Source organism: Sceloporus undulatus, chromosome 1, assembly GCF_019175285.1.
Source record: "Sceloporus undulatus isolate JIND9_A2432 ecotype Alabama chromosome 1, SceUnd_v1.1, whole genome shotgun sequence".
In the NCBI taxonomy this organism is placed as follows: domain Eukaryota; kingdom Metazoa; phylum Chordata; class Lepidosauria; order Squamata; family Phrynosomatidae; genus Sceloporus; species Sceloporus undulatus.
In genome coordinates this window covers 193,601,969-193,674,057 of record NC_056522.1, presented here as the reverse complement: position 1 = coordinate 193,674,057, position 72,089 = coordinate 193,601,969, and positions in this window count along the sequence as shown.

The window sequence follows — 72,089 nt, the reverse complement described above, 5'->3', positions numbered from 1 at the left end:
CTAACATCAGACAACAGCCTCATTATTTATTATTGTTATTATTATTATTATTATGCTTTATTTATATATTTCTGTAGAGTTGCACAGCGCTGTACATACAATCAGTAAAACAGATAAAAAATAAACCTGCCTATGGCGTACATTCTACAGAATAATACATATAAAATAATACATAATATTTTGCCTCAGACAACAGATGCTAAGGGGCAGGCTGCCAACGTAAGTGGAGCCTCCCAGCATCAATTATTCCTCCTGAATTGTATAGATTTCCCACCCTTTTTGAGAACAGAGAGATTTGTGGTGCACATCTTTATCCTCCATTCTCTAAACTGCTCTGTGGCACAGGAAATTGTCCAAACCATAGTTCTCTATCTCCACGGAGCCTCCAAGATGACAGCCACTCAACAAATAGGAGCTGAGGAGTTTCTCTTTCTGAGCAAGCATGCCAAACAGTAATACCCACTTTAGGATCCCAGCCTAAATGTTTCCAGCTTCCTGGAAGCTAGTTCTACATACTGAGCATTGGTCCAGTCTATTCAGGAGGAAGCAACTCAAGAGTGATTATCCATTCCTTTCCTTTCTGAACTCAAAACTCACAGCTTCTTAATTCATGAAAAGAAGCAGGAAATACTATATGAGATGGCTGCATAGTGCTTTGCTTATCTGAATTGATTGCTTCCATGACCAGTGCTTTTTCAGAAATGGTAAGTATTTCATACTGCCAAAATGTGCTTTAAAATCTAAACTAGTGTCTCTGCACATTGTGTTTCCACTCCAAAATAATGGTTTGTCTTTTGTAATAGTAACACAGTTTTGGCCCACTGGAAAACCACAACTGCTCTTTAGAATCAGTTAGTGTGTTTTGGGTTTTGTTGGTAGTTTAATGTGAAATACTTATTTAATTTAGGACGGATCTGATTCCCATATTCTCCATTTCTCAGCTGTGGATTCTCTTCTTCAAGCTGTATATGTAGATTCCTTTTTCAATTGCTTCTGGGGAAAGGGGTGGTACATTCTGCTTCATGGAGTCTTGCATTGTCTTTTTAAATAGAGACGCCTCTGCTGCCACTGATGGATCTGAAACAGCCAATCTTAAACTTGTAGCAGTGGTCTCTTTTCATCAACAGGGAGATTGCTTCCAAAGGAGGGTGCTTCATGCTGTAGCAACACTTTTCTTTTTCATATATATATATATATATATATATATATATATATATATCAGTAAAATAAATAGTTATCATACAGTCTACATTCTCAGCCAACAAACTTATATAACTTTCATAACATACAGACAATAAATACACCACATAACATTACCTAAACTAATACATCCTACACTACTATACAACACTAAAATATCATTGCATCAACATAAATTACTTACTTAGTTTCCTATTGTTCTTGGTTAGTCCCTTTTATTATTTTGTCTATCATTTCCATGCACTTTCCTATGTCATTCTAAGATCTCTGACTAGTTATTTATTCAATTTTTAATCACTGTTGGTACCTTTCACTCTGTTTCTAATTCTGAATACCCACAGTGGCTAAATCACCCCATATCTGATATATATAACATCATGCAATCCCAGTCCTTCTTAAATTCCTTCAAGTTTCCATTGTTCGTCAGGCTTGTCAAAACATCCATCTTGGCCATATTGTAAATCTTCAAAAGTTAATCTTCCATTGGGGGTGTCTTCTCTTCCTTCCACAGGCAGGTATGGAAACACATTTCCTGAACTCCTACAGTGGCTTGCTGCTCAATTACTTTTTATCCCATATTCTTGATAATATTTCACCTTTCCTGAGTGTCAAGACTTTGGGAAGAGTCCTTATCATAGGCCTCAGCAGCACACCAGTTGGGGAGATCTAGCATGATGGATCCAGCCCATAGCCCAGAGAGTCTCCAACACAAAGGTGACTGACAATGCAATCGTAATCACATTTACTCTGAAGTAACTCCCACTGCGTTCTATGATATTTGCACCCAGTAAAAATGCATGGAATTGCAGTCTGGGCAACAAATACTCTTGTCTCATATAAAACAGAGTAATATATTTACCAAACTACTTCATCTTAGCATAATGTGTCCTTGGTTATGTGTTTTACAGAATATATATCCTTGAAGGCTGAAATGTGTTGTTCTAGACTACACCCCTGAGATGTTTAGATGTTTTAATAAAAACAACTGCACCATCTCATCCACGTTTTTCTCTCCTTGCAGTAGCTTCCTCTGTTCTTTTGTCAGCATAAGAAGAGCTTGTTCATTTATTCAAAAGGGAAATGGAAGATTTAACCATTTCCCCTCTTATTTGCAGCAGCTTCCCACCTTTAAAACACAGGCTTTTTTTCAAAATAAGAAAGCATGGAGATCTCCCCCCCCCCAGTAAGAACATTTAAGAAAAATTTCCAGCAACATTTGAACATGTTATCTGATTATTTGTCTGCATTAAAGTAGTTGGTATAAGCAGAAAATCAAATGTTGGTTCAAATGGAAGGCAAACCCTACTATCGGCCTACTTAAGGATGGAAGGCTGAGTCAATCTGGATTGAACTCACAATGTTGTGGCTGCAATATGTACATTTAACCACTCCACCACTACGGCTCCCTAGAGGTACTGCCCTTTCTCAGGCTGTGAGCCATCTATGCCTTCATTCCCAAAGTTCAAACCAGAGACAAGCCCTAAGAGCTGGACTATCTTCTCCAAGACCCTGCCACCACATCCTAGGATCTTGCTGCCCCACTAGACAATTCTGTCAAAGCCCTGACCGATGTTTGGAATAAAGAATAGGCAGAACAGTAGACAGTAGAAACAGTGTTTCTTCCTATAGAATGGAGCCAACTTTGGCCTCTTTGTTCTTCTAGGGAACTGGAGGTGATAAAACATGTGAGATCATGAATACAATGACACTGGTAGAAAATTCATTGAAAACAAGTGTGCTGCTTATGATCACCATCATATTTGGACAACTAATACATAAAATGTAAACTGGTTTGTAGTCAATGAGTATTGGAGTTAAGCCTTTTGCACTGGGTCTAATAAAAATAAGGTTATAACAGCAAAAGGCATTCAAAGTACACAAAGAGTGACAAACATGGTGACCGTGGCAGGCTGGTAATTTGAGCTGAATGCTGGAATTAGATGGCCATAAATCTAATTAAGCAGTCCTTAATAATGGCAGAAATCATCACAAATGAGGAGCTCTGAATTAGAATAGAAATTAAAGCTCAACAAAGAACCCATCAGCAGCTGAACACCGGAAATCAAGTGAATTAAAATTCCAGTCATGCAGTCTGCACGCACACAACACTTTAAGGGAAACAATTTCAAAATGCAAATACCAAAGAGATGAAAATACCAAATTGGCCATTCATAACTACTGAAATTAGTGACATGTACACATGTTAGTGTGGCTTAAGCATGTATATGCTTCTTTTTGGATGGGAGTGAAGGGGGTTATTCTCTAACCATTTGCACCAAATCCAAAAAGGTCCTAGCAGCTGACAAACCCTGGGAGAGACCGCTGCTGCTATGGATGCATACCAGTGGCGAGGCAACAGATGGGGGAGTCAGTTCAGGCAATGAACATGTGGCTGGTCCAGGCTCTGAGGGAAAGAGAAAGAAGGATGTGCTCCATCTGTGAAGGCACCCTCTTTTTTCCTTCCCAGCTGAGACCAGGTGCTCCTTCATCACCTGCATTGCCTCCCCCTCTTTCACCTTCCCACTGGTAAGTAGGAACAGTGGCCCCTCTTAGGGCTTGACAGGGCCAAGGAGAGATAGTTGAATTCAAAACCCTGTTCAGCCATGGAAATGTACTGAATAACCATACTTCCTAAGCCTAAGACAGGGGTAGGCAACCTGCGGCCCGCGGGCCGGATGCAGCCTGGCGAGGCCCTGGGACTGGCCCCAGCCCGGTCCTGCCACCGATTGCCGCCGGGGCCTTTGGCCTCTCGCGCGCAGGGGCAAGGGGGACAATTGTCTATAGACACTTCAGAAACATGCATTTATATTAACATTTTTTTTAAAAATCAGCAATTTTTTTTTGCATGTCCTCCACTTTTTTTAAAAAAGTGTCCACCATTTGAAAATGTTGTCCTACATTTGTCCCAGTTTATTTATTTATTTAAATTTTTTAAAAATTATTTAATTAATTTTTTTTTTGGCTTCGGCCCCCCAGTTGTCTGAGGGACAGCAACCCGGCCCCCAGCTCAGAAAGGTTGCCTACCCCTGGCCTAAGAGAAAGGCAATGGGAAAGCTCATATGAATAAATCTTGCCAAGATACTATGATAGGGGCCTCAACACCTCCAAACTCTGCAAGCTGATCTTCTTGGTGAACCTGAGGCCCCCAAAGGGCCCTGAGTTAGACCAGTGTGCCATGGCCCTGCTATGGTTGCCCACCTCACATTAGAAGGAGGATGTTAATTGTAAGAATCTAAAAAATCTCCCCAGTTGTTGTTTTTTAACATGTGTGAGGCACCAAACTAGTCTCTTAGTGTTGCAGTACATCTACAAATAAAGCAAGGCATTGTTTAAATTTCTCTTCTATAAATAGTTGAGAGGAGTGAGGTTCCTGTCTTTAAGCAGTTTCTTTTACTACTGTTCTAAAGTGTGGTCCTCTAAGGTAGCAGTAAGACCTGGAGGGGAAAGGGGTGAAGATCAAGACTATGGTCAGCTCCCTGTGAAACAAGCGCTTCCATGCAGCAGCAAGTTAAGAATGTTGCTCCAGCAGATGTGAGGACCCAGCTGTGAGATTAAACAGTCCAGCAGTTAAGCACTTATCTGTAACTCTGCCCTGACTAGTAGATGCTGTTGTGACTTAAAGCAGTGCATCTCAAGCTATCTGATGTGGCAGAACAAACTATTCCCCAATGTGCCAGGGACCAGTAAGTACTATATATGTGTCCATTGGATGAAATTGTCTCTTTCTTTCCTGGAAATCTGGCAGGGATGAGCAATGAGTGGCTCAGACCATCACTTTGAGTACAACTGATATAAACAATCTGTGGTGTATTCCTTTGGTCAGAGGTGTGTGTGGCTGAGGAGGCAGTATTTACCATTCAGTGAGTTTATGGAAGTACATGCATTGGTCTAAAGCAGAGTCACAATTCAGTGAAGCTTTCCAGCACTCTATTTTAAAGCAAGGTGTACACTATCTATGCACCTTGTTTTCAAAACAAACTGCGGAGCTGCAGGAGTGAGCAAGGAAATGTATATGGTCTACAAGGTGTGTGTTGCTATTCTTGCTTTATAGGTAGGCTCCATTACAATTGGAGATCCTTCTGCTGTCCATCCTGAAGAATTTCAAGAAAGGATTGTCCTTGAATTCATACAAGGAGGCAGGCAGATCTACCCCACCCTTGGGTAACACACATGCCAATAGTATGAACTCCTATGACTGCCCCCCCCCCATAGCAGTCTATAGAAAGATAGGTATGGGTGGGGGGGCGATCTCTGGGCATGATTCTCCCCATTCGCAGTGTTATGGGGAATTTCATCTGGAGCCATGACTTCATCTTGAAATCTTTTCTCCTCCAGTCCAAAGGACTCACAATTGGTGTCATTTTACAGCAAAGGCCCAGCCCTAAGAATAGTCTTGGTATCTAGGAAACTGTAGACCAGGCCTGCAAACAAAAGCTATAGTTTCTATTTAAAAGTCCCCTGAAGATCTAGATTCTCCTAGATTCTTACTTATTAGTTACTTTTATAACCTACTTCTATAACTCATGTGTGTGAGAGAGAGAAAGAGAGTGAGAATGAAGAAAACTCTGTGAATACATGCATTAGCTATATTTCTATCCTGCCTTCCCTCTAGCAAAGGCAGCATACATGGCTCTCTACCTCCCCACTTTATTCTCACAATAATGCTGAGAGATATATCAAGCTAAGTGGCAGTGACAGGCCAAGGCCACCTAATGAGTATCAAAGTTGCAGGGATTGCCTGGATCTTCCAGATCCCATCTGAACACTCTAACCAGTACTCCTCACTAGCTCTCACCACAATGCACTATATCTCACTTCTATGGCACCTTCCTTTTCAGCCTCCCTGGACATTTCCACTGGGACCTCTCACGTTTTGCTATGACAGTTCCAGATGCCAGCCAAGTGGTACAGATGTCCACTGTTGAAGAAGATGTATGCAACTCACTAGCACTCAAGAACAGCACAAGTGCCATTTTTCTATTGTATGCCTGAGAAATTGGTCTTTCGTTAGGCAGCTCCAGGCAGGCAGCAGTGAGTGCTTTGATTCATTAGACAGGATCTCAAGCGAAGAAAGCAAGGAAATCACTCGGGTACCTCTTGATCATTGTAAACAATTTCTAAACACAGAGACGACCAATGGTTCAGTGCCCCAGCAAAAAGGACAGAAGAAGACAACCAGGTTGTCAGGCCATGGAACAGCTGGGCACTGGGGAGGGAAGAGAACCAGCACAGCTGAAAACAGTAGGCAAGACCACACAATAGGAAGGTGGCATTAGGAAATAGGAATATTTATGAACCATTGAGAAAGCATTTATCTCCAACATCCTTCTAGGCCTCCCACTCTCACAACTGTACAAATTTATTCTCTGTCTGTCTTTACTGTGGGCAAAGGATTGCATTTGCTCACAGAACTTTTCTCCCTATTTAAGGCTTAATAACGATGCTAAGCATGTAACAAAGGATTTTTCCCATCAGCCAGGAGAAACTAGTTACAGTATTCATATTGCTTTCCCAAAAGCCATGAGGGGTGATGTTATTGTATTCAGGGTCTTCAGATTCTATTTCTAGATCAGAGTTAATGCAGTGTTTCACTCAAAGGAAGCTTGAGAGAGCAACCTGGGTCTGAACTTATAAAATAGGATCTGGTTTGGGGAGATGTATTAGTATAGTGAATTTTTCACAGATGTATGAAAGTTGCTGTAAAATGGCATCTTTGCCTCACTCCAGAATAGCTCCAGGGATTATCATATCTTATGTCAGTACTGTATCAACTCTGATTAGTTAGTTTAACTGTTTAGGGCTATCTTTAGACAAAGGGAAGTGACAGACCCAGGCTGCAGCCACACTGCAGAAATAATCCAGTTTGAGGCTGCTTTTGCTGCCATGGCTCCTTCCTATGGAATTCTGGGAACTGTAGTTTGTTGTGTTCTGCTTTGCCATAACAAACTACAGTTCCCAGAATTCCATAGCATGGAGCAATGGCAATTAAAGTGGTGACAAACCAGATTATTTCTGCAGTGTGGAGGCAGTCTCAGATAGTAGATATCAAAGGATAGTGAGGATATAGAGCTCATTGGATCACATAGCCTGCCCTGCACAACTGACCTTGCTGTCCTGTCATCAGTGCTGAAGCAAGATTCATTTACCAGTCCACTTCACTTCCAAAGGAAAGGGTACCACCTTGTCCTTTGCCTCAAACAGCAACATGTCTTGGGCAAGCCCTGGCTTGGATCTCAGGGATGACAGCCATTTGGCCCTTTCTCAAATTGTAGCATCACCATTTATGATATAGTGATACTTTATTAGGTACAGATGCTCCTCATGACAGTCCCCAAGGAGAGTCCAAAAATTCAGGCAGCCCTATTGGTCACTATTAACACACCAAATCTATTGATTTTTATCTCTGCTAGGAATAGGAGCTTGGACTTAATTTAATTCCGGGACTTAATTTTTTGCAGAAAATATTTTCTGCAAATATTTTGGTTTTGTGCAGAATATATTTTTCCACCCAGAGGAAAGACGAATGGGGTAAACCCTGGACCTTTTTGCTCTCCAACAGGGTCACTGAAGTTTATCGCACCGCGATGGATTGGGGACGGAACGAAAGGGGCTGGGAACAAGTGGGGAACGCATTTTACCACACACAAAAGTCCCCGTTCCATTTCCTTCCGTTGCATTCCCCATCCGTCCCACAGGAGGCAATTTTTGAGAACGGTTGCTGAACAGTTCTCAAAAATCACCTCCTGTAGGATGGATGGGGGATGGAACGGAACGGAACCGGGACTTCCTGTGTGCGGTAAAATGCGTCCCCCACTTGTTCCAGCCCCATCTCGGCCCCTTTTGTAATGCACAAGACCGGTTCCAGGGGCCTGTGCGATAAACTCTACTGAGTATGTTTCAAGCTACCACATCCTAAAAATGTGTAGCATTTTCTCCCCAGAAAGTGGTAACTTAGCTGAAATGAAATCCCAAGATAATTTAGGGGGATATCTACCCCATGCCCATCAGGATACCTGAAACAGGTTCAGTAAATCAGCTCTGAATGCCTTGTGAGCTCCCTCTTGGTTCTGCTAATAAGCATTAGTCAAAAAAACACAGGAGGAGGAGGAGGATCTGAGAAGAAGAAAAAACAATTTGTGTGGGTTTTAGAGGATTATCTACCACAGCCCTTCTAGGCCTCTTGGGACTTTATCACATGTGGGTTTTAAACTGCAATTGTAGCAAGAGAATAGCACTTTTGGCAGTGCCTATTGTACATCATCCTTGACCTGTTGCTGCTGTGCCTCTGAAGTGTTAGTCTTTCCATTGATGGGAAAACCTGTCAGTAAGTGATCAATTGTGCACCTAAACCATTACTCCACAGGTGTGATAAGTAACAGTCTGTGTCAGTCCCTATACGGAGCAGTGATGTTGTGTCAGTCTTCTCCTTTCCCTCTCTCCCCCTTCTCCTCACTATTCCCAAACAGACTTATTTCCCTCTTTTTTCACATTTTAAATTTTCTTTCTTTCTTTCTTTCTTTCTTTCTTTCTTTCTACTAAATCATGTTCCCATAACTCTGGAACTGTTACAATTTTTTTTAAAGAGAAAAGGCACATTGGATAGAGCATAGGGCAGGAAGCCATGATTAAGGGAAAATGTGGAAGAGAGATTGTGGAACCACTGATGGCACTAAACACCTTCATCACACTATTGAAGAAAGGTGTGATAATAAACACTTCAAACTCTGTATGTGCTGTTCTTTTTAAATAATGTGATTGCAGTAATACTATGGCTGATGTGATAGAATCCTTAGTCTATATTGTTCCTCTTTGTTCACATCATTTTTGTTCATATAGTCTTGCCTTCATAGGAAGATATGTTCTGTTTGAACGGTTTCTAAATGTGCAAATATAAATATGTGTGTGTGTGTGCGCACACACAAGCACACACACACACCTGTATATACATACATATTGGCATATGTAAACCTGTACTTTGGGGGAAGATACAGTTCCACTTCTTTTTTTCCTTCATAATTGATAAATGGCACCCTTATTGTGCCAATTGTAAAGACCAAAATAGGGATAAACATTTTTAGATGATAACTAAAGATCTGGAAGAGTTGTAAAGTCTTCACTGCATCCCTTGTGACATAAACAGTTAAGCAACAGTAGCTTTGACACTCCCAATCAGAAATGATTTATTGCAACATTCTTAAATAATAATCCCAAATCATGATAAATGAAATTTAAACCTAGTGTGAAACTGCATGGTGTTGGATTGTGTGGGATCTAATTCACTACAGCCCTGTTTGCTCATTTACAAAGCATGTTGAAACAACATGCAACTAGTAAAACTTTCTTACTCTAGTCCCCTCCGTCTTTAAATCCACTGCTGTCTCATGTGAAGAGCAATGAGTTGAATGGGGAGATCTTTTATTTTATTATGCAATACAATAGGGATAATGATTATTTGTTCAAAGGAATGCATCTGAGAGAGTAGAATTAGGTCTACAAAAGCTCATGCTGCCAACTTCTTTCTTTCAGTTAGCCTCAAATGTGCTACAAGATCTCTCTACATGCTGATTCTACAGACTAACATGGCTATATCTTTAAATTGTTCAGAGGAGATTTGCCATTGCCTTCCCTTGAGGCTGAGAGAATGTTAGTTGCCCAAAGTTACCCAGTGGGTTGCATGGCTGAGCTGGGAATTGAACCCTGGTCTCTAGAATCATAGTCTAACACTCAAACCATGACGCCAGACTGGCTCTGTTAGGTATTTGCTTTCCCCATAATTATTCTTACTGACAAACCAGGAAACATAGCACTCTGTATACCAGAAAACATATTCAGGTTTGTAACATCTTTGCCTAATGAAGAAGCCAGTGAAGCTTCGGAAGCTTGCATAATCATTATGTGTTGTTAACTGCCTTTGTGTCAATCTTGACCCATAGTGACCCTGCTGATGAGACATCTCCAAGACCCCCTGTCCTCCACTGCTTTGCCCAACTCCTGCAAACTCAATAGAGACCATCCATCTAGCATGCAGCTTCCTCTCTTTCTACATCCCTCCACCTTTCCTAGCATTATTGCTTTTTCCTGTGATTTATGCCTTCTCATGATCTGTCCATAGTACGCCAGCCTACGTTTTCTAATCTTGGCTTCCAGTGAGACTTCTGGCTTGATCTGCTCTACGACTCATTTGTTTGACTTTTTGACCATCCATGGGATCCACAGCACTCTTCTCCAGCACAACATATTGCATGAATTGATTTTCTTCCTATTTTCTTTTTTAGCTGTCCACCTCTCACATCCCATAAACTGTAATGAGGGATGCAATGAGGGACTTTAGTATTGAGTTGTGTTTTAGGAGCCTGCCTTTGCACTTTCTTCTTTAATGATTATGCATTGCAAAAAATAATTAAATTATGTAATGCAATAACCCTTTTCCCAGGGTCCCCATGCAGAAGAGCATTTACATGTAGAGGGAAGCTCTCTTGTTCAGATTCATAGCTCACCATATGAGGAGAGTTGTGGAAGTTGTTGGGACTAACCCACTTCTTTCTTTCATGTTGATTCAGCATACTTTGTAAATGAGTGGAGAAGGCCGCAACAGATTCAGTGTAGAATGATATATGCTTCTTCAATTCATGATTTATATTTAGACTGGAATTAAAAAAAAACAACTCCTGAGTTAAGTTTAAACCAGGCTTCTCCAACCTGGTGGCTTCCAGGCAGGTTAGACTACTTCTTCATCAGCTAGAATTATCAGGGGATGGTTGGAGCAGTGATCCAACATGTCTGGAAGGCACCAGGCTGTAGGAGCCTGGTCCAGACCAAAACTTGGAGATGTTGCTTTTTTTAACTCTAACTCCCAGAATCCCCTAATCATCATGGTCAGTTGTAGTTTTGAAAAAGTAACATATCCAAGTTCTAACTGAGGCCTCTGTAGTGAAAGAAGCATTCATATATCCTACTTCAGAAGTAAGTCAGAAACAACACTTCTTAAAATCAAATCACTGCATAAATTTAACATACATTGCCCTGAAGCCTACTAAAGGCATTTGGCCTTTTGGGGGAAATGAGATCCAAGTGCCTATAGAAACTGGCAGCACGGTGTAATGGAAAAGGAGGGGAAATACCAAAGAGTATTCATGCCTGGAACACTACATATGCTGCACAACATTAGAATGAAGTTCTGCCTTGTATAGGGAGGGCAGATGAATACCTGGTCTCTGCTAAGGAAACCAACAAGGACATTTGTTACATTTGCCATATGGATGAGGTATTAAATATGTATTACTGTGAGTGCAAACACATCTATAATGAAGGGCCAGAGCCAAGTTCTTCTTATACATTTTTAAAATGCTTTCTAGGTATAAACCTGTGCTAACAGGGTTTTTTATCTTTTGAAAAACAGTCTTTTATAAGATGAGATATACTTTCTCATCTGGCTGAAGGTACATACAGTAGAAATGTACAATAGTTTCATAGCTCCCACTTGGTATCCCAAGCAACCTCCAGCAATTTCTGCTGTAAGTGGCTACAGAAAGAAAATTATTAAAGAGAATATTCAATATCCTTCAAAACAGCAGCATCTCACAGGTAAAACATAGCAGCTGACACACTCTAAAACAAACCACTTGTCAAAGGAATTCATGGACCCCCCAGTGTGGATAATTTTTAATACCTCCCTTCCTCTTTTTGACAGCCTTTTCTGGGTCTGGCGGAGCTGCTGGGCAGGTAGGAGAGGGAGGCAACATGCTTTCCCACTTGGCCAGCAGAGCCATTAGACCCAGAAGGCAGCCCCTTCCCATAAGTGCACCAAGATGGTGGGTGTCACCCAGTGTGCTCCACACTCTCTGCACCCCCTAGTGACACCCATGTTCATGGAGGATCCATTGTTCTTCTCGGCCACCTGAGAGGCAGTTGCTGGTCCATGGCTAGCTAGTTTGCTCTGGGGTTGAATGGGATCTCTTCAGTACTAATCCATCACTTTAACCATTATCCACAACACAGTGATATCTCTATTGGCCAACCAAAATGCAGAAAATACATGTTGGATTGGAGCTTCAAAAGCTTGCAACATGTATTTTGCAAGCTTTTGCAGAAAATACATGTTGCAAGCTTTTGAAGCTCCAATCCAACATGTATTTTCTGCATTTTGGTTGGCCAATAATGGGATCACTGTTTTGTGGGTTTGGGACATTATTGTCCTTTGCTACTTGGCCAGCACAGCTACCTCTGGCTATATTTAACCATTATTTAAAGGTAATTAATAAATGTAATTAATATATATGTAACTAATAAATCATTTTCTTTTCACTCATTTTTTTCTCCTTCCATTTCCCTCCTCTCTCTCCATTCTCTCTCTCTTTCTCTTTCTCTTGCACATCCTTACACAAAAGTGTGTATGAGCCATTTTTAAAGAAGCAGATTAAATAATCTCAGACAATTTTGGTTAAGATTTATACCGGGTGAAATTAGAGGCTGGGGTCGAGCCTGACTGGCTGATAGCTGATACAGCTATGGCAGGGAAATAGGCTGGTGTGGCAATGTCCAACCATGTGGTTTTAGAGAGTAGGAATGAACTAGAGCTGCTTTTGCAGCTGTCACAATAGACAGCTAACTGCTGTTAGAGCAGTATGGTCATGAAATGATTTTTCCCTGGATTAAAAAGACTCTCAATTTCCATCAGTCTCTCTCCAAAAAAAAACGTCCCTTAGCAGCCTTTTTTGTTATGGTTTTGGTTTTTGCAATTAAGTGTCTTAAAAGATGCTATGCTTCCAATCCAGAAAGTTTCTACCAGGGAGTAAATCTTGCTGGATTGTCATTCTGAATAAGCACATTAAGGTTTTCTAAAGGAACTTTAAAATTCTCATGCAAAAATCAAGGATGTGCAATGGAGTGTGGGTTAATAGCAGAGTGCTTGCAAAGCATTTTCACGCATCAGTCTTGATCTAACTTATTCGTTTCTGGTCCTGTTTTTCATACCTGGAGTTACAAAGACAATTGCATAATATTCCACTGTCTTCCAATGAAAAGGAGAAGTTGTTTCGGTCTTTCGCTCATTAGCATGCAAGCAATAAGAAAAGTAGGTGACCTTTTGGTGCCCCTAACTCACCAGCTTTTGGTTCAACATGAGACTGTGAAGTGCTGAAGAATTAATAAGCATGTTGGAAGTAGTAAACGTCACGTTTTATAGCAAGAGAAATTCATTTTCACAAAGACCGGGTATAAATATAGAAGTCGTTAATATGCTTTCTGTTGCACTGGACTTAATTGAGCCATATCCTTGTGTTCCCTCCGTGTGCCCTGTTCAGACAAGAATCGATTTACCAGCATTTTGTCTTGCTGGGTATTTCACTATGACACTTTTTTCCAAATGCCAATGAAACCCAAATGCATTGGCAGTGTTACTTCTTTTTTGCTATATTGTCTTGATTTGCATGCTTTGTTTTTTCTTAGGAGGGGGAATATTTAACTTTTTTAATATTTATTTTGATTAATTTCACAGCTATCTACATACATAGTTCACAAATGAATAATTCTTTTCCAATAAGTACTTCCTTGTTTCAGAAAATTGGTGCTATCTAATATAAACTGGCTTTCTTTTCTGTCACCTCTTTTCATCCATTACATATTAATCAAATTTGCTATCTGATAGCCTCTTTAGTTATATAATACAAATATGAACAAAGTTCCATAAACGATCTGTTTAACTATCACAGAATCACTGTCTTTTCAGGAGGAGGAGGAATATTTAACTAAAATGTGTGGACACTGCATCACCTTTGGATGATGGTTTGGGCTTGTAGTTTAGCGAGGTCTAAGAACTCTTTCTAAATACCCCTCCCTAAACTTCATATCCTAGGTTTCCATAGGAGTCAGCCCTGGAATAATAATAGTGTAGTGTGATATTGTCCTAGGACTTTATCACCCCAGGCTTTTAAACTGTTAAAAAGAGTTGGACAAAAACACCTTTGGTGATAATTATTGTACGAGAACACCTCCAAACTGTAGTTGCTGTCTATGGGAAACCCGTCAATGCGCTTGCAATCATGCTACTCCTCGGAGGCAATACGTCACTTCTGCAGTAGTTACGGTATTGGCAGTTATATCATAACAGTGTCTCCTCCTTTCCCTTTTTCTCCCCTCCTCCCCTCACTATTCTCAAGCAAGCTGTATTCCTTTATTTTATTTTATTTTTCATTTCTGGAATTGTGTTACAGTTTTCTTTAAAAAATAATTTAAAAAAGAAAGGCGTGTTGGGTAGAGCATACGGCAGGAAGGCAGCATTAAGGAAGAATGTGGAAGAGAGGGTGCGGGGCTGTTGATAACCCCAGTTATGATATTGAGGAGAGACGAATAACAAAAGCTTCAAACCCAGTATTCTTTTAAATAATGCATTTGTGGCAAGACCAAGGCTCATGTGATAAAATCCCTAGTGATGATTTGCCATAGACTGATTGTGCATTTGCGGGGGCTTTGGCCTTGTAGAAATGCTCTGATTCAGGTTCATGGAAGAGTTATATCTGATATGGTTGCTTTCAAGAAGCATCCCAAGAAATCCTTGAAAAGCAGGGTAGTTGAAATTTTGTGAAGAATATTTAGAGTCCCCAAGGCTGTGTGTATGTGTGTGTGCATCTAGTTTTCTATCTCTCTATGGGTAAACTCTAATGAAAGCTAAAGGCAGATCTTTTCATAGTTCAGGTTACAGATCTGTCAGCTTCTGCTTTATATTGCCCTCAGCTATAAGGAGCGTAACCTCCCCTGAGGTTGTCTGGAAGGTTTTGTAGGCTTATAAACCTGAGCTGAGAGAGGCAACTGCTCACTTTACTAACCCAATAAATAATCTTTAAATGATTCTCTTCTTGTCTATATCTGCTGTGAAAAAGTATCAGATGGGCTGCCTGAAACTGAACAAGCTGAGACAAGAAGCATACAGTCATGTGATGACACAGACATTTCACAGGGAAAATAAAAATAAATGTTGCAGATTTCAACACTGCTCATGCTCAAGTCATTTTGGAACCAAACTCATTGGGGGTTTATTAGTTTTGGTAGAGTACAGCCTTCCCCAACTTGTTGTCCTCCAGATGTGTTCGATTTACCTGGATTGCCAGGTAAGATTGAACCCAGGGCCTGAGATTTCAGGACCAAAACCTGAGACTTTGAGAGTTGTGATATCACAGGGGGGATGCCCTAATGATGTTATAAGGCTGATGGTACAAGAAGTAGCCCTTGGTGATGTTGTTGAGTATGATATATTAAGCATCAACCAGAGTTGCTCATAGTGTGCCACTGAAAGCAAAAACATCATATATGAAAAATGAGGAAAATACACAAACGCACACTATACAAGATGGTACCCTTACCCAGAGATTCCTTCCCTTTCTCTGCAGACTAGAGAAGAGGAGCCAGGTCCTGATGACCCTAGCTGGACAACAACTTCTGTCATTCCAAGACAATATAGCCATTGCCAGTGGACAATTGAAGCTATAGCACAGTACTGTACTATATTTTGGGAAGCTATTCTAACATTGTAGTCTAAATAAGTAACCAGCTGGTCTGTCTTGCAGACACTATGAAGACTGTTTAATTTTAAAAGCGGGTGTTATGGTGCTCAATTGCAGCCGGGCGAGTGCAACCTGTATGCAGCCCAGATCCCAGCCATCTTATCCAGTGGCTCTTCAAAAACAGGAGCTTGCCATTTTTGAAAAATGGATGGATAAGCGTGGCTGGGATCTGGGCTGCATATGAGTTGCACTGTTCGGCTGCAGATGCGTGCAATAACACCCTCTTTTAAAATTAAATGTGATTTTATCCCATCTGAGATAAGTCACTTTAAATTCAATGCAATAATCTCCTATGCTCTCCATTCCAATTTTAAATGTATCTTCTGCTTTCTGCTTGCCTGCTGCCCTAAGCTTCTGCAGCTTTCCTTAAGCCCCCAGTTACTCTTTTACTTAATTTCCTCCCAAATGCCATTTTGAAAATCATTTTCATGCACTCTGAAAAGTTTGTTGAGGGTGCCATTTCAGATGTCAGTAAAGCAGAAGCAAAGTTGTTTTGGTAGAAAAGAAGCTGGATTCTTAGCAAAGTCCAAAGGCCCACTGTTGGACAGATCAAAAGATTAAATGGTACAGTGCTCCCTCGGGTTACGAAATTAATTCGTTCCGCCGCCGCTTTCGTAACCCGAAAAGCATTCGCAAGCCGAAATGCCATAGGCGCTAATGGGGAAAAGCCGCGATTTCGTGCGAAAAAGCGCCGAAAAGCACCAAAAAAATTTTGTAACCCGAAATAACCTTCGTAACCCGGAACAGTTTTTTTCAATGGGTTTTTTTCGTAACCCGGAAATTTCGTAACCCGCGCATTTCGTATCCCGAGGTACCACTGTAGTTAAATTTTAACAAAGGGTTTCTTGTGTTTACTACTCCTAATTCATAACAGTCATAACACCACAGGCCAATTAGCTGGTTGGTTGGTTAGTTGGTTGGTTGGTTGGTTTTGCTTGCTTGCTTGCTTTCCAAAGACTTTAAACCCAGTTGTTTAGACCAGCTATTCAGTAAATAAAAGCAGTGAGTAGACAAAAGATAGGGAACCAGAGTGGCATAGTAGTTTGAGCATTGGACTCTGGAGACCGGAGTTTGATTCCCCACTCAGCCATGATACCTACTGGGTGACATGAGCAAGTCACATGCTCTCAGCCTCAGGGGAAGGCAATGGCAGACCTCCTCTGAATCACTCTTGCCAAGAAAACTCCATGATATGTATGTAGTACCTTAGTATGTAGAGAGATCTTATAGCAACTTTGAGACTAAATGAAAGAAAGAAGTTGGCAGCATGAGCTTTCATATAGATAAATCTACATTCTCTGATGAGGTTCACCTTAAGTTTGCCATAAGTTGGAAATGACTTGAAGGCACACAACATCCTAAGGAATAACATATTTTCTGTTGGGGGTGGTGGTCATGACGCAACTATTGTCAATAAAAGCTGTCATGGCTTAAATTAAGTAATTTCTCCTCAGAAAAGGTACATTTATGTATAAAAATATTCTGTGAGCAGGCAAAATCTGCCTACTCATAAGCAGCCATTCTAAATTTGCCACAGAGCTACTGGCATGGGATATTATTACATAACAAGAAAGGTCTCAGAGAGTTGTGAGCCAATAGAAGTCTCATTGTTTCATTCTAATGCAGTCTGACACCACTTTAATCCTCATTGCTCCATTTTACGGAATCCTGAGATTTATAGTTTGTTGTGGCACCAGAGCTCACTGACAGAGAAGGCTACATATCTCACAAAATGACAAATACAGTTGGCCCTTTTTATACACAGATTTTTTATACACAGATTGAAGCATACACAGTTTGAAAATGTTCAAAAAAATATAAATTTCAAATATCAAACCTTAATTTTCCATTTTTTATAAGGGACACCATTTTGCTATGTCACTATAGTTAATGGGACTTGAGCATACACGGATTTTGTTATACACAGGGATCTTGGAACCAAACCCCAGCGTATAACAAGGGTCCACTGTACTAGAATTGCATAAGATGGAGCCATGGCAATTAAAGCTGTGTCAAAGTGCCAAAATTCTGCAATATAGTTACAGCTGTATTCACTCACACACAAACATGCACACACACATGGTCCTAGTCTACCTGATACAGATATTTTTCTTCCCTAAGTATTACATATTTTACAAAAACCATCATCCTCATCATCATCAGTCAGATTTCCAACTGCAGTCTAGCTCAGCTGGTCCACTGAGGACTGTAATAGAAAGTGAAGCAGTCACCTCAACCGGAAAACCTGGGGTGTTACTGAAGAACACTGAATGACTGATATTTATTTACTTTATTTAAATTTATTTTATATATTTATGAGATTTCCCCCCCTCATTTTCCAAATAACCAGTCTGACTTCAGGTACTATGCACCTTGTCTCAAGGAGCAATGGTTTTTGTTTCTCTGACTCAGGTATCCAAAAATCTTGGGTCTACCCTGCAGCTCACTTCTTTTTCTCAGAATTGTTTCAAGAGCTATATGATGCTCTCCATCTTCCCTTCGTCCCTCTCCTTTCTTCTCTCTCCCCTCCCCTGCTTTGAGCCATTAGAAATGCTCTCATCTCCTTCTTTTCCTATTACCTCAACCCAGGAAAGAAAATAGGGCTGTCACTTTCAGTGGGGCTGGCCTTTCATCTCGTCGTTCCGCTCTTGTTCTATGGCTTTTTGGGTCTCTAAGTGATATCCAATTTATTTGTATTCTGATGCCACTTAGGTGAAGCATACCTCTCTGTCAGCCTGGCGGAAGCTGGAGGTGTTTTGTGCTCTCTTGGAAGCCATGGGATGAAGAAATTGACAATATCAATTCTAGCCAATCATCTCGCAGGCAATTTCCACCTGTCTGCCGAAGAGTGTTATTCCTCCAATTCATTCAGCAGAACCACTTACTGTCATTGGAGCCAAGCTCGGGTTGCTTTCTCCAGCTCTGTCAAGACCCCTGAGCTCAATTTTCAGCCTTTTGCATCATAGGTAGGCTATACACCACGCAAAAAAGGAAGCTTCTTGAGCAATTCATTGCCTGGATGGTGGAAGGATTGTACACAATAATGCCATATGGCTATTTTTCTTCATCAGATTTCCTTTTTGTGTCTGGAAGGAATTGTTGAGCAGCTTCACAGGCTGTCCAAGTTAGCTTTTCAGTATGGCTTACTTTTTTAAATATCTACGTTGTGAATTCTTAGTTCAGTCATTAATACCTGATCAGACCATGGAAGTAGCTCATTACAAATAGGCTCACATTTGGCTGGTGACATACACAGATAATATCTCCTATTATGTCAGTCCATCTGTGGGTTTTGGTCATTGTGGAAGGAGGTACAGTCAGCCCTCCATATCCATGGATTTTTTATCCACAGATTCCATGGATTGAATATATATATATATATAAATTCTAAAAAGCAAACCTTGATTTTGCCATTTTATATAAGGGGCACCATTTTGCTATCCCACTGCATTTCATGGGACTTGACCATCCACAGATTTTGGTATCCATTGGGGATCCTAGAACCAAACCCCAGTGAATACCAAGGGCCACTCTATTTAGTATCTTCTTGCCCCCCCCCCCCACGCAACCTCAGCTCACCTGGGCACACCTTCATTACTTTCCAATGGCTAGTGAGAGGTTGCAACTCTGGCTGGGGCACCATCTAGGTGCTTTGACTAAGAGACCATATGGAAATATTCAGTGTGGTGCTTACTAATTTTTCTTGACGGGTGGTATGCAGCTTACTGAGACAGTACTTGTTATAAGCAGAAGATCCCAGGTTCAATCCCTGGCAACTGCCAGTATGGTTCTGCCATTCAGGGTACACAATACTGAGCTATTGAACTGAATCAATGTAAGACGACTTTCTATTGCCACAATCCTGTATCAGCTACTTAGGTAAATATACTATGTATACTTCTTGTTGTTGTTGTTGTGTGACTTCAAGTTGTTTCTGACTAATGGCGATTCTAAAGAGGCCCTATCATGGGATTTTCGTGACAAGTTTCTTCAGAGGGGGTTTGTCATTGCCATCCTCGGAGACCGAGCGAGTGTGACTTGCCCAAGGTTACCCAGTGGGTTTCCATGGCTGAGCCAGGATTTGAACCCTGGTCTCCAGAGTCATAGTCCAATGCTCAGATCACCACACCATGATGGTACCCAGACTAAGTATACTACTGTACTGAGTTTTTTTACAAAACCGAATATTTATTTTAAAAAAACCTTTTTTAAAGAATATAAGCATATTAAAAATTGCTTCTTTTTTCCTGTGGATACTTAACTAAGCAACCTCTCGTGGCCTACTCTCCCATCTTATGGAAATGTCATTTACTCATGATCCAATCACCTGCAGAATTGATTCCTTCTCCAGTAACCTGTCTTCTCCAGATGCCCAGTAAAGTAAGGACTGCATAGGGAAGGGAGTTAGATAGTGACAACAGTGTCACTATGACGACTAATAAAGAATCATGAATACAAAACAATTACGTATGAGTAAGTTCATAACTATTTCATATTTCCAATTGCTGCTTAGTCATGATTGTGACACTATTGCCACATTTGTACCCCCCCCCAAAAAAAAACTTCTTTATGAGCATCAACTGCTTAGGAAGGAGGGGGTCCATTCAGGCTGCAATTGGAGCATAGGTAAATAATGTTTCCATCAGGTCTGGGAGGGTTGAGCTAGAATAGGTTACTATGTAAGTATACTTAACTAAGTAGTTGATTCCAGCCTATATTCCTATTACTATGTTGCTATTATTACTATTAGTGCAATTTAACATTCATAATTAGCATCAATTTAACACCAATGAACATATAGAGTTATTCATTTTAAATATTTAATGTTCTATCCTTATGTATGACAACATCCTGAGTGGCTTACAATCGGCAGAAGTTTAAAATAATACAGAATGTAAATCAAAGTATAAATGAAATAGCAGAACACAGGAACTAATAAATAAGATAATCAGACTTTGGAAAGTCATTTTTAAAAAAGTAATTAATTACAGTTATCATTTCAAGCCAGCCAGTGCCCATGAATGTGTCTTTGGCATATGGTTTTGTGGACTACAGACCATTTCATCAGATGCACAGAGTATCACCACAATAGACATATATGTAAACAAAAGTTTGGGTGGGAAGGGTTTGAGGAAGGGATAGAAATACAAAAGTACAAACATTACTGATTATCTTAATAGTGGTCATTTAACAAACAGGATTGAAAAGGCGAGCAGCACATCCTAACACATATAAGCAGACTTACATTTGTATAGGGATGAAAAGTCCTAGTTTAATCCAAATACAAAGGATGGATGGTGAAACTAGAGGACACATTTACACATTTTCAGAATAGGTCATCTCTCATGTGATGAAAGACGTCTGTTTGTCATAGCATGTTTTGTTTTTAGTCACTGATGTTTGAGTTCTGCAAACTAGAAGGCCATCCACCATTTCGGCTTCTCTTTAAATTCCTCCCTTTTTCACTCTCTCTCTCTATCTCTCTTCAATTATGATAGTTAGATCATTGGAGTAAAGTCTGGTATAAACTCTACATGACACTACCCCCTTCTGTCTTTCTTTTTAAAATTTATCTGGCCAGATGTATGCAACAGTGTGGGAGACCTCCAAAGATCCTGTATGTTCACAGGATGATTGTTGTTGTTGTTGTTGTTGTTGTTGTTGTGTGCCTTCAAGAGCCAGTATAGTATAGTGGTTTGAGTGTTGGACTATGACTCTTTGAAACTCTGCTCAGCCATGGAAATCCATTGACGAACTTGAGCAAGTCAGTCTCATAGGAAGGCAAAGGCAAACCATTTTTGAACAAATCTTGTCAAGAGAGCCCTGTGATAAGTTCACCTTCGTGTTACCATAAGTCACAGGAAGATACAGGTATTTAATTGGAGTCTACTGTGAATTTTATGGTTTGGCCACAGACCCTGTAATAAACAACATTTAGTACAATCCCTTAACATTCACACTGCCATATTCCACACAGTGTTCAAGGACAACAACAACATCAATGCTGGGGGTGCGGCCGGGGACTACATTTCCACAGGTATCACATGCTGAAATCTGCTTGGGAAAGTGTGATATTCTCACATTGGAAATGCAAGAGGGAAAAGGAGATTGAACATGACAGCAACTAAACAGTTGCTAAAAGGGAAAACTGACTCTGGCAAAATGGAGCCAAGGCAGAGACCAGGGAGGTGCTGCGGTAATGGGTAAAAGAAGCCCATGTGGTTCTCCTAGTAGCCCAGACAGCAAAAAAATCAAAACAACCACAATACAGTACCAGAAAATGTTAGCGCAGAGCAGACAATTAATACATGAACTTAAATAGTAAGGGACAGACATCATTAGCTCATTAAAGGCATTATTAGAATCCATTGCAAATATATGAGAAGAGACTTTTTAAAAACAGCCTCTGCAGCCATGGACTTAAAGTCTAAAGCACCACACACTGTTGTCACATTGGCAATGCTGTCCCCCAAATATGCATCAAAGATTAACAATCCTGGAAAATTTAAACAGAAAGAATAACCTGGAAATATGAGAAATAGTGGAACAGTGAGATAAGGGAAATATCCCCACTTCTGTGAGTGATATTCTAACCAATTTATTTCCCAAAATAAAGATCACAGAGAAGGCACATGAGGCAGAAGAAATCATAATAAGATTTAGCTACAAGGGGCTAAGGGAAGCCATTACAGTGGGCATCAAGAAGCACAGGCCTACAAAATTACTGTAATGGCCTTATTCAATTAATCCATGATCTAAGCTCACAAATTGTCCTGTCTGGGAAGTAATTTCAACCCCATATAGAAGTACTCTGTTAAGAAAAACACAGTGTACAGCTGGGGCTTTCAAACTAAACAAATAATAACATGAAATGGCAAAAGCTCTTTATTCATAACACCAGATGAAGTAGCACACTACTTGAAAGAAAAAGGATTAACAAGGCCAGAGATCAGCCATGAGGAGGATAGTATCCTGTATACAGCACTAGACCAGATGGTCACACCCACAGATTTCAGCCGGAAGGAAAGCAGAAGAAACCACACGCACAATATTGCGCCTAGGTCTGAAAAGCATTTCAAATCCTTGATATTATGAATGAATAGTTGCTCATTGGCACTAGTATTATGAACGTAAACTTATCTATCCCCCTTTTGCCCTTTTCCTTCTTCTCTTTCATATTTATATATATGAAGAGAGAGAGAGAGAATATGAATTACAGAGACAGTAATTACAGTTAGCCCTTTTCCTCCTTTTTAACAGAACAAATTATTAACTCTACTAGAGTTAATAATTTGTTAATATACATCGGAGGATGCAGTGGCTTAGAGGTTAAGATGCTGACTCTGGTGACTGCAAGGTCAGCAGGCCGGCAGTTTGAGACACAAGCACCACGTGTTGGAATGAGCTTCCATCACTAGTCCCAGCTTCTGCCAACCTAGCAGTTTGAAAGCATGTAGAAGCAGAAGTAGGTAAATAGGTACGTACCACTTTGGTGTGAAGGTAACAATGTTCCATGTGTCTCAACATTTAGTCATGGTGGCCACATGACCACAGAGTCGTCTTCAGCAATGCTGGGTTTTTGGCTTAGTAACAGAGATGAGCACTAGCCCCTACAATCAAACATGACTAGACATACATCTATATATACAGCTTCCCTATCTCCATGCTTTAGAAACATTATCTGGTACTACTTAACTCAGAGAAAAGGAAAATATGTTTACTTAAATATGCAATATACTTTCAAACAAGTAGCTGTTGAACTTATTGCTATGAAAAAAAACTATGAAGGAACTAGACAAGATCCTAAAGAGTAAAGATACACAACTGAGCATTGGAGATTGTTGCACTGGCTTTTATTCCAGTGCTAGGCACAGGATATAAACACACAGGGATGGATTATGAAGTTTATTTCACACCTTTTTTCCCCAATATGAGCACTGGAAGGGGACTCTCAGGACCGCGCACAACCGGGGGGAAACGGATTTTATCGCACAGCAAATCGTCCTCAAAAGAACCCTGTTCCATCCCCCGGCGCCAAGCTGTCCCCATTCAATGCTGAGGAGCGTTAAATGTTCTGGTTGGTAGTCTTGGCACTGGCGCTGGGGGATGGAACGGGGCCCTTTTGAGGACAATTTGCTGTGCGATAAAAATCCATTTTTCCCTGCTTGCGCACAGCCCTGAGAGTCCCCTTCCAGTGCCCATAATGGGGGGGGGGGAGTGTGAGATAAACTTCTTTATCACACAGCGCCGTCCCCAGGCAGTACTCATCCCGTACCTAATCCAGACTTCTCCCAGACCTTTTAGACAACAGGAAAATTCCATACTTTAATAGATCTGGGAGAAGCCCAGATTGGGTACGGGATGAGTACTGCCCAGGGATGGAGCTATACAATAGAATCGGTCTCTGTGCATTTACATCCCTTGCCTAATGAGGAAATAAAAGCCAGTGCAATAATCTCCCAAACCTTCTAGACAAAACCAAAAGCGACCGGAACATAGTTTTTCAAAGAACCAGATTTATTGCTAAAACAACAAAGTAGGGTGATCAGGGTGACCAGATATCCTCCTTTTCCAGGACATATCCTACATTTTAACCTTTTGTCCAGGAGTAATTCCAAAATGTCCTCCATTTTGAGCATGACTAAGAAGCAGGAATTTACATTTCTAGGAGTGTTTTTTGCTTTTATTTTGTAATGTCCTACATTTTTCTTCCTTGTCCTCCTTTGTGGCTATGACATCTGATCGCCCTGATGACAGATAATAAATTGGTACTATTCCTGACGAATTGGGACAGTTGGAGTGTATACCGTTCTGTCCCCTTGTCTGCCTCTTTTTTGAATTACAAGGACGTCACAGTCCTTGTATAATGATGACTGTGCATTAAAATAAGAGGCATTTTAACTGTTGTTGTAAGATTTGTTTCATTTTCAATTATGGAAAGATTGGTACTTAGTACAAGACGTACAAGGCATCTTCCAGTCATTTCTTGTAATGCACAAGGGATGGATTCTGTAATAAATTGTAAACTTTTTTTAAAGAAGAAACCGGGGGGGTGGGGGGTGGATTGTTCTATTTGCAAATAATGAGAAAGAAAATCAGAATTATTGGACAGCCCAGACCTGACACAGTTTCAAAAACCTTTTAAAAAGCCAGGTGTATTCTGACACAAAACAAATTGTTAGAGCCCCTGTGTTATAAATGAGATCCATTTCTAAACTACTCTCATGAATAGAAAAGTCAGGAAGGGCCTACCATAGTCATGTCTGAGTCTGAAGATCTGAATTTAGTCCATCTCTAGATGGAACAGGCTGTTCTCTGCAGACTCACCCTTGCTAGAGACCTTTTTCTCTGCAGTTACAATTCATCACAGCAGTCATGCTTCTATATTGTAACACTTTAGGAAATTTTAATTGGGAGATTTTTCTCTTGTCTTTAATTTACACCCAAGAGTCTTATTAAAGCTGGTCTATTGATGCAGCTTACAAACCAAACCTTCATGATTATTGTTCATAGAATCACCTGTACTTAACCTGTAGTATCCAACATCTGAATCGATGCAAAGTTCTGAGAGAGAGTTTATATTCCATAGTTGGTTAATTGAAATGCTGTAACTATTTAGGCCCACATCCTTCCATGCATTTTAATACCATCTGTTAGCACATACCCTCCAACATTTCAAAGGAAAACCAGGATGCATATGTGGACAAGCAACCTCACATTGTGGTCAAGGTGGCAAGAGTAGTTAATGAGGAAGAACAAATAAGCATGGAAAGGCTGCAACAGTTTGTTTTTGCCTGAACCTATTGGGAAGGGAAAGCTTCTTCCCCCTCCCCTCTTTGCAGAGGCAACTGAGTGCAAACTACTTTTGCACTAAGTTTGAACTGAATTTGCTGAGTCTAAAAAGGGGGAAAGTGTAAGACAAATTGGGATATTTTAAATGCAGGTGAAAAGGTGGGACATCAGAGGCTGCCCTGACAAATCAGGACAGTTGGAGGATATGTAAGTTAACTGTTGCTACACAAATGCCTGCTTCAAGGCCATGATACACAATTATTACTGATGCAAAGAGGTTTGCCTGGAAAGACAGCAAACTAGGCATTGTATTTTGCCTGATATCTGATGGACATCTCAGGGACTTATGCTCAACATGTGGGATTTTAAGTTTAGGATTTAGTCCCAGGCTTCTCAAACAGATAATTTCCTACCACAGGATTGACATCCTTGCTTTAAACATAATGGAACAAACAAACATACATTTTGATTAACACATACCCAAATTGCCTTACATAGATCTAGGCCAGCCATTATAACTTTTCTTTTTTTACATTCATGCCATAGATAATATCAATATTATTTGTAATGTGAACCACTGCTCTTTGCCTATATTTTAGCATTTTAACTGAAATTTGGGCTCTTTATGTACTTGTTGCATTAGAAATTCACTAGTGTTCTCTGGCTTCCACTAAGAACAGACACAGCTTTCTAGGAAGCAACTCAGTTCATTTTTTAACCAGGAAAATCCAATGAGGCCCAGGACTTCTATCTACACCATAATCAGCCACCTTAACAGAAACAAAAAATGACAATAAGATATTCTTCTAGCTATGTCATCTCTGAAAGGCAAATCACCCTACAAATATAGGCCACAAACCTGCATTGTGGAAATGCAGTATAAAAGTTCCACATGTGGAATTATGCTATGTCTCTCACTATCCCCCCCCTCCAAAAAAAACATCTTCCCACAGCTAGTGACTATTGGAGAGCCCTGGTGGCGCAGTGGTTAAACTCTGGTACTACAGCCACAAGGTTATGAGTTTGATGCCAGGGCTCCAGGCTGACTCAGCCTTCCATCCTTTTGTAGGTTGGTAAAATGAGTACCCCACTTATCGGGGGCAATTGGATTACACACTGTAAACTACTTAGAGAGTGCTTAGTTAATGTAAATGCTCTTGCCATTGCCATTGCTTGCAGGGGACATCAGAAAGGTATCTGGCTACATCCCTGTAGGCAGACACAGAAAAATGACATCATTCACCAAAACCTCTCCCAGAGATTGCATGTGATGATGCCCTTGTTCTGCATCTGGATATAGGCATGTAGCCAGATACTTCTCTGATGCCCTCAGCTTTCCACTGGCCAATGAATGATTCCTGCAACTGAAAGATGGAGCTAGGGTGGAATTTTAGTCATTGCAAGAGGTTCATTAAAAAGTCCAAGCTCCACAATGACTGAATATGTTACTTACCATTGCATAAGTTGGACTTGCACTATAGTGAGTCATCAATAGGACACAAGACACAAAACCTTAATTCAGCACACTATCATCCCATGCACTTTACCAGAACACTAAGATTACCATATTTAGTCATTTGCTGACTCCATTTCAGTAGTCTTCATTTCAAGTAAGTGTTTATGAGTGTTCCCAGTAGAGCTGAATTTCCAGGCAAGGCTTTTATTGTGCAGCAGTCCTACTTTAATCACAGCATTTTATAGGGTTTCTGATGACATCATCTTCCATTTGTAATCCTCCTATATTTTCCCATTCCTTTTTCCACCTTTTTTCTTAATACAAAAAAACAGTCAAGGAGGTGAAATCTGAATAGCTACACAGTGTCATCCAACTGATAATGCAAGTAGCTGTACACCTAGAGGCAACCTGTAAATTTGTATGTGGTACTCAAATATTTTGGATCTTTCTGCCACTGATTTTTATAGTTTGATCCACTTTTGGTCAACCAGGTTTTGCAGCTTCAACAAGTCCCTGTCTTTTGCAGAATATGAACACTTACTGTATATACCCATACTGTATATAAGTCCAGAAATTTTAGTCAAAAACTTGATGCAAAAAACCTGAGTCAACTTATTCACTGGTCAATGTACATACTGCACTTTGACTCATAAAAAAAATCCTCTAGTTAAAGGCGAGAATATAATCTGTCCTGGAAGCACTGATTCCTCCTTTACTCTCACATCCATCCAGCCTTTAGTGTGATCACAAACAGTTATGCCTGCTTGTTTTCCTTTGCTTCATCCTTTAGATCCTATGTTACATGCTCCTAAATTTTACCCTCGACTTATCCACAGGTCATATCAAAATCCATTATTTTGGCCCCAAAACCTGCTCTTGACTTATACCTGAGGTCGATTTTTAGTTGATTATATACAGTAAGAGAAATTTTGATGCATTGACCAGACAGAGAACCAGCAGAAGTTATGATAAACAACTTTATCTAAACAAGCTTGCATAAAACTCCTCCTAATTCTCCATCCCTCTTTCTCTTTCTCTGTCAAGCTAAGAAGCTTCATGTCCAAGTAGTTGTTCCCGTAACCAGTATTTCTCTTTTAGGTCATTAAGGGGTCGATCAGATGTCAGGTTTTTTAGCAGAATGATGCAAATAATCTCTCATGCATTCCTGGTTTGTTGTTCACCCTATTTTTAAAAATCAGAACTGCATCTCTGTGCATCTCTCCATGTTCTGTTGCTCAGATGTGCTCACCAGCCCTGTGCCTCCCTTCCAAGGGTGCCGGTGACCCCTGGGAGAAACTGTCCACCAGCCACTGCAGTGGGCCTACCCCCAATAACCAGTGCAGGAGGCTCCCCCATCTCCTGCTGCAGTCCTTGAAAAGACCAGAGGAAAGTTTCCTTCTTCTCCATACTGCAAGGGGCTCTCCACATCTTCCTCCCCTGCAGCCAGGCATTTTAAGGCAGCAGCAACAGCGGCAATATCTCCCACTTCTCCCTGGAGCCGCTGGCTGCCACCCTGCTGGCCAGTGACCATCTGCTAGGGCTTTTCCTTGGCCCTCTGTGCCAAGCGGGGCTGCTACCCATCTCCTGCCACATCCCCCTCCTCTATCTGTCCCCTCCCTGCTGCCTTTGCCAGAAAAGAGACAGTGGGGGGAGAGGAAAAGAAGGCAGAGTTTTCCACTTCCCTCACTAGATGCTAATCCTTTTTAAAAACCCAGGAAAACAACCCGTATCAATTATCCCAGGTTAAGTGGGGGGAGGTTGTGAGCCCCCAGGTGCATTCAGGATGCATGTGAACAATGGAGGGGTTATTCACACTTTATAAATAATCCAGGATGAATCTGGGTTGAATTTCCATTGTTCACATACATTCCAAATGCACCCAATTAAATCAAAGGGAGCTGCCAAAAAAACCCATTTAATCCAGGATAATCAATATTGGGGTTTTCCCTGACTTTTTTAAAAGGATCTGCATCATTGGTAGTGTGAATAACTGGTGTGCATCAATGCGGTTCCATAGTGTGAATAACAAACCCACTAAAAAAAGTGCCATCTGAATGACCCCAGAGATTCAATTTGGATTCATCCTGGATTGTTTTCACTATCTGAATAACCCCTAAATTTCTCTTCCTGTCTGCCATCCTATCCTTCCTACTTTACTTTCACAAACACTGATGAGAATAATTCAATAGCATAGGAAAATGATTGTTGAGAGATTGAAATATCCTCTAACTGTGTGCAGTGGCCCTGATCCAGAGTGGGCCTCTGCACATCTGTTTGCAGAGAAATGCGGTGAGATTCAGCTGCACACTACAGAGTAGTTTGGGCCAATGAATGGATACGTCGTCCAAAAAGATCAGAAGAGTTCATTATATTGCTGGCACCCAGAGAGGAAGGAACTGAGGGGTACAAATCATAGTGACATTCACAACAAACAGAGATGTAAAGATGTCTGTTTCAGACTATTCATATTTATAACTTGGCAAAGAACTGCTTCTTCATGGCACATGTCAAAACATGTTATCTTTGAAAGCATGTGTCTCTGAGGTGTTTCTTTCTGCTTAAAGAGAGTGCTGGTTCCTCTGAGGGGGAAAGTGAGCATTGCAAGAAACCATCTTGCCAAGGACCCCTGCTGTGTAGAACTAACTGCGCCGATCATGACAAACTGATTTTGTGTAATCCTGTGACACAACATTAATTGAGTTTTGTTTCCAAAAACAGCATCATTTTCTTCTGGCAGCCACTGTTGAATCTTTAATTTCAGCCTGGTTTGTAGTAGCCTTTAGCTTTCTGTTGTGCTGCTATATAATTTGATAAACAGCATGTAAATGATGAAATGGTATCAGTCGTGCTCCATATACTACACCCAAAACTTGTGTGCCAAATCTTTATATATGGTCTACTGAAATGAATGACAACCTCAAAGTGTGCTGGTCTGACACTCAAAGCTAAGGTTTGATATCAGCTTTTGTTTTTTCTTTCTCTGAGCTAAGCACCAAAACCTCAAAACAGCAAAATAAATACATGTTTAACTGGGAACATGACTGTGTTGTTGGGACTTTCTGAACAGGAGAGTAAATAAATAAAATGTCCTTCCCTTCACCTCTTGGTGGGAAGTCTGGACAATGCAGGGCCCAATCCCGGAGTTTGGTTTAAACAGTTTGACAACATCCAGCCTGGTCAACACCAAACCCGGAGTATGCCCTTCTTAAAACAGAGTAACAATTTTTTAAAAAAAAACTTATTTGTTGAAAATCTTCTTGGAAGTCCTGGAAGACCTCCATTGTGATGTAAAGTGAATGTTTAAAACACATCCTGCTGTGCTGCCCAATGCAGTGGTGGCAAGTCACCCACTCTGAGGCTGGGCATCTCATTCTGACCTCAGCCCAAGTGACTTACTCCTGCTGTATAGTAGGATGTGAATGCAAACAGCTATCCAGCATCTCAGTGGAGGGCACCAAGTAAAAGGGGGAATTTGGGGCACTTTTGGGCTCAGGATACTCTGTGCTGCTCCCAGAATATCTGGGTCTATGCAGACACCACCATTTTCTATGAATGTATCTGTGCTGCAGATTATTTTTGGTCAAACTGCCCATTCTTCTTCCCAAAATCATCTTGATATCAAAGAATTATCAGAGGTGGTGGTGGTGGTGGTGGTTGTGTGTGTGTTCAAGTCATTTCTGACTGCTGACAACCCTTAGGGTTTTCTTAGCAAGGAGTTTTGTCATTACCATCCTTGGAGGGTGAGAGAATGTGACTTGTCCAAGATCACCCAGTGGGTTTCCATTCCTGAGCCAGGATTCGAACTTTGGTCTTCCAGTGTCCTTGTCCAAAGCTCAGACCATTACACCACACAAATTCCCTTTGCAGCAGTAATGAGAATACCTCGTCAGTGAGGCATGGTCTTCTAAACATATATGATCTAATTTTTTTTAAAAAATGGCTTTCTCTCAGTTTGGGCACAGGGTAAACTGACAAGTAGATACTTTCCCACATTTGCCACCCCCAGTGTGTGTCCTTTTTTAAAGCGGGCATGAGTTTGACAGTCTTGCTGTCTTCTGGTAAGGAGGCTAGTTTTAATGCTCAGTTTAATGTTTAGCAATTTCACATTTGAGTACTTTCAGAATGGTTGGGTGAATGCAATCCAGCAGTAGTAAATTGTTAATTCTCAGTTTTATTCATTAGATCCCAAATGTCACCCTCTGTCACCTCTGCTTCACAAAGCTCTTCCAGAGCTTCAAATGTTACTTTGTAACCTCAGTTCCTAGGATGCCTCATCCAACCATGGCTTCTGTGAACTAGAGGCCAAAACAGTAGCCTTTCAGATCTCCAAGCTCTTCAGAGGTCTTCCTCCCGAAGCAGCCGTGTTGCCATTGGCTGTATTTACACTATAGAAATAATGCAGTTTAACTACCATGGCTCCATCCTACAAGTCCTGGGATTTGCAGGGTTGCAAGGTACCAGTACTCTTTGACGGAGGAGGCTAAAAGACCTTGCAAAACTACAATTCCAGGGATTCCCTTGGATAGCACTACAGCAGTTAATGTGGTATTAAATAGCATTGTTTGTACAGTGTAGATTGCACCCTTGTCTCCACAGCACCTTTTAAAGCAAAATTCAATTCAAATAATTCATTATTTATAGTTTTTTGGTGGTTTTTCCAGGCTTATGTGGCCATGTTCTAGAAGAGTTTATTCCAGACGTTTCATTGGCATCTGTGTCTGGCATCTTCAGAGAATGCTGGCTTGGAGGTGAGTGGGGTATATATATTGTGTGACTCTAGGTTGGGAGGAGTGATTTACCACCAAACGCAGTGTCCAAACACGAATCAAGGGACATGAGAGACACTGCGGACTAAGGGGCTTGACAGACTATCCTGAAGGGGTGGTGGGATGGTGCCCCTTTCCTAGCCGGATCAGGGCCATGGCAACTTCACACCATGGCCCCAATCCAGCCTTTCAAGGGCACAAAAGGGAGCCATAAAAAGCAGTTCCTTTTTGCGCCCTCAAAAAGGTGCCATAGCCGCTGTGGCATAGCTATATGGTGCTACTTCAGTGCTGCGTTGTATGGACGCATCGCCAGAGGAGCATCATGATGCTGCATGCTGTGTGGAGTGGCACAGAGGTAGAGTCAGGGCATGTGTCATCTGGACGCGATGGCAATGGATCTATAATTAAACAGACACAATTCCTCCTTGCATATCCTCCCACCCTAAGGCCTTGCCATTCAACAACAGAATAATACACACATTAACATGTAAATCACTCCTCCCAACCTAGAGTCACACAGTGTGTGTGTGTATGTGTATGTATACACACACACACACACACACCCTACTCACTTCCATGCTAGCATTCTCTGAAGATGCCAGCACAGATGCCAGCGAAATGTCAGGAATAAACTCTTTTAGTACATGGTCACATAGCCCAAAAAAACCACAAAAATGATGGATGCTGGCCATGAAAGCCTTTGACTTCACAATTCATTATTTTCTCTTTAGCCTCCTGTACACCTGCAGCATTTCTTCCCACCTTTTGGGGGCACAGTGGCTTCCCTATCAGGGGTGTGATGAATGGGTTTCATTTCAAACTTTAAAGTAGATCTACTCCATCCTGAATTTATTTGGAGAACAGGGTTCTGCATTTTGAATAGTTCTTTTGAAGTGTAGAATGAAGCCTGGAACTGATCCACATTATCTCCAGTATGGAAGCCACCAGCTCTCAGTGGTTGGGAACTGGCCACAACCAGGGAAGAGTCAGACATCTTTCCTTTGGTATCAGCCAGCACTTATTACCGGTAGTTGTTTTCTATTGTTGTATTTCCATATTTATGCAAAACTTTTATGGCTTCTTTACACCGCTGCATAGGCATACGGACATCCTTTTGGGCAAGTACAGATCTTTTCTAGTCTGTTTTATCTTGGCCTTTATAACACTGGTTTAAATAACCTTTGAAGATTGTCAAGACATGATCCCTCAGATTCTCCCCTTCAACTTTAAAACTGTGGACAGAATAACTGGTATCAACAAGTGATCCATAGTTTCAAGGGGTCTGGGGTAAGAATGCCTGTTGTTTAAATCTCACTTAGCATTTAGGATCTATGCTAGACTCATGCATGTCTTACATATGACATATTGTACTACCAAATGTAGTTTAGTTGTACCTTCATCACCATTTACTAAGGTGCCTAGGGCTGATGGGATTTACAGTCCAACAACATCTAGATGGCTACACAGTTCCCACCCTTTCTGTACAGGATTCTTCAAGTGCAAATGCTGACATTTTTACAAAGGCCAGGAACAGACCAGAGGGCATCGGGAGGCTTCCTGTGTTCATTTCTGCATGGTCTATTTCTGGAACCAAAGCTGAGACAGTCATTTGCATTACTTTTTCTGTCTGACTAAAGTGAGGCTGTCTGAGAGATATGGAAATTGAAATGGTGAAGAAGAAGATGTTTTAGAACCTTATTTACTGTATTTCTCTCTTCAAATGTGAATGTGACAACGAATAGAGTTTATATTCATCAGTTTAAAGGGATTAACTTATTTTGGAAGGAAATAACCTGGAGTAACATGTAAGACTTTGTTTTTCTGGATGTCAAAATCTCAAATGAATATTCAGCATCTAGCTTATGTATTCTTTAATTTTCTTGTGCGAGGGAACAATATTAAACAGGAGATTTAGGGCATCACAATCTTTAAAAGACCACAAATTCTAACTCTTTAATGTTTACATCTAACTGCTTGCAGTGCCTTTCTTTTTCTTTCTATAGGATGGAGCCATAGCAACTAAAGTGGTGTTCAATTGCATTATTTCTACAGTGTAGATACATCCCTAGAGTTACAAGTTCATTAACTGCTCTGTATTCAGTAAGACTGTGTAGTCTTGATGTACGATTACATATATGTCACTTCAGCCCACCATAAGGGCTAGTGGATGAAAGAGATCCACTCAGCTTCTAATCAGGGTATAAAGAGGTTGACATTTCCACTCTTTCCCTGCCAGCGGGAGAACCTATGACAGTCAGAAGCAGAGCACCTTTCACAAGTCCTTGTCGCAGCCTCACTCAGTGGCAGACAGTGGTTGGAAACATCATCCTCATTGTGCCCAGCTGGAAGCTGCATGGATCTCCTTTGCCCAGTCCAGCTTTTGGTTCTTAAAGTAGGCTAGAAAGAATCAGGACAGGAGATGTTACTTACCCGTATATACTCAGCTATAAGTCGACCTCATGTATAAGTCAAGGGCAAGTTTTGGGGCCAAAATTATGGATTTTGCTATGACCCATGCATACATAAGTCGAGGGTAAAATGTAGGGGGATCTAGCAAAGGATCTAAAGGATGAAGCAAAGCAAAACAATGTAAAAAAATTTACCAAGTTCCAGCACACTGGATTACTCTTATACTGGATGGATGAGAGAGATTTGGACAGTTGTAATCCAAAAAAATAACTTTTCCAGGCAGAACTCTTGTAATACAGGATGGACTGACCTTCACGAAGGTCAGATGCCCTGATATCCAGGAAAACCAGAGAGTTTGTGTGTCCCACAAGGATCTTTCGAAAGTACGGACCTTCTATTTTCTTCCCTCAGCAGCTGCTGATAGACATTCTGCTTGTACAGAATTAAAGCCTTCTATAATACTCATTTATACATAATAAATCACATTTTACAAAACTATAAATATCATGTGCCAAGTCCAAAGACAGCTTAACCTCTTCTTTTGAAAGACAGCCTAATTACAAAGGGGCTGCCTCTGAAGCCGTTTTGAAATCACTGGATTATCTCACTGTAACCATGAGAGCTCAGCTTTTTATATTTTAAAAAAATGAGCATGACTGAGCAAACAGCTGCTATCCAAATTGACAGCTTTGGGGCTTTTTGCAAGAGGTTCCCTTTCACTGTATTGACATATCATGTTAAAAACAACAACATGGTGCACATTGTTATCTGCTTTGTTCTTGAACCGGGAAGCATATTTTGTGTTCCCAGTATTTGTTGTACAGCTTTGAAAATTTCCATGTCTTTAATATTTTTAAATAACCTCTCCCCCTCCCCTTCCCCCCACTTTCATACAATAAATTTCATCACAATAAAGTAATGAAATGCATGGGAGATCTGAGGGTTAAGCAGATAAAAAAAAAATCAACCTCCTGTTTTAGAGTTTCTTTGCCCTTTAAAAAACAACACTAATACAGGTTGAGTCTCCCTTGTCTGAAATGCTTGGGACGAGAGGTATTTGGGATTCTGATTTTTAAAAAGATTTTGGAATACCTGTATTTGCATAAATGTACATAAGATTGGAGATGGGACCCAAGTCTAAACACAAAATTTGTTTTTGCTTCATGCACACCTGATACACATAGCCTGAAGATAACTTTATACAATATTTTTAATAATTTTGTGCATGAAACAAAGTTTATGTACATGGAACCATCAGAAATCACAGAAAGCAAAGGTGTCTATCTATTGCAGCCACCCATGAAATAAGTTTTGGTTTTTGGAATATTCCAAATTTTGGAATTCCAGATAAAGGAGACTCACCCTGTACAGTCATTTTTAAGACAAAAAACAACCTCTATACACACACACACACACACACACACACACACACACACACACACACACCTCCACCAACAAAAGTCAACAGCACTGGCAGCAAGTGATGGGACAGTACTTCCACACACATACACTTGAAAGCAACCACTCTGAGAGCCTTTGTGGCTGAAGAGCAGGGTATACCGCATACACTCGACTATACGTTGACCTCATGTATAAGTTGAGGGTAGGTTTTGGGGGCAGAATTATGGATAGTGATATGACCTGTGGATATCAAGAGAAAAACTTAGGGGCATGTAACAAAGGATGTAAAGGATGATGCAAAGGAAAACAGTGCCAAAGAACTTAGAAAATTTTGTCAGGTATGTTTGTGCTCATCCTAAAAGCTGGATGGATGAGATAGTAGAGAGGATCCATGCTTCTTTTCTGTGTTCCCAGGATGGACTGTGTTCCCAGGATGGACTAAGCTTTCACCTTTTACCATTCTATTCAGAGAAAGGGGATGACTCCACATATATATGATTCAAAGTACAGTACTTACATGGATCTGTGAATAAGTCAACCCAGGTTTTTTGGGTCAATTTTTTTGACTAAAATTTCTAGACTTATACATGAGTATATACACTAAATAAATAATAAGGGGTTTGGAACTGGTCATATGCTACACACAGCTCTCCTCTCCAAAGGAAGAGCACAAGCAGAGAGTTGTCACTGCTGGTTCCTGAGTCTGACCTCCTTGCCATCCAGCATCTGCCAGGACGTCTTTTTCTTCAAAACAGAAGCTCTTGAAAAACGCATCCATCATCCACTCCCTAATGACAAGACCCAAGTAATACCTTCCCAGTCAAAGAGGGGTGCCAAATGCTTGGAAAGAGTCAATGAGAGCAGGTTGAGCCATGAACAGCAGGCTAATTGTGTCTCTAGTTTCTTTGGAAGTGATTCTGGCTTCCCAAAAATGGTGTTTAGAGCACTTTTGCTAAAGAAAGCTATTAAAGGCAAAGACATCCCATTAGTCAACTGCCCCGTGCAAAGGCTTTATGTATGTGCACACGCACACCTGTGTGCCTTCAAGTCGATTCTAACCTATGACAACCTTAAGGTGAAGCTATCATAGGGTTTTCTTGGCAAGACTTGTTTAAGGGTGGGGGTGCCTTTGCCTTCCACTGAGCTTTAAAGGTATGTTTTTATTAAAGTTTAAAGGAACTAGTGCAATAGCCCCATCTACTCCATCATGTTAGGTTTCCTATATGATAGGATCAACATATGTCAGAAATAACTTGAAGGCATACAACAACAACAAAAAGAACAACAGCATGTGAGAAAATTGTTTGAAGATAGACTATCCTTTAATTCCCCTTCTAAAAACTTTGCATATTACATACAACAAATGTAACAAGACATCAATGAAAGCGGCCTTTTCAGGCCATGTTTTTAAAATAAAGTATTTGAACAAAGAAGCAACAGTTCAAATCTCTCTCACATACAGAGAGAGAGAGAGAGAGAGCAAACTGCTCCATCCACCCAATAATTTTTCATATGTGTTGCTCATACACATGCACCTTAAAATGCTTAGCAAGGGGGTGATCATGGAAGAGTAACAAATAATGAAAGGAATTAACTATTTTTTTTTCTCCTTTCCCCATACCCAGAATTGCTCTTTCAAGCAATATAATTGCTGCTCAAGTTTGCAGACAGCATGCAGACAGATACACAGAAAGCTGTTTTATACTGAGAACTTTATTACACCCATTTTCCCCCCGTTATGGGTACGGGAAGAGGATGCTCGTATGCGCTCGTGCAACCAGCCAAAAACGGATTTTATTGCACGCCAAAGCATCCTCCGAAAGGCCCCATTCCGTCCCCCAGCAGCAAGCTGTCCCCGTTCAGTGCTGAGGGCACCATTTTCCTCAGTCAGAAAACTTCTGATCAGAACATTTAACGCCCCTCAGCACTGAATGAGATGGCTTGGCGCCGGGGGACAGAACAGGGCCTTTTGGAGGATGCTTTGGCGTGCGATAAAATCCATTTTTAGCTGGTCATGCGCACACATGAGCGTGCTCTTACAGTTCCCATAACGAACAAAAAAAGGTGTGCAATAACGTCCTGGGTGAGATCTCTGGCTCATCTGATTCAATACTCCACCGTATTTCTTCCAACTTGAAGTTACTGGGGATTTAACTATGGGGCCTTCAGCATGTGCTCTACCACTAAGCTATGGCCCCTGCCTACTTAGCTTAAATGTATGAGTCTGACTAGAAATGCTAGCTTGTGTGTCTTTTAAAAAAATGACTTTTACAGTGAGATGAATGTGCAGCAGGAACTGTACCATTAGATCTTGACTCACTTCCATCTTTTGGGGGGAAGTGGGTTCAGGCTATGCGGCCATGTTCTAGCAGAGTTTCTTTCTGACGTTCGCCAGCATCTGTGGCTGGCATCTTAGATGCCAGCCACAGATGCTGGCAAAACATTAGAAAGAAACTCTGCTAGAACATGGCCACATAGCCCAAAAAACTATGGATGCCGGCCATGAAACCCTTTGACTTCACTTTCATCTGTCTTTTAGATGGTCTCGGGTCTGCCTTATATCCAATACTACTGATCTTTTTTTCCTTGTTTTCTCTTTGATGGTTTAAGTGGGTCCATACATGTATGAAGAATGGACTGCCCTCAGTGGAGTTAGCTAACAGTATTGGACAGTATAGATTCTATGCTAGAAGTCACAGGATATGGGGCAAACACCTGCCTAACACTGATTGCTGACTGAGGCATCAAAATGTCAAGGTGTGTAGTACCACAACGAAGCAAATTATTTTGGTATACAGCACAGGGATTCCCATTAGTCTCACTTCCCATCCCCACCACTAAGGATGCAATTAACTGCTAATTAAGTAACTAATGATTTATTTCACCTGAGGCAGCTATCTCATTCTTCCTAATAGTAGGGCCAGTTTTGCAAAAGATGTTGTGACACAAAATCACCCCGGATCCTTGATGGAGTTTGCACGCAGAGTAAATCAGGGCTTCTGTTTCAGCCTGCAAACTGAACAAAATTGCAACCACTGCTGGGCATATTTACCTAACTCATCCAAGCTAGCAGCATCAGACAGCAAAGGGCCCAATCCAACCAGGCAAAATGAAGCACTTTGTATTCCTATTTTTGTCAAGGTGAAAGATTTAAGAAATTTGGCAACGCTTCCCAAAACCCATATAACACAGAAATTTCTTTAAGTATGACTACATTATGCCAAGTGTTTCACTTATTGTTGAGTTAAGAGAATAAATTATGACAAGTTTAAAAATATATTTAAAAATAATCAAAGCAAGAGAAAAGGAAGCCAGGAAAAATGAATGAGCTTTCTTTTTCAAGACTGATGCTTTTCCTCTTACTGATTACAGATTTGCCAGGAACGTGTCATTTTCACACATCTGTAAGAAAGTGGTGTTTTCTGTCTCTGTCTTGCCTCACTCTGGACATAATCTGTGCCAGAGTCATTTCACTCACTACACTCTTTTCTCATTTAGAATGATATGATTTCCCATCCCTTTAATGACTCATAAAGTCCAGGTCCTCCCAAGCACTGCAGTCTCATGGGCTCCACTGTCACTATGTGCAAGACTTAAAGAAAAAAACTACATACGTTAAATCATTTCCAGCAACATTTCAATGTAAGTTGTTAAATACTGCTGAGGTCGGCAGCCTTACAGCAAAGATAACATGGTGCTTGATTTGATGTGACACTTGGTCCTAAAAAGATGCCACATTTTCACCTGCAAAGAAAGTGATTCCTCTGTTCGTTAAAAGTTAATAAAACAATGCAGCATCTGACCTTTTAATGAGCTCAGGATACTAAAATAATAGTGCTCATTCTCTTTTAAATGGCTATTGATAAATCACTTAAGTTAACAAATTAGTCTAATAGATGTTTAGTCTTTATTGACTTCATCTGACTTCTAAGAAATTTTGCCATACTGAAAAACCTGTCCAACCATGATAGAAGCAATTAAACTGTAATATCAGGTGTCAGCTGCTATACTGAGTGTCGACTTAATTTAAAACCCTTCCTCCAATCATGGATATTTAAAAGTATAATGTGCTCCTTTATGTGCAGTGCAACAGCCAAGGCCCTTTAGCTCAGTTGTTATTATTTTGTGCTTTCAAGGTGTTTCCAATTTATTATAATGCCTAGGATGTTGTTTGTTAGTTTTTTCAAGATCTGTTCAAAAAAGATTATCCATCGCTTTCCTCTGAGGTTAAAAAAGCGAGACTTCTCCAAAGCCACCCATTGGCTTCCTACAGCTGAGTGAGGATTCGAACCCTGGTCTTCCAGAGTCCTGATCCAACACTCAAACTATTACATATCAGTGTCTCTCCTTCAGCTTAGTGAAGGGCTAAATTATTACCCAGAGGAGAACTGCCACCAGGCTGGCACAGAGTCACCACATTGGCGTACTGGAACCTGTCAAGGTCCACAAGGGATGACAGTCCTCACAGCATCAGGAGTCCTGGTTAAATGTCAGTACTGCAGCCACAAGATTTTGAATTCGATCCCAGGGTTCCAAGGTTAACTCAGTCTTCCATCCTTTTGCAGGTCGGTAAAATGAGTACCCAGCTTGTTGGGGGTAATTGGCTTATAGATTGTAAACCACTTAGAGAATACTGAGTTCACTGATAAGTGGTATAAAAATGTAATGTAAATGTTATCAATATTGCTACCCTGTGCCCCCTTCATCCTTTGCTGAAGCATCCTTTGTGCCTTTAGAGAACCAGCTGACAACTGAAGCTCTCCTGCCACTTGAGGAAGGAAGCAATGCACAATCCCTTCACAGTACATGACTAGACAGGCAATGATTTCCCAAAAGATCTTCTCATCTGCTGCCCCCAGGAATGATCTGCTGGAAGAAATACCACAGGTGGAAATGCTGACAGCATTTAAAACAACATTAAAAACACATCTCTTTTGGCAGGCCTACCCAGTCATTTTTAAAACATGATTTTTTAAAATTTTCATATTTTAAAGAATGTACTCATATAAGTGTACTTTAACAGTTTTATAGTATTGTATTTTAACCATTGGTTTTATGTGTTTTCTTTTTAATTGTGTTTTGTATTTTAATATGCTGTACCCCACCTCGAGTCTTGAGGAGAGACAGGAGAGATATTGATGTTGTTGTTGTTACCTATATAACAATACAGCCATTCAGTCAAAAAGCCAAGACCCCTACACAAACACACACACATAGACACACATGAGGAGAAAGAGGTGGGCAGCAGTAGTGGTAGCACCTCAGGAATAGGAAGGTTGTAGGAAACATTGTAGGAGGAAAGTGGAATGTGGCATGGCATCATTGAGAGCTGCAGAGTCTCCTACATGGCACCAAAAGCAGAGAAGGTAACATGGTTGGATCAGTCAGATAGTTTGAATGCCTTCTCCTAGGGGGCCTGGGAGCAATGACGTTAAGGCACACAAAAACAAAAATGCATTTAGTGTTCAAATAATCACCATAACTACTATTAGCTGTTAAAGGGTGAACAGTATATATTGGAGGGCGGGGAGAGAATATAGTCCATCTTTACAACAAGAAATTGGTGCTTATTCCCAGTAAAATATGGAAGGAATGGGGCCAGCAAAAGCAGACTCCCAATTGATTCTTTCCGTCAGTAAGCAAAGACTTTTTTTTTATTCAGGCAGGCATTCAGCTACTAATTGGGTCCCAAAGGAGGTGCTGGACTTTAAGTATTTTAATGGGTTTTTTTAAAAAAAGGACAGTGCAGAGTTTTAATGGGTGCTCGAAATCAGGGATAGGCATATTCTGGACTTCAGGATGCATGTGGCCTTTCGCCTCAAAGCCGTCCCCCAAAGCGCACCAACCCCCCCCTCAAAATTGTTTAAAGAATTCTGTCATTATTGATTGGCAATGTTTGCCCCCAAACCATGTAGAAAGCCCCCCCTGAACACATGAAAACAGATGGAAGTATCCCCATCCATCTTCACATACACTCCAGAACTCCTTACGACTCCCAAATACTTCACTTTTAAGTTTTCACTTGCCCTTCTCAAAATGGTGACTTCACTTCCTGTTGCCATTTTGGCAAGGATTGCAGGTGAAAAACGAGGTGTTTGGTTTTACTCATAGAAAGAGTAGTACTGCACATGTACACGAGTGATAAGAAGCTATATTATGTCTGGGCCATCATGAAGGGCCAGGATCATTACCCCCACAATCCCCTCCATGACTTTCTCCCCATTGCTAAGGTGACCAGAACATGTATAGTTTGGAGATGGAAAATTTGTCATTGTTATGTGTCTTCAAGGCATTTGACTTACCATATCTTGGCAAGACAGGACATTGATAGAGGAGTGCCTTTGTCGTCTTCTGGGGCTGAAAGAGTATGACTTGCCCAAGGTTATCCAGAGGGTTTCCATAGCCAAGCAGGGATTCAGACCCTGGTCTCTAAGTATCCTAGTCCAGCATTCAGATCACTACACCACACTGGTTCTCAGAGGGAAAGTTACCTACAAAAATTAAATTGAGGATTCTGAGGAAGTCTCCTGAAAGTTTTGGAGGCCACAAACCACAATCCTGGGGCCATAAACAGACCACAGAACACATTTTTCCCACCCCTGACCTATATGATCCTGGTCATAACAACCAACACACACCAGAAGTCAATCCATTTCTCTTCTGTCATTGTTGTTCTGGTTGTGTGGCTTCAAGTCCTTTCTGACGTATGGTGACCCTAAGGAAAACAAATGTGGTTAACCCTTTCAAAGGACCTGAAGAGCCCAGAATGGCTTTACATCCTCTTTCAGATTCTGGTCCATTTTTTAATTTTGGTTTATGCACAACTAATTCCTGCCACCAGATTCAGATTTACAGTGCTATATAAATAAAGCTTAATAATAATAACAATAATGTAGTCTCCCCCTATAGAACAGAACATGCAATTTTTTTAACTTCTGGGTGATGAGATGGGGAGGTGTGTGAAGCAGGATAACAAGAAAACTCTGGAGGTATTTGTAGTCAAAAGAATGTGGAAGGGGCAGGTAATGTTCACACATCCCTAAGGCTTAAAAAGAATCATATCCTCAGCACAGCTCAGAAAAGTTGAGCCTTTTTTTCTTTTGAAATGCTAATGAATTTCAAAACTGTTCTAAAAGCAAAGTAATGGATTCTACCATTTTAAAAGTGACAGAGCATTCTAATGTTAAATGCAGAAGCTACGATTTAGCAACCACATGCAAGGTAAATGACTATAAAATGAAAAATGCCCTATTTTGTAATATAGAGCAATGTATAAAATGTATTAATTTGGAAATCTGTCAGCACTTTTTTATATCAGTCTCAAGATTAACTTCAACAGCCCAAAAGTGGATTCACTTCTTCAGTGCTGTGGTTTTACTTGTGGCTTGTTGTGTTGTATTTTCATTGCTCTTTTGTTTGCTGTTACCTGCCTCGATCCAATACAGGGAGTGGTGGGATACAAATTATTATTATTATTATTATTATTATTATTATTATTATTATTATTCAGCAACAGGGAACCACCAGCCTTGACTATTTTCCCTGTGTCCATTTTCCTATGTATATAAAGTATTCAAGTTAGTTTTCATAATAATAACTAAGACATCAGGCATCAGTTAGTCAAGCAGCCATGCAAGACTGCCAAGCAGCTTCTTGGCTTTTTTTACTATTATTATTTCTGAACATTTTCCTTGTTTCAGCACACTCCTGATTGCCAGGTCTTCTTCACTTCCTCAGTCAGCTTTTCAAAGCATTTCTGTGTGGACTTTGTGGGGGCCAAGCCTATGCATAACAGTTCATCAGCCTGACAGCCAGATCCTCCATGAAAAAGTGATGCTCATTATGAGCTGCGGGTGGCAGTCTCTGGCCCTTGGCAAGTAATGAAATCAGCCTTCTTGAAAAAAGTAGCATTTCCCCCTCTGAGCTAGCAAATGAATACAATTTATTTGAGCATTAATCATCAGTGAATAATCTAGGGAAGGAAGAGGAGAAGAATTGCAGCAATCAGAACGGCATATTATTCAGGCGCCGTCTTAAACCTCACCAGAGCTTGAAGAATTGTTCAGCTCACTTCCAGGCTTGATTCTGTCCCTGGGGAATATGCAGGTAACTCCCACTAACCTCTAGGAAGAAACAGAAAATGGCTTTCATAGAGCGGCACCCTGGTTTAAAATTTTAAGCTCCTTTATGGTGAGAGAAAAAGGGAAATGAAAAACAGGAAGGCAAGAGGCTGAAGGAGAAGCAGGAGAAAGGAGAAGAAAGAGGAGAAAGGAGGGGGAGGAAACTGATAGGAGCTCCAAGTTGACTTTCAACATAGCTCTTGAAGAGTCTACTATGCCAGCCCAGATTTGACACCAGGAGCCCCTAGTTACTATGAATCAAGTGAGAATATACCAACTGACAAAAGCGGATATCCTGGGACCAGACTGACATCTTAAGGGTAGAGCTCAAGGCCTGACCTCTGCTAGGGGGACCACATAGGTGACTTCTGCAAGCCCTAGTTACCTAACCTTTAGTGTAGGGAGGAAGTCCACTGTGACTCCTGGGTCCTTCTCTTCAACTTGGGAAGGGCCTGTTCAAGCATGCTGGTGGTATTGACAAACCAGTCAGCAGAGTGGGATCATTGAGAAGAAATAAGAGGGTGAATTCCTTGACAAGGACAGCCTCCTTTTCCTTGAATGCTAAAAAGAAAGAAAGCCTCTTGATTTGTCTGATAATGGTCCATCTAGTTAGACAAGGATGCAGTTTGGCTCCTTGGGAACATCTCAGATTAAGGCAAGGGGTCTAACTCAGCAGGGTGATTGGGAAGGCCTGAAATATACCCTTTTACTTAAAAGCCAAAGCAGTGAAGTAAAGGAGATGGGCAAAATACTATAAATACCATAAATGTCTGCATTCACCTTTTCCCCACTTTCTTATGTCTTCTGGAAGTCATTTGCAATGGTAATTTTCACCCAGAGGTAGATTGTTTTAACTGCAAGCAAGCTAGCACCTATCACATGTGGACCACAGCCTGATCAAGATGCCGTTGCTTTCAACACACAAAGTAATATAATGGAACCAAGGTTTATAAGACTGGAGTGCCAAGACTTTTTGATCATCAGAGGCAATGATATCAACTTCCTCAGGCTTTGAGTTTAGCTATAATCCCTTCAAGAGAAGGGAGGTAGGGGAAAATGTTTCTCCATAGCCAGATTTTGAAAGTAACATATTACCTGTAACAAGTTGCTTTGGTAACTAGTTACTTTTGTAATAATGAGTTGGAATGGTGTTACAGTGGATCCTTCCTATTGGTAAGAAGGCTACCTTACCAGATTGATTGCTCCAGACAGCAGAACAGGCTGGACTGGCTGGGTTGGAGTGAGATGTGAGAGAATTTGGAAGAGGAGGCAAAGTTTCTCTGCATATCTAAGGTCAGCTTAATCCTGAATTTAGAGAAACTTTTTAGGAAGGGGAGATGAGGAAGAAAGAGAGACTGAATCACTAACTGCTTCTCTTTTATCCATCTGTAGTACATGATCTGCTACACTGTGCACTATGTGGGTGACTAGGTAGGAGAGTTCAGGCAAAATAGTTCACTTAGAACTACAATTTTTGCAATTCCAGTTATAAAAGAGGTTATAGGAACCAGGAAGCATGCATATACCTGGGGAAGGGGCTAAGGGAGACAGAGTGCTGTAGTAGTTTTAGCATTGGACTACAGTGGTACCCCGGGATACGAAATCACCGCGTTACGAAATTTCCGGGATACAAAAAAATTAGATAGGAAAAAACTGTTCCGGGTTACGTTTTTTTTTCGGCTTACGAAATTTTTTTTGGTGCTTTTCGGCGCTTTTTCGCACGAAATCGCAGCTTTCCAGCGCTAGCGGCTATGGCTTTTTCAGGTTGCGAAATCTTTCAGGTTACGAACGGCGCCGCGGAACGAATTAAATTCGTAACCTGGGGTACCACTGTATTAGTTTTGAGACCAGGGTTTGAATCCCTGCTTAGCTATGGAAACCCATTGGGTGAACCTGGGCAAGTCACACTCTTTCAGCCTCTGAGGAAGGCAAAGGCAAACCGTTTCTGAACAAATTCTGCCAAGAAACACCAGCATTACATTTGCCTTAGGTCAGAAATAATTTGAAGGCACACAACTACAGCAACAAAATATATCACAATAGGAATAGCATTTGTGATTAATGATTCAATGAATTCTGAATTGCTGCAACAGTGACAAGTAATTTTGGGTAGTTACAGTAATGGGTATTTTAACTACAGTTAGCCCTCATTATCCATGGATTCCTCATCCATGGATTCAACTATTAACAGACTGAAATAAATAAATAAATAAATAAATATTCCAAATAGCAAATCTGGACTTTGCCATTGTATATAAAGGAACCATTTTACTATGCCATTGGAACTTGAGCATCCACAGATTTTGGTAGCCACAGGGTTCCTGGAACCCAGCAGATACCAAGGGCTGCCTTTTTAAAAAGTAATATTCCAAGTTCTGTTCCTAGTGCTGAGAAAAGAAACTCCTGGAAAACTTTGCACTGAGAAGTATGTACATGTGGAGGGGACTGAAAAAGAGAGAGATGAAGGGATGGGTCAACCCATATGCTTGGCATTTATGGGCTCTCCCTGGGCACATGGGCTGTGGGGATAGTCATGATGTATACCTGTATTTCAAAATTTTCTAGCACACCATGAACTGACAACACACAGCACAGTTCCTCCCAAAACCAAGTTTCATACCATTTTCCACATCAAACAACACTCATCAGAATTGTATCCCTCTGCCTATCCGCCATGACCATTAAGAGGTATGATTTAATGGCTTGCCTCCTTCTGTCTCCTGACTGGAACGGCATTCATTCATTTAGTAACATACTTTTCAAGTCAAATGTTTTGCTGATCTGAGTTTTAAGTTAATAATTGGGCTTTTTAAAAAAAAGGTTTTCCTCCCCACTCCTACTTGGTTGGAGCATGCTAGCAGCAAAGACGAATCCTCCTGCTGATTTATTTAAATTGCTGTGACTGAATACAGCACCTGCTTTGTGAGCTGAACCCCTGCATGTTTCAGCTGGGAAGGAGCTGAAGTGTTTTGGCAACTGAGCTGCATCTTCTCTAGTCAGAGGATGTACTTCAGCAGTAAAGATATTTACAAATGTTACACATTTGCTGTTTTTGTATGCCATATAGACTGCACTTGGCAGATGGAACCAAATCCTCACCTAATCATGGGTGATGAATAAACCTATTTCATTAGCTCTCATTTGCATTATTTCCTGATTATGTTTCACTTGCCCAGCCTCGAAGTGCAGTGTTACGCAACCAGTTCTCCAGAACTGCGTTGTGCTGTGTTGGAAGCGATAGAGACATTTCAGGTGTTTCCGTGGTATCAACTCTCCTCCTCTTTCTTGTCTCAGATTTCACCTTTTCCTGCAAGTTCCTTCTAGGAAGGCAAAAAGATCTTTAAAATAAAACAAGAAAGACGTATAAACCAAATGCTTTTTTTAATTAAAAAAAAAGGTTTTAAAAAATTAAGTTCAGTAAGTATTAAGACTCTTTATTATTCATTTGAAGCATTTACCTCCCCCTCTGCAGCTGGAAAGACTCTCAAAATGGCTTTCCTATCAGTTGGAGTTGCCAGATGTCCCTTATTTGAGGTCTGGAAAGCTTGTCCATTACAGAGCTGGCAGGTGTCACTTATTAAAAAGGATATCCCCTAGTTGAGGATTAGAAAGCTCTTCCTAGGTCGAACGAGATGCCAAAAAATCCTGTGGATATACCTCATACAATTTATGAACATAGAGAGCATGTTAATTTTATACATGAACTCTTGGCTGTTAACTGAAATTAATACAAACAAACAAGCTTCATTTATATACCGCTTCATACCGCCTAAGCAGTGTCTAAGCAGTTTACAACTGTAAGCTAATTTGCCCCCAACAATCTGGGTACTCATTTTAGCGACCTCCTCGGAAGGATGCAAGCCTGAGTCCAGCTTGAGCCCTTTTGCTGGTCTTGAACTCACAACAGTTCTACACCCTTATCCTCAGTTTCACTTTCCACGGTTTCAGTTACCCTTGTTCAGCCCAGGTCCAGAAACATTGCATAGCCCCACCTTATCCACTTTTTGCTCTCCATGGTTTCAGGTGGTGTTTGCATGGGCCAGAATACTCTGAAAGTATTCCTGGAGGTACCCTTGTGTCCTCTGCTTGTTGAGGTCCTCTGTTGCCACATGAAGGGCCTGCTTGCATGTGTGTCCTACAGTGCCACCTGGTGCGGCTGCCACCACAATGAGTCGCTCACTCTGAGGTCAGAACAAGGCACCCAGCATTGATTGCATGTCTGACATTAGAGCAAGCAAGTAGCCTCCACAACAACCACATCACGCAGCACTGTGGGATGTGTTATAAATAGTCTCCTGGCATCAAGACCAGAAAGCTCTGGATCTTCTGGGAATATCCAAAACAAATTATTTACTTTAATCCATTACAAGGGGAGTATCCTGTGGGTTCAATACTGAACTGACCAGATGCCATCCAGACTGTTTGCACCAGAACCAGGGTTTGAGCCATGCATCATCTAGATTCCACACTCAGAAAACAGGGGAAGAAGTTATATTTGGCTCATGCAGACAGGGTTTCAGTTACTCATGGTAAATCGTAGTGTAAAAATACAACAGTACTGATATAGGGCTCAGTACTATCTGCAGTTTCAGGCATCCCCTGGGGGTCTTGGAATGTATCCCCCATAGACACAGACTGCTTTCACTAGTATTTTGGTAAATCACAAACTTGACAATAGCCACTTCCTGATTATCAACTCTGTAGGTCATGAATTTCGACTGTCCCTTATTGCTATTTTGAAATGCTGTCAATACTACTATGAGTCAAAAAGACAATATAGTCCTTGTTTTTTGGGCCTACTAAAATACAAAAGGGAAAGGGGATGGAGAGGATAAAAGAGAGCAAGAAAACTCAAGCAAGCGTTGTTAATGTTGTGAGGTTGCCTTAGCCTGGTGGAATGGCTGCTGGCTGTCAGTTGTGCAGCTAGTTTCCTGGGAAAGCTTTATAAGAAGTACTTCCTAGAAATCAGCAATGCATTTCAAGCTGAAGCATTCTTAATCCACAGGAATTAGTTCCTTCTTTGGAACCATTTTTGACACAGCACTCCCTGAGAGGGCCTTTCCTGATACACTTATGCAGACACACACAAGAGAACTAGGTGACCATTGTTCAACAATGCACATAAGCAACCAACTTAGCTATAGAAAGTTCAAAAAGGGTTGCAAGCCACTAGAACAGTGGTAGTGGTTGTCCTGTCCAAGTTGTTTCTGGCTTATGGTGACCCTAAGATATAATATAATATAATTTTCTTGACTTACTTAAAGTGGTTAATACATTAACCAAATTTCCCCATTGAGATAATATTCCTCCTGAACAATTGCTTTGTTTATTCCCATTCAGTCCACCTGCTTTCCTTTCCTGTCTCATGGGGAAACTATTACACAGTAGTAGATTTTATCCTGGGTGTGAAACTGATGATAAAGAAGGGCCTGTTCAATCATTAGACAGAGTTACACCCAGTGTGATAGTTTCTGGCCTAAACTTGATCAGAGTTGCAGTGGGTGGTCTGAGGCAAGTCACTGTCTTCCCACACCTCCCTTTTCCACTGAGAGAACAGTAAAATAAAATCTGTTTTGTAAAACATTTGTATTACATAAAATATTTCTTTGGGAAGCGGGGAAGTGCTCTCTCCTTTTCTGATGAACCTATCATGGGTTTTTAATGGCAAGTTTCTTCAAAGGAGATTTGCCATTGCCTTCCCGAGGCTGAGAGAGTGTGATTTGCTCAAGGTCAAGTGGGTTTCATGGTCAAGCAGAGTACTGAACCTTAGTCTCCAGAGTGGTGCCTGCATGGGCCAGAATATGCTGTGAGTACTCCTGGAGGTGACCTGTTGTCCTCTGTTACTTGAAGCCCTCTGTTGCAGCACCAAGAGGCTCCTTGCATGCACATCCCACTCAACGCTCAAACTATTACACAACACTAGTTTTCTCAAACCTTTTACCCTTGGGATCCCCCTTTACAAATACATGCAGATGTCGAGGGGTCCCCAAATAATATTTTGTTTATTTTCATTCACACATTCATGCACATTCATATTTTAATATTTTATGAGAAAATGTCATCATTCAAATTTATTTAAGTAAATTCAATATTTAATTCAACACATGTAAATTTTACACACAAAAACGTTTGGGAGGAAGAGGGATTAGGGCTTCCAAGGAGATTATCGCATATCTATTTTTGCCCGATCCAGGCACGGGCTGGGCACCAGCTTAAACAGGTGAAAACACACGGTTTTGCCTAACTCAGCCACATCACATACCCAATCCGGACTCCTGGCGTACTTTTCAAACCTATGATACTTTCCCGTCCTAGTACGTCCATTTTCACCCATTCAAGCCTGTGCCCAGCCCATGCCTGGATCGCGCGAAAATAGACATGTGATAAGCTCCCAAGTCTCACACAGCCCCCAAGCAACTCTCGTGCTACCTCCCCCCTTGCCAGTTTTAGCATCAGGAGTTATGGCCATGGTCATAACTAGAACAGTAACTGGAAATAAAACATTACTATCACAGTGACCTTATACAAATCTGGGCCTCAGCCACATATGGAATACCATGAACAGTTCTGGTGCAGAACTGGAAAAGCTAGTTGTAAAGAGGCTGGAGCAATTTCCCTCTGAGGAAAGGTTATAACATTTCGGTCAGTTTAGCTTAGACAGGGGGAAGCTAAGAAGTGACATGACAGAGATGTATAAAATCATCTATTGTATGGAGAAAGTGCATAGAGAGAGCTCATATACTGAAACTGAAGGGCGAAATATAAAATGGAAGATAAAAGGAAGTTTGTCTTCATTCAATATATGGTGAAAACTCTGAAATTTGCTGCCACAAAGTGTAACAGATAGATGTCAACAAAGGCAGCTTTTAAAAGTGAATGATCAAATTCATGGAAAAGCACATTAAAATATACACAGACAGGGCTGGATGAGATGGGCAGGAAAAAGTGGATTTATCATGGTTTTTTTGTAAGCAGGTCAAAACCCTGCTTTCTATGTTGCCTGCTGTCAAGGCAGGCCAAAAAGCCATGAGCTGCCTGCACCACAAACTGTGTGGTTTTGTTTTGTTTTGTTTTACCACCTGCCCACCATGCATGTGCAGCATCTCACAAACACACCACCTGTGATTTTCAATTACCACCCTCTTCTTGCCCAGATAACATTGTATTGGGTGCTCCCCCTTTGTTCAGCCACACAGTTGCAAATGTGATGCATCACCTGTACAGCTCATCAGTGTGACCAGTGATACATTGGCAAAGCACAATCATGTAAGGCCCCCCCCATACATCCCTCCTTCACCCCATGCTTTAACTATCTAGTTTGTGTATGTTGTAATTCATTGCATTATTGGTGACCTCCCTACTTGACATACTTTTGCAGTTTTGCTTTGCCACATTCCTGCACATGTGCTAGATTGTTTCTATGCTGGTGCAATGATATTCATTTCCTTCATTAGGTCAGAGTATTTGAGCTTCTTTTTGCTCCAGCTTTTAGCCCCGGAGTGCAACTGTGTTTTGCTTTCCGCCTGGTTTCACCTCATGTGTCGTCTAAACAGCTAGGTTTCAAAGAGGTTTGAAGCCGCTTTATTTGCCAGTGTGGGCAACCCACATACACACACACACATGAAGAATCAAGAAACAATAGCTTTTATCTATAAATATAAACAGGAAGCCAGACCCACCCCATTCTCCATTAATAATACCTCACCATAAAACATCAGAATCCTAGATGCACAATTGATCCTATTTTTGACAAACAAGAAACAGATAGTGCTTGAACTACTTAATCAAGAAAAAAACTCTTATTCTTAGAACTATTGTGGTGAAAGTACAACAGTTATACAGCCTCACATATGTAACTGTCATTCTGCTGCTATTTAGCTCTTCTTATCTTTTTTTTCTTCTTCCTCCAGTGATAGCAATAGCAATAGCATGTACATTTCTATACCACTTATCAGTACACTCCGAACTCTCTAAGCGGTTAACAATCTGTAAACTAATTGCCCCCAACAAGCTGGGTATTCATTTTACCAACCTATAAAAGGATAGGTGGCTGAGTCAACCTTGGAGCCTTACCTGGGATCGAACTCACACCCTTGTGGCTGCAGTACATTTAATCACTGCACCACCAGGGCTCCTTAATGATCTCCATCATTTCATAAATTCAGGATGTGCTGAAGACAGAAAAAGAAAGAAATCCTGAAACACAATTGCGGGGGAGCATTTTATATTCACGACAGCACAGACAGAACACTACTTCACTAGGGACAAAAACACACTGCAGAAATAATCCAGTTTGTGACTGCTTTAACTGCCCTGGCTCAACACTAGGGAGTCCTGGAAAATGTAGTTTATTGTGGCCTCAGAGCTCTCTGACAGATTCGTTCCCAGAATCCCCTAGCATTGAGCCAAGACAGCTAAAACAGTCTCAAAGTGGGTTATTTCTGCAGTATGTTTTGGACCTAGGTCTTTCTTTTTCCTGGTTATAAGCATTAAAGTTGTTTCATGACTGACCAGGGCATTATATTATTGCAGCCAAGAGTGAATGGTTGTGACCCCTCCATCTCTTCTTTAATATCAGGAACAGCAGCAGCACCTGAAGGATGACAGATATACTAGGTATATATATATATTTTATTTCAATTCATTCTTCAAATTTGTAAACCATCATAATCTAATCACATACTTAGATAAACCAGCTTCCTGCATCTACTTTTACTTATTAAAATACCTGATGTTGAAATTAATACTTACATACACATGCAAATGCATGTATGCTTTCCTAACTGGAACTGATTCATTTTTAATCCACATTTGGCTGGAATTAGTTATATCTGGAATATTTAATATTACACAGAAATCTTCATGAATCTCTACATAAAATACAATTTAATAATAGCCAAAGCAATTCTCCTCCAAGTTGGGGGGGACCACCATTTGTTAAAACATCCAAGTTAGTTGTATCTATCTATACTTGTAAAAAAGCATTTTCATATTCTGTTCTCTCCTTCTTATTAAAAATGTACTTGTTAAAAAATTACAAATTACTTTTGAGGCCTATACAATGACCCCTGATTTTTTCATCCTGTTCCATTTGAACTCCTTCTGTGCCCTTGGTAGCTGCTTGGTATCACATATTGTCTAAGACACCCATCTCACTTCTTGCAAAATCTTCTTTTCTCATACTGTCAGCATTGTCCTTCTCATTGCTACCACTTCAGGTGTCCTGTTTTCTCCATTTTCTTTCTCTGTTTTCGATTTAGTTGCATGCGACATCAACACTTCCTCCATCTTTCTTCTCAGTCTGTAAGTTCACAAAATAAAAACAAAGAAATTAAACAAAATTAAAAAAAAAACAAAAAAGAAATTAAAAAGAAAACTATGATGGCTACAACATGATTCCATTTCGATGTAAACACATAATATAGTTATCTAATTAAAGTGCTGAATCTCAGGTTTTGTACCTAACTTTAAACATATTACTAGTACCACAGTTTCCCAAACTTTTCCCATTTAGTCTCAAATTCTTGGTTAGTTTTGCCTGCAGAATACATGATCAGTTTATCCATTATTAGCAACTCATGAACTCTTAATTTCCACTCTTCTATAGAGGGCATTATCCTTGATTTCCAATGTTTAGTGTTGACCATACATGCAGCTGAGATCATGTATAGGATTACATTTATTTGATTATGAGATAATTTAACTTGAATCACATCCACAGTGTTTAGTAGGAACAATTCTGGAAGTAGAGGGATGTTTATTTTTAAGATTTCTTGTATTGTTTTATGTATACTTTGCCAATATTTTTTGACATTTGCGCATAGCCACCATACGTGGTACACAGTTCCGATTTTGTCCTTGATTTCCAACAGTTACCATCAGTGTTCGCTTTCATCTTGGATAATCTAGAAGGGATTAGAAACCATCTGTGTAGGATTTTTAGATAATTCTCTTTTAACGTATTGTATTTAGTAAACTTCTGATTATATTTCCAGGAATGCTCCCACGTTTCTAGTGGTATTGATCTGCCTATATTTTGCCCTCTCTCCTGTTTTTTGCTGACAGTTGCACTGTGCATTACTGACCGCCACAGCTTTGCCATGAACCACAATGTGAAGAAATGTGGGCAAGAATGGCAGGGAAAGCAGTGAATGAGGAACCATGCATCACCATTCCCAATATTGTTCCATGGGAAATGCCCTTAAATTATATGGAGGTTTATAGTGGGGATGCAGTGGCTTAGTAGTTAAGATGCCAATTCTGACAATCATAAAGTCGGAAGGTTGGCAGTTCGAGGCCCAAGCACTGTGTGGTAGAGTAAGCACTTTTCACTAGTCCCAGCTTCTACCATCCTAGCAGTTCAAAAGCATGCAAGGTTTAGTCAGAGAAGGTTTGCCATTGCTTTCCATCAAGGCTGGGAAAATGTGACTAGCCCAAAGTCACCCAATGAGTTTACAGAGCTAAGTGGAGATTCAAATCCTAGTTTCCTAGAGACCTGGTCCAACATTTACAACACTAGACTGCAGTGGTTCATATTCAATATGCAATATTCAGTCAATATTATTATCCATATATTTGCCACTGTCTGCATTTGCATGAAAGAAAGAGAAGATGGCTTCCCTAAGGTCACTCCAAAAGTTGATGATACAGGTGAAATTTGACGCTTCCTGCTCAAAACCTCATAACTGCAGCCACTGCACCACACTAGTTATTAAAAATACAAATTAACCTGGACAGATTATTCATTCATTTAATAACAAATTTCATACAATTAAACAGCAGGTCAAGTATCCAAAATGCCTGGGAAACCAGAAGTATTTTGAATTTCAGATGGGGGGGGGGGGTTGGAATTTGCATATACATACAAAATGAAATATCTTGGAGATGGGCCCCCATTCTAAACATAAAATTCATTTACGTTTAATATACATCTTATAGACATAATCTGAAGGTAATTGTATAAAATGTTTTTAATAGCTTTGGCATGAAACAAAGTTTGTGTACATTCAACCATCAGAAAGCAAAGGTGTCACTATCTCAGCCACCATGAAAAAAATATTTTGGAATTTTGGAATTTCAGGTAAGGGAGACTCAACCTGTATAAGGAAAGTTAATATGATTTGGGAATGGTAGGGTTCACTCCTCTAAAATACTGTAGTCGGAGGCGTGGGGAAGGGAGACTTTTCAGCTAGGAAATGCAATGCATATTGCATATAGAAAGCTTTCACATAGAGATTGGCACAAGAGTGACAACACAGCAAGTAGAAAGGTCTGTTCATACTGGCAAACCCCCATTTTATTTCTCAGTAACGTCAAAGAAGATTGGCACTAGATCACTGAGAAGAGTGTATGCAAAAGAGTGTATGCAACTGGCACTGGGGTGGTACAGATGGCTGAGGAGATATAAGTAAATGAAGATGGCCAGAATATGAAGCTACAAGAAGGAAGAAGTGCTGTTGATTTTATATAGAAATAAAGGAAGACAATAAGGTCTGAAATGAAAAGTATGTAATTTCACTGACCAAACCCATGAAATGGCTGCCTGCAGCAGGCTGGAACTATTCATGCAGTATACAGTCCTGCTAAAGTTAAAACATTTATATACTGTTAATTCAGTTGGAGAAAGGTGAGCATACATTTTGTGCCCCCACCAAATGCAGTAGACATCAAAGACTTCAAATCTATATTTTCTTTCCTGGGAGAAAGTCCCATTAAACACAGTGGGAGACTGGTATAGATTTGAGAAAACATGCACAGCCTAAGAATCACTTTACCTTGGCTGCAGTACACTCAATAAAACTAGCATATGATGGCCTGAACACATTAAAGTCACCAAATCCCATGTGATCTAAGCAGGGTCAGCTTTGGTTACTACTTGGATGGGAAACCACCAATGAATGCCAGGTGCTGTAGGTTATATTTCAGAGGAAGAAACTGGCAAAACCACCTCTGAGGATTCCTTGCCTAAGAAAACCCTAAAGAAATTCTTGGGATTGCCATAAGTCAACAGGTGACTTGAAGGCATATATAAACACACAAACAAGCACACACTTGTATTGCAAATTAATCCTAAAAGCATTATTACAAATATACTATTTTAATAATCATTTCCTCTTTAAACATTCTACCGTTTTGAATCTGGTTTTTTAATTTTTAATTTTTTTTATTAGGGAATGAGGTACTAAATTAATAGGTCCCCAAGCAATTATAACAAATTGTTCTTTTATAAATTACTAGAGTGTGTCATTATCTAATGAGTCATGATGAATTTTAAAAACTGGGGCAAGTCCAGGAAGAATCTTGGCTCAAACAGTGAAAAAAACATTCAAAAGAAGAAAAAGAAAGCACTTCCTAATTAAAAGTCAAATAAGTCTAAGGACCTTCGCTCAGAATCAAACTGAGGAATTAGAAATACTTGCTGCGCTATTGCCTTGGGGAATCTTATTTAATTCTAACACAGCCAGAGTTTCCCAATAGTCACAACAGATGCCATGTTGGCATTTTGAAGTTCAGTACACTGGGCAATTCCCAGGTACAATGAAATAAACAGTGAAATAAACAGGAGCTACTTAAGAACTACCCATAACAAGTCTGTGTTGAACTCTGACGATAACTCCAGGTTAATACTGAAAGCCATGTTGTCATGGTTGATCCGATTATAAACAGTGGTAGGTGGGGCTAAGGGCAAAGGGTCTTACCAGTTTGGACATTTCCTCACAAACTACAGCACAAGTCTTTGCAAATCCAATGTCATAACTTTTACTACATGCAAGGGTGGTGTAGTGGTTTGAGTGTTGGATTACAGTTTTGGAGGCCAGGATTCAAATCCTAAGGATAAAAACCTGGTGACCTTGAGCAGGTTACACTCTCTCAGACTCAGGGGATGGCAATGGCAAACCTCCTCTGAAGAAACTTGCCAAGAAACCCTATGATATGTTCACCTTAGGGTTACCATAAGTCAAAAATGACTTGGAGGCATACAACAGCAAACAATAGTTCCACAAAACAGCTTTCTGGGCTCTGAAACAGCTTTCTGGGCTCCAAACCAGAGCTCAATTCAGTGTAGCAGCTTCCCCCAGTTTTAGCTTACCTCTGATCAGAACTAACTGTTAGGGTTGCCAGATCTCAGGAACTTGCCCCGAGTCTTCAGTTTTCATGGGTCATCTCCAGCCAGGAGTTCAAACTCTACAGTTCTCATGAATGGGTGACAGGCAAGTACCAGCTATCCTTCCTACCTCCATTGCACTCTGTAAACATAGCTCTGTGCTTTCCTAGATGGCCATGTAACTTGTTAGAATTTTAAAATTTTAATTGATTTAAGTTTCCAAATGTCAATCAGTGGAGTTTATCATCTGGCGAAAAATCAGGCGGGAAATCGGGGGTTTAAACTGTCATTATCCTGGGAAAGTCACACAATCGCAGGAAGATTTTCATACACATCATGACTAAAGAGGACCTATCCCAATAATAAGCAGGTAATAACCAGCAACAAATCATTCACAGGATTTCCCTGTGAATGATTTGTTGCTGGTTATTACCTGCTTATTGTTGGGATAAATCCTCTGTAATTGTGATGTTGTGTGAAAATCTTCAGCGTGATTGTGTGACTTTCCCAGGATAATGACTGTTTAAACCCTTGCTTTTCCCTGATTTTCCCCATGTGATAAAGTCCAGTGTTGATTGCTATTTTTTCTTTTACTATTAAAAAAATATTTCTTATCCTATTTCCAGTGTAGGTAAGAATGAATAATCTTCTCATTTCACCTTTATCTAGGAACAGCCTTTTGATGGGATTTCAGTTTCACTTCCAAAATATGAAATAATGTTCTCAGTGTGTATGTTTGCATTTGGATGACAAGCTGTGAGCAGCTGTGGGTGCTACTTTATGCATAATAGGGGTGCAATTTTTCACTAATTTTCTTCTGGAAGAAAGTAATGAATAATTTTAGCATTTTTCTTCCTGGTGCAAGCAAGTATTTGACCCATATGTGGTCAAAAACAGAGATGGCTCCATATTTCATCTGAGGGCATCCAAACCATCTTGGAAGCTTCATACAACACTTAATCCAGATGACTTTCACAAGCCATATGAACCTAGTTCAGGGCAAATTCAGACAACAGCTCCCTATGCTCAGTCTGCTGCATCCACTTGTACACAAAAAAAAAAAAAAAAACAGCAGCAGTTCACAGGCACAGCTTGGAAAGAAATGCAGATCCTATGGGAGGCCCAAAATTCAGGGGTCCCACCTTTAATCAGCAGATGTAATTTTTTTGTTTCTGCAGAGCTACCATAGGATACATCCAAACAGGTTTAACATTTTCATCTAGAATTGAAGAGGTTACTTGCCTTTGCTTTGTCCATCTTAAACAGTAGGAAGATGCTCAAAGGGCTTCCTGCCTGCAGAGCAGCTCCTCTTACTGCTATTACCGCTGATGGTTACTTTGTCCGAGTGGCATAATTGGTCTGCTGGCATGACACCCACATTCCTTCAAGGGATGAAAATAAAATTATAAAGTGCTGCATAAAGCCTGAAATGGCCACCTTTAAGTTTCATCTTCCTTTTAATGCTGCCGAGTCCATAAAATATGCATTAATTCCTGTTTTTAATAGCTTTTATCAATCTATCTTTTCCCCTGCAAATAGTTGACCATGCTAATAGATAAGGCCGCTTATTCACTACACTTTCAGAACCATGATAAATATTTTTTTATTGTGCTTTTGTTTTGAGAATTACCTACACAGGAAGGAATAAACAGCGTCTGCACTGTTGGTACCAGCCTGACCAAAGCATTTAATATATAGATAGGGCTGCTCTGGAACTCCTGCCAGCTGAATATTAAGGTTTTGCTAAGAGTAAAATTAATGGTTCTTTTTAAATGTGAAAATATTGGCCAGAGAGGCATCAAGATTCACTGTACACTGATTAAATCTTTTATTCCTGTAATTTACTTTTCCAATTAGCTATCTCCTCCATTTACTGCACTCCTTTAAAATGTCTTTCATTGTACATTGATGAGAGGGCGAATACAGTCCAAGGGTGGCTTTATTTACAAAACACAAGAGGAATTAACATTCTTGGCACTACATAGAAGATGCATCCAATCAAAGAAATGAACTTAAATCAGCAGAATTTTATCTTTAACTCAAGCAGGAGTGCTTCTGTGTCCCTAATTTGAGAATTTTACAAAAGGTCCAGAGGATGATCGTTTCCACTGGCAGCTCACCCTCGTTTTTTGCCTTTTTGTGTAGCACAGAAAAACCCTTAAGAAAGAAAATATGAAAAGTCTGCACAGTGTCTTTTAACTGGCTGTATGAGGACCTAGCTGTCTGAAAGCATCCCAGCTGGGAGCCCATCTTGTCCCTTTTAAGACAATTTGGCCCTGGAAGTCACCTGAAGAGGCTCTCCTGGTGGTGCCATGTGCTTCTCTATAGCTATTCAGAACAGGGCCCTTTGAGTGGTGGCACCCCTGTAGAAATGCTCCAACAACGGTTATTTGTTGGTGGACATTGAAGACATACTTATTTTTGCAAGCCATCCTAGAACAATTAAAACTTAGGAACTATTTTATGGATAATGTAAATACTTTATGGTCAACCCTCTGCATCCATTGATCCGTTATCTACAGATTCAAGCATCCACAGTTTGAAAATATCCCCCCCCCCCCCAAAAAAATGAAGAAACCTTGATTTTGTCATTTTATATAAGGGACACCATTTTACTATCTCTTGTATTTAATGGGACTTGAACATCCACGGATTTTGGTATCCATGGGGGAAGGGGTACTAGAACTAAATCCCAGAGGATAACAAGGGCCCACTGTATATTTGTGTGTGTGTGTGTGTTTACATATGCATATGCATTGTTTTATACAATAGTGTTTTATACTGTGTACGTTATTGTTGTTGTGTGTATCTTGTCTTCAAATGTGAGCAGTTTATAAATATGTGTAAATAAGTAAAATAAAATGGGCAGTAACTGAACCAAAAAAAGTACTCCTAAGGCTAACATTAGCCAACACTATTCTAAGGTGAACATCTATTCAGTGATGGCAAAAGTGCAGTTTTCTTAGTCTACAAAACCTATATACATTTCACCTCCCAGCAACCAATTAATTGATTAAACTAGTACACTCAGCAGAAATCCCTCCACCTCTCCCTCAGGACTATCTCTAGAAAGCTAGTAATGCAGAATTCCTAGCTACTGAAATTCACTGCATGCCTCTCTATTGAACCATGTAGCAAAATAACAGAATAAGCAAGAGCAATCCATTTTTCTCTGGAGGAGTAAGTATAGCCAATGAAACAGATATAAAGACAGGATTCTAACCCTAAGACTGCATACGTGTGAAGAATAGGACATTGATTTCCCCCATAAGATTAAAAACTAGCTCTTCTGTGTTAGACAGTGATCACAATCTAAGATCTGCCTTAGTCCAGTGGAAATATAAATCATGCTGTTAAATGCATACCAGCCCACTGACTTCAGTGGGATTTACTGGTAGTTATTTTGGAAGTGGTTGCCATGCTAGTCATAGAAACATATAAACTCAGAATCATAGTCTTGGAAGGGACTATGGGGCTATTTAGTCGAATGCTCTGCCAAATAGGAATATGCAGTTCAAGTACTTCTGAAAGGTGGTCATCCAACTTCTGTTTAAAGACCTTCAAATAAGGAAAATCCATCTCCCACCATGGCAGTCTGTTCCACTCTCAAATGGCTTCTACAGTAAAAAGATTCTTCCTGATATTTAGGTGGAATCTTTTTTCTTACTATTTGAATCCATTGCTTTGGATCTTCCCTCTGGAGCTCCAAAAGCAGGCTTGCTCCATCTCCTACATTCGTATATTTTAAAATGACTATCATGACACCTCTTTAGTCTTCTCCAAGTTAAACATATACTGTTCCCTAAGTCATTCCTAAGGCTTGGTTTCCAGACCTATCTCTTCTGGATACATTCCAGCATATCAATATGGATTCCCAGTTTTGAAGCTTATCGCAGCCATTTCCCCCCGTTATGGGAATGGGAAGGTGACACTTGGGGCCGCGTATAACCAAGAAAAAACGGATTTTATCACACACCAAAGTGTCTTCAAAATGGCCCCATTCCGTTCCTGGCCCCAAGCCGACCCCATTCAGTGCTGAGGGGCGTTAAGTGTTTAGGTCAGAAGTCTTCCAGATGAGCAAAATGGCATGCCTCAGCACTGAATGGGGACGGCTTGGGGCCATATAGTACCATATTGATTAGCAATTCCTTAGGCGGGTTACACACCGCCATTAAAGTACGCACAGAGCGTGTACTAGGGTTAGGAAGGGGCGGTGCTTCCGCACCCCCTAAACCTAGCACGCGCTCCATGCGCACAAAATGGTGGTGGCCGTTCCACATGGCCGCCGCCATGATGGCGTGACGAATGCGCCGCCTCCAAATGAGGCGGCGCGGACGTGATGCCATCGCTCCATGCGACGGCGCTTAATGTGCCCTTTGTGCAGAGCAGGAAGGAGCTCCGTTTCGGAGCTCCTTCCTGGTTTGCGTCACTGGTTTGCGTCGCTGGGCGCAGCCTTCAGACGGCTGCGCCCAGCAACGCAAGGGAGAAAGGGGCCAAGCAGCCCCTTTCTCCTCCTCCCCACCACCGCGGGGTGTCCTTGGGGCTTGAAGCCCCAAGGACACCCCTTTCCAGGCTGTGGGGAAGCGGCCTTTTGCCGGTTCCCCGCAGCCCAGAAAGCGGCGGATCGGGGCCTCAGCGGCTGCCGTTCTGGCCACTGAGGCCCCGATACACTGAGGAAAGGCGTGCTTACAGGCCTCCCCAAAGGGGCGGTCTGTAACGCGCCCTAGTTCCCCACCTACTCATGACTCTTTCTCTTCTGTCCCCCAATGTTCTTAATTTCTCAGAGGTCTTTCTCTTCCTCCACATCAGTACTCATTCAGCTTATACCCCCTTTGCTTGAGTAAGAAACCTGTTAGTCCTTCAATGCGGGGCTTCTCTTCTTTTCACTCTTTCCCTCACCCCCTTTTTAAAATCTTTTATGCCAATATTTCTTCAGGACACTCTTTTTCTTTCTGAATTATAGAGTTGTGAAGAGAGGGTGAGCTACCTATAGATGGAAATATGAATCTCCCAGACCTGCCTCTAGTAGCTATTGACTTAAAATGGTACTAAAGTCTAACTTGATCATATTTAATTAACTAGTACACATTGTTGTGTGCCTTCAAGTCCTTTAAAACTGATGGCAACCCTAAGGCAAGCCTGTTATGAGGTTTTCTTGGAAAGATTTGTTCAGAGGCGGTTTGCCATTTCATTCCCCTGAGGCTGAGAGCATGTGACTTGCTCAAAATCACCCAGTCGGTTTCATGGCCAAGCTGGGAATCAAATCCCGGCCTTCAGGGCATCGTTGTTTAACACTCAAACCACTACACAGTGCTAGAAAACAAAGTGATCCCAAAATACATGCGCTTAGAGAACCAGCATGGTGCAGTGGTTTAAGCATTAGACTAGGATTCTGTAGAATTTGAATCTCTGCTCAGCCATAGAAATGTACTGGGTGTCCTTGGGCAAATCATGCTCTCTCACACTCAGAGGACAGCAAAGGCAAAGTCCCTCTGAATAAATCTTGCCAAGAATACTACCATGATAGGGTCATTTTAGAGTTACGATAAGTGAGAAACACGTCGAAGGTACACAGCAACAAGAAAAGCATGTCTCCAGTGTCCCCTTAGTATCCATACTAAGTTTCAAGTGTCTAGGTTTCATAGCCTTGGAACTATGTTGGAAAGTGAGAGGGAGAGGGGAGAGAGTGTGTGTGCATGTCTTGAGTCTTGTTATTGTAGAAAGAAGATTCAGGTTAAATCTCAGATCTATAAGAGAATTAGAAAGCAATCAGAAAAAGTCAATGACAGGTCAGATGATTCTGCTGATGGCTCGTATATGGTGCAATTCCAGACATGTTTACTCAGCGGTAAGTCCACTGAGTTCACCAAGCTTACTCCCAGATTAGCAGGTACAGGATTGTAGTGAAGGTAAAAGGTAGCTGTCCCCATTTCCAGTTCTCCTTCTATGGATGCTGGACAGAGGCCAGGTGAGCTTATTTTAACCCAAGAACATCCAAATTTTGTTTCCAAAATAAGCATCGTGGAACTCTTTCAAACCTGTCAGGATTCTTTATTACAGACATATATCTCCTCCTGTCATATGGGAGGAAAAACTGTTCTGATCAAATGTGGATAAAGAGAGACACCAAGTGGTGAGAAATCATATTCCTTGGTGAAGTCTCAGCTATAGTCTCAACACTTCAGTTGTGAAGCCGAAATACAGTTGTGAAAAATACACCTTCACACACACAACAGCATGATAATGATTGCCACTGTAATTACTTTGAAAACAAGGGTTTGTTTCTAGGTGCTAACTCCAAGCCACACATTTGCTGCCTGAACAGCAAGCACTTGCTACAGTCTCCTCCATGATGCCAGGATTCCAGGCCAGACTTGTTGCTGCTATTATACGATGCTGCAGTTGAGAAATACAACAACAGCAGACTTTGACTTAGGTTGCATCGACACTGCAGAATTAATGTAGCTTGATATCAGCTTAATTGGCATGGCTCAGTGCTATGGAATTTTGGGATTTGTAGTTCTGTGAGATATTCAGCCTTCTTTGTCAGAGAGCTCTGGTGTCACAACAAAGTACAGATCTCAGGTGTCCAGAGGAGGAAGTCATGACAGTTGAGATGGTGCCAAATTGCATTAATTCTGCAGTATGGTGGCAACCCCAGAGAAGCACTGCTGTAATATCAAGTAGGCAAATTACATCTCTCCGGGGAGGGAGGGAGGGATGGATAACACTCAGATTTTGTAACCAGAGAAGCACAGCCTGAAGACCTTCACATAGCTGAAGATTTACAAGCCACAAATAAATTCACACAAGCACTAGCCACTGCTTTGTACTCCATGCTTTCTTTCACCATCACCATGACATATCTATAGATCTACCTCCTAATAAGAAGATAATGACTGCCTTGTTAGATCAGATTCATGGTCCATCTGGACCAGCAATAAAGTTCCAGAAAGGTACATTTTATATGTTCTGGGCTTGTGCTTTGGACATTTAAATGAGCTAAAGTTCTTGGAATCATTACTCTTGTGTTGACATTTCTGTCCCACCTTTTGAGTTTGCCACTGGAAGCATAATGCTTTGGGGTAGGTCCCATTGCAATATAAAAGTCAACCTGGTCTTTTCAAACTGAACTTTCTTTTTGTCTGCTTTTCATTGAATACACAGACCAACCATGTCTAAATAATCTTTTCTATAATGGACAGAAGCAAATCTTTTTGATTCAGTGGCTCTTCACAGTACTGCAGATTATTAGTAGAGGTTGAATCCTCCTTGTCTGGAATTTCAAAATCTGAAATACTCCAAAATCCAAAATTGTTCATATGGGTGGCTGAGATAGTAAAATCTTTGCTTTCTGGTGGCTCAGTGTACTCAAACTTTGTTTCGTGCAAAAATAATTTTAAAATTTTGTATATGAAACTTAAATGAATTTCATGTTTAGCTTGGGTCCAATCTCAAGGTATCTCATTAGGTATATGCAAATATTCCAAAATCTAAAAACATTCCAAAATTAAAAAAACACATGGTCTCAAGCATTTTGGATAAGTGAGACTCAATTTGTAAAAAGGGTCCACGAAGGGGAAAATATTCATTGCTATGAGTCCTGGCAATGATACAAAGAGCCTAGCTTCTCTAGGCAGCCACAGTCTGTTGCTAGGAAACCTGCAAGCTCCTTCACTGAAATCTTCTTTTCTCACTTCTCAGAGTCCAAGCAATTCTGGTGTTAATAAGGTATTTATTGTTCTGCAACACATAGCAATGTGGCATCAACATTTACTCGCTGTCTGGTGTAGTTTTCAGAAACTTGGTGACATACCACTGCAAATTGTTAGACATGGCTTACGAACTGTTATAGTGCTGTATTGCGCCTTACCTGCCACAGTAACATTCCGTGGAAATCTGGGATTTGTAGTTTAGTGATACTCAAGAGCTCTCTGGCTGATAATTCTAAATGCCCCTCCCTAAACTGCAAATCCCAGGATTCCATATGATGTTGCCATGGCAGTTAAAGTGGAACAATTGTGCTACAACAGTGTAGTGTGATAGGGCCCAAAAACATTCAACATATCACAACTCAAGCATAAATATGTATCTTCCAATAAATCTTAGTACTGTAGTCACTGTATGCAATGAAATTCTTAGCAAAGTACCAACCGGTGAGGACCTTCAGCAGCAGGTTTATCTGACAGCTACTGGGAAACAACATTATTTCTCAGACTGAGCCAGCCAGTACAGCATTGGTGCCAGTGTCCCCTGCTTGAGCCCTGGAGCCTCAGCAGATGTCCAGGAGTGTTCAGTCTGGCTATAACCAGAATGACATTCCCCTGTTTCAGAGTTTGGGATATTTACATTTTAGACTGGTCATTCCAGCTTGGAAATTGTGAGAGCTGTAATCCAAGATGCATGTTTTCCTATCTATCTACTGCAGTTTGAAAATCATACAAACAAAAAGCTGGAAGGGACCTCGGGGGCCATTTTGTCCAATCCCTGCCATTAAGATATACACAACTCAAATATTCCCAAGAGACTGCCATCCAATATCAGTCCAAAGACCTCCAGTGAAGGAGAGGCCACCCTCTGAGGCAGCCTGTGTTGAAGAACTATTACTTGGCCTCTTCTTCATTGGAGGCATTTGGACTGACATTGTATGACAATCTCTTGGGAATATTTGAGTTGTGTATATCTGTATGGCAGATGTGTTTTATTGTTGTTGTTAACAGCCTTCGAGTCAATCAAATTGCAAGAAATATTTGGAAGAACTTCTTGAGAGTTCTTCCAGATATTTCTTGCAATTTGAATCCATTGGTTGGGGTCCTTCTTTCTGGAGCAGTAGAAAGTAAGCTCACACCATCTTCTACATAAAATCTCTTCAGATATTTAAAGATAGCTATCATGTCTCCTCTCAGTCTTGTCTTCTCTAAACCAAACTTACCCAGCACCCTAAGTCATTCCTCATATGGCTTCATTTTCAGAACCTTGGCCATCTAGGCCCACTACTTCTTAACGCATTCTAGCTTGTCAATACTCTTCTTGAATTGTGCTGCCCAGAAAAGGACACAGTATTCCCAATGAGCTCTGACCAAAGCAGAATAGACTGGCACTATGTGTTGTTTTTTTCTTGATCTAAACACTATACCCCTCTTGATGCAGCCTAGTATTGCATTGACTTTTTGGCCACTGCATCACACTGTTGTGTCATGTTTAACTTGTGGTGTACTAAGATTCCTAGGTCCATTTTATGTATACTGCTGTAAAGCCAAGTGTCATTGATTTCTTTTATTGTTTATTTATTTACTTCATCTATATGCTACCTTTCTCTGGGAGTGGGTCCTAAGGTGGCTCACAATTTCTTCCTCGTGAAAGTCATTTTATTAATTTTGGGCCAGCTCTCCAAACTGTTAAAGGTTGTTTTGAATCCTGATTCTGTCCTCTGGGGTATAAGCTAGCCCTCCTAATTTGGTATCAGGTATGTATTATCGTGGAGATAGGTTTACTATTCATGAGATATGATAGTATGCTGGTGAGGTATTTTGCCATTAAATGGATGGTTACACAGTATTTCCAAAGGTCAGCAGAGAGCTGCAGTTCTTTCCCTTGCTTACTGTAAAAAGAATAAATTCTGTGCAGACATTTCAGGCTGGGAAAGGATGAGTGGAGGAAATTGAGGTTATCGTCAACCTTAGCCAACTCTGTTGAACACTGTTCTCCTCAACCATTCAGCCTATAGCACTCAAAACTATGCCTAAGTTTTGTTTTCCTTTTCCCTTCCTACCCCTTTTTCCTTTTGTGCAATGCCTTTATAGCTTGTAAGCCTGAGAGCAAGGATTGTCTTATCATTGTCTGAGATATAAGGAAGCTCTAATAACTTTCTAAACAACAAAGAAGGAAGGAAGGAAGGAAGGAAGGAAGGAAGGAAGGAAGGAAGGAAGGAAATGCGTTCAGTTTTCAAACAGTTCACTGAACTTTACATTTCTAACTGAAAATATGAAGCAGAATATTAATGTGGGTAGGCAGAGAAGACATAAAATCTATAAGGTATCATCTTGCATCTTTCTATTTGTATAAGAAGAGCAGTTTGTTATCCAATAACAAACTGCTCTTTGGTTTGTTTGTTTGTTTGTTTGAGCAGTTTGTGACATCATTCTATTTGATATAAGAATAGCAGTTTATCCACCCAAACATTGTAATTCTGTAGTTTGAAGGGAGTTACAAAACTGGAGAAGAGTGCTTAGGATACCATGGACAGCCAAAAAGACAAGCAAATGGGTCCTAGAACAGATCAAGCCTGAAATTTCCCTGGAGGTCAAAATGATTAAGTCGAGACTGGCATGCATGAGACTGCATGCATGAGAAGGCATGATTCATTGGAAAAGACAATAATGCTAGGAAAGGTGGAGGGAAGTAAAAAGAGAGGAAGACCACATGCTAGATGGAGATCACAGGTATGAATCTGCAGGACTGAAGCAGAGCAGTGGAGGATAGGGAGTCTTGGAGATGCCTCATCCACAGTGTCTGCATGAATCAAGATTGACTCAAAGACGATTAACAACAACAGCAACAACACATCTGCACTCACCCTGCTTTCAAGGGCAAAGCCCTTGAAGAAATCTGAGTGGTCAAAATGGGAGAAGCTATTAACCAGAATGAGTCTTTCAGCACAATAAAACTTTTTCAGAGTGCTTCCTCTTAGGGAAGCTATAATATCCCTCTGAAAAACAGCTCTCCCCTTTGGAGTTCCCACTGAATCTCTTCAAAATATTTGTGTCATCATTTGTGCCAGCTTTTAAACAGATTTGGCCTTCTAGCAACAGACATTATGGCTTTTTTTAAAAAAATGGTGCAATCACAGTTCTGTTAAATCAGCGGTGACAGCAATAAGCAGGAATGAACTACAGAAACAACTTTACAGCTAACATAACAGCTTTTCCTGTGAAGGTTGCAGGTGTCTCATGTAAACACAGGTTTCTTTCCTTTAACTGTTTAAAATTATTTACAACCAAAATAAAGAACCATGAAAACAAGTTGGTAGAAATAGCTGCTTGCAGTATATATCTAAAAAAGAAAAGAAATCTGCTGCAACTGGAAAGTTTGGGCATGAACTCCTGCAGTTTGTTTTCTGAGGTTCTTCTTCACATGTATCCAATGGACAGAATGGCAAATCGAAGGCTTTCATGGCCAGCATCCATAGTTTTTTGTGGGTTTTTCAGGCTATGTGCCATGTTCTAGAAGAGTTGATTCCTGACGTTTCGCCAGCATCTGTTTATTGAGGTCTAATCTGTACACTGTGAGTCTCCCTTATCCGAAATGCTGGGGACAGAAGTGTTTCATATTTTGAAGGTTTTCGGATTTTGGAATACTTGCATATACAGTATATTATGAGATATCTTGGGACCAAAGTCTAAATTATCCTGCCTCTCCCTGTATTGGATCAAGGTGAGTAACAACAAACATAAGAACAATAAAAATAAAACACAACAAACCACAAGTAAAAACATAGCAAAACATATAAAATCCTATTCCCTATCTCCCTCCCACCTTAAAATACCATTAAAAATGACAATTCCCAACTGGAGAGTGAACATTCTGAGGAGGTCAATTTGGGAATGCCTGCCAGAAGAGATCCGTTTTTATTTAAACACCTGGATTTTACCACCTTTACCACAAGGAGGTTTTTTTTCCCTTGCCTCGGTGAGGCATGCTATCATTATCCAAAGGCAACAAATCATTATATATTCCACTAGTTTACATATTTGTAAAAAATTTATTAGGGTGCATTTGTTTGTTCCATTTTGCCATCCTCATTTTGAATAAATATTTCAAACCACACCAATTGCTCAGTTTGTACAGAACATGGGAACATATGGTCTCCATTGTGGTTAATGCCGAGTTCACCATTTTGCAAGACTGTTTTCACCTACATGATACTTTGGAATTATTTTCTGACAGCTTCCGAAGCTATTAAAATACAAAAATGAACCAGGGACTAAATCAATGACATGCGTTTTGGTATATCTCTCTCTCCTGCATAGTGAAAAGGCCAATAGCTGTTTAATATTCACTCATCTGCCAAGATGTGCCCATCTAATCAGGTGTGACTGAGTAACCATGAAATTTCAGAGAGCCATCAAGCCGTCTTGAGAGGATAAAATCCCCCCATACACACACTTTGCCTTTTGTATTGTGTGTGAGGAAGCCCAAATCACTTCTGTACCTATTTGATAAGCTCCTTGTTGACCCTGGCAAAGCTAAATACGATGCAATGAAGTTTCAGTCATTGGTGTGATTACTGCTAGAGAGAGTCACTTTGACATGCACTCTAAGAATCAGATTTTTAAAAAATTAAAATTGCACATTTTAAATGACAAGGGTTTTTTGGTTGGTTGGTTGGGGGGGGGGATAAGTGGGAGTTTAAGTTCACCAAGGGCTAAAGTATCGCTGTCAAAAATTTGCTGGATATAATCAACATCATTTAGATCACAGCAGGCATAAGTAAGTAAACTAGTAAAGGTTCAAATCTCACCTCAGACACAAATTTGCCAGGTGCTTTTTTTGCAACCCTCACTCAATACCAGTGGAAGGTTTCTAATATTTTCCTGCAGTGCTGTAGTATGGCAAAAATCCCCTCAAAGCTGATTCCTGACAGCAGGTTGGTGCGACAAAATTTCTTTGGATTGGGTATGAGACCAAAGGTTGGTTGGTTGGCTTTTTAAGCCATCTGCTCAGTGATCGCCATCCTAATTTCCCTCCTTTGTAGCTGATATTTTCTGTGAATTCCTATGAAGATCTGTAACAGGAGTAGGAAAAGTGGTGCCTACCATATGTTTTGGACTACAACATATTGGCTGGGTCTGATGGCAGCTGCAATCCAAAACATCTGTCAAATGCCAGAGAACTTGACATGAAAGGAAACCTTCTCCTGGAAGTAGTATTATTGCATGTAAGGAGTGAAAGCTGTATTCTTTGATAAATACCTGTACAACTGTACCCACACTGGAGACCATAGGATTTAGAAATCTGAGGGAACATAATCTGGTCTGCTTGATTTGTTTTGTTTTGTTTTGTTCTGTTTCATTTGTTCAAAATCCATTTAGGGTTTTACAAGAAATGCATGGGTCCTAAGAGACCGGAGGTCGTGCCAAAGCCACACTCCATTCCTAAGCACTGGAGTGCAGCTTTGGTGCAGCTTCCGGATTCTTCAGATGCATGCATCATTTAAACAGCATACTTCCAAAGAGACCCGAAGCAGCTTTATTTTGGCAATCTGTAACAGGCCTTTGTCTCCCAGAGCGCGCATGGCCAAGTAGGAGGAATGGCTTCTGTCTACATGGATATCCTCTTGTACCATCTTAACTGAGCACTATAACAACATCTTGACAAAATACAAGCCTGTGATTCTAATATCATCAATTTTTTTCACCTTTTTAATTTTTAACACTTTTGCCTGATGAAGAAGCCCATGGAGCTTTGAAAGCTTGTATCTTCTATTTTATGCATTTTGCTTGGTCCAATAAAGGCATCACTGTTTTGTGTATTCTGGATGTTACTGTACTTCCTTACCTCAGCTAAAATGGGATGTGGGGTGGAGGGAGTTCAGGGATATATATATATATATGGTGTTTTTGTATATATGGTGTATTCCAGGGGTAGGCAACCTGCGGCCCGCGGGCCAGATGCGGCCCGGCGAGGCCTTGGGACCGGCCCCAGCCCGGTCCTGCCGCCGATTGCCGCCGGGGCCTTTGGGGGGCAATTGTCTATAGAAGCCTCAGAAACATGCATTTATATTAACATTTTTAAAGAAATCAGCTATTTTTTTCACGTGTCCTCCATTTTTTCAAAAAAAGTGTCTGCCATTTGAAAAATTTCTCCTAAATTTTCCTGGTTTATTTAATAAATAAATAATAATAATAATAAATAAAAATTTTATTTTTATACCGCCCTTCTTACAATCAGGGCAGTGCACAACATATCAACCATCACAATACAGATACAATTAAAATACAATTAAAACCCTCATAAAAACGCATTCTGGCCAGCTTACCACTGCTGTCAGAGGAGGGGGGGGACTAGCTGGAACTTGTGTCCGGGAATGCTAATTGGAACAGGAAGGTCTTTAATTCCTTCCTGAACTGGGCCAGGGAGGTGGCCGAGCGGAGCCCAGTTTATATATTTATTTTTTGGGTTCGGCCCCTCAGTTGTCTGAGGGACAGCAACCCGGCCCCCGGCTCAAAAAGATTGCCTACCCCTGGTGTATTCTTTTAATACCGTAAGCCGCTTTGATTGTTTTCACAAAAAGCGAGGTAGAAATAAAAGTTTTATTATTTATGATTATTTATTAAGATAGCCTATTGCTAAAACGGGCCTCACCTTTCAGAGGTGACTCCCACTGTTTTCTAGCCATTGTGGACCACTTGCCTCTAAATTCCCTGTCAATAGATGAACCTGGCATCCTTGGCCACTATTCAGGATATTAAAAGCCATTCTTTTTTGTCCTGCTGGTAAATGAAGTGTAGCAATCTGGTCAGGGGGCCAGTAGGCACAACAGGGTGATATTATAAGGCATCTCATTCAAATCCTCCATGTGCTGCCTTAGTTTTATAACCTATGAGGCATTCTTCTTTTCACACAAGATTCAGTATTTCTGTAGCCCAATCGGAATGGAGGATGTTTCTAAAAGTAAATCCCATATTAAATGTCATGGGATAGCTCCCAAGCCCTCAGGTGTGATATCCTTTTCTATCTAATTAAATTTGTAAGCATATCTTTCACTGCAGTACAGCTACTGTGTATTCTGTGAAACTGTCAAGAGCTAGCAGGAAAGTTAACTTTTCTAAAGTACCGTTGTGTGTCAGCACCAGAACTAAATCTAAATTGCTATTTTTAAATGTCTAAAAACATCCCTGTCGAAGCTCCCTTGTGAAATCGCATATTTGCTGAAGTCTCATTTCCGTGGCCGGGGAAGCCAATTGTGTATTCTGCTGTATTTTATGAAGAGCTTCATAAAGCCTAAAGATTAATTTAGGTTTCTCTGTAACATTTTTGTAAATCCTTTATTTGGGGGAGGTTTGCCTTCAGCTTTTGCAGGCATTTTTTTTCCCAGGCTACGCGAACGCAATGTCGCAACATGGTAATCTAAAATGATTTACATCCCTTGTGCTTGTAGCTGTAAACCTTTCATACATTCAATTAAAAACTGGAAGAAGACATGGCTGACAGCATGAAGCAGCTTTTGGGGGCATTGTATGAGGAAGGAATTAAGGATGTCTTGTTAGTGTTAAGATACCA